The 72,089-nt window shown below is 45.7% G+C and overlaps 1 protein-coding gene and 1 pseudogene across 2 annotated transcripts; both read right to left on the bottom strand.

Moving 5' to 3' along the window:
- Nucleotides 1-34,031: 34,031 nt before the first annotated feature.
- LOC109771135 (uncharacterized) lies at nucleotides 34,032-35,435 on the bottom strand. Of its 2 annotated transcripts, none has more exons than XM_020329841.4 (2): nucleotides 34,944-35,435; nucleotides 34,032-34,750 (listed from the first exon to the last, which is right to left on the bottom strand). In XM_020329841.4, the coding sequence occupies exons 1-2, from the start codon at nucleotides 34,956-34,958 to the stop codon at nucleotides 34,205-34,207; spliced, it is 561 nt and encodes a 186-aa protein (XP_020185430.1). In that variant the 5' UTR covers nucleotides 34,959-35,435; the 3' UTR covers nucleotides 34,032-34,204. The 2 variants fall into 2 exon arrangements, with proteins under 2 accessions (XP_020185430.1, XP_020185429.1); XM_020329840.4 differs by having other exon boundaries at nucleotides 34,032-34,753; nucleotides 34,944-35,431.
- A 1,698-nt stretch (nucleotides 35,436-37,133) lies between these two features.
- Nucleotides 37,134-37,762, bottom strand: LOC109771134 (thaumatin-like protein 1; annotated as a pseudogene).
- Between the last annotated feature and the right edge of the window lie 34,327 nt (nucleotides 37,763-72,089).

Here is a 72,089-nt window from a genome sequence, read left to right as displayed (position 1 = left end):
CTGCTAACGCGACACTACGATCAGAGACCCTTTGCTGAAACTGTGTGCGATGCAATAATCGCAAACGGTGGTGTAGAAAAACCGTCAAAAAAGGTGCAAAACATTTGCGATGATGGATGCATCAAACACGGTTAAGATTTTAGTTGCGTATGCGATGCAGGGCATACGGTTAATCCATTCAAACTGTCTGCGATGAGGCAGAACAACAGAAACGGGCAGCCATAACAATGTGTGTGCGATGCAGGACACACGGTTAATCCATTCGAACTGTTTGCGATGAGGTAGAACAACAGAAATGGGCAGCCATATCAATGTGTGTGCGATATACGGCATACGGTTAACTCGGACGAACTATTTTCGATTAGGGAACACAACAGAAACGGTTCAACTTAACAAGATGTGTGTGATAGGCAGCATACAGTTCACATGGATGAACTATTTGCGATGAGCCAAAAGAACACAAACGAGTCGTGTAAACAAGATGTGTGTGATACGTGGCAAACAGCCGACTCGGATGAACTGTTTGCGATGAGAAATTACAACACAGACGGTCAATATAGTTACTTCGTGTGTGATTCTGTGTGTACAAAAAACTTTGAAAAATGCAAACTAGTTGCTTGCGGTGGCTAGGAGTATCGCACACGATGCGTCTGCGAGTACTCGTGTGCAATGATTAGTATGTTACACATACGTTTCCTTATGTGAACATGTGTGTGAATTTGCAATATGGACAGTTAACATGCAAATGCCTTCTGGACATCGGGCACACGCTTAAACTTAATGAACTGTGTATGATACTAATACTTTCCATGAAAATTTATGAACTTGGGTAACAACATTTGAGTAACATATATATAGTGGTTACACTATTCGACAAAAGGAGGATCTTCGTAACACGGTTTTGACAACCATATGGTCCATATCTACATACTTAATATAGTAACAACTATCACATTTTAAGAGGCTAAGGGCCAACAACCATATGGTCCATATCTACATACTTAACATATATAGTAACAGCTAGCACATTTTAAGAGGCTAAGGGCCAACAATAACTATCCACTGGAAGCAGCTTGATCACGGCGACTCGGCATCTCGTCAATGAAAAGGAAGAGCCTCCTGTGCCTTGGTAGAGCAAGAGTAGAACAGTGTCTCCAATTTTCCAATATGGATGCATTTCCACGAGAAGCGAGAACTTGTTAATTTGAATGGTTCCATTTTTCTGGGAAATGCAGTACCTTGCAAGCACTTTGGCGTTATTAGCAGGCACAAGTGTAATTTGACCACGCCGGGAAATCGATCCAGGAACGGCTACAGGGGGCAATTTCTGTTGACATGTAGAATAAAAAACAATTGTAACATATCGTTGAAGATATATATAGTTTATGAGCATCAACATTAAAATAACACTTTTTACCAGCGCTTTGTGCACACAATTGGTCTTGTTCAGTGTGTGCACCATAGGTGTAACTAATCCCATCCAAAATCCAGCGTTCATACGCTGTGCTATCTCTGTCAGATTATCAACAAAGTTTATGACATGCTTCAAGTCCTTCCAGTGAAATTTGGTACGCTTAGTAACATACAGATCGTTCACTATGCATCCAACATATCCTGCTTAAAAGGTGGAAAGGTATTATTTATTCAGAACATGGCAGAAGAATATATAGTGCGCATAAATTGGTAAACATAATTTGTTACTGCCTGGGAACGGAGTCAAAATATCATATCACAATTTGTTGCTTAAATAGTGATCAATTTGCTTAAATAGTAATATGACAGCATGGAGAAAGTTGAAAGGACACTAACCTCGATCAGACTTTGATCGGCTGATGACATTGGGGAAGTAAACATCCATGTTAATTAGACCAGGCTGTGGTGCACGCACTAGAATTTTATTGCCAGCTTTCAGTTCATAACACTTAGACATTTTTCTCCAAAGGTCCGCATTAAAATAGGAGTGACCATCTTTATCAAGTTTTACGCTAACCGTCATTGTAAATCCATGTTGCGTTGTCAATATGACATCCTGGGAGTCATCAGCAAAGTAAAGCCCAAGATTTCCTTCTACTCCTGTTCTTGCAAAGCAAGGGATGTACTGCTTGAAATGAAAAATTAAGATCATAAATTAGATATATTGAAATAACCGAGCAAGATGCAAATATGAGAGTAACTGCTAGAACATATCCATATATAGATGCAAGCAAAGTACAAAAATATAGAATTAAAAATAGATAATGTAACAAAGATTTGATGCAAATATATAGATAATGTAGCAACAGACGGTATATGTTCATAAATTTAGGCCATGCCGACCGTGGTAGGTTGAGATTGAACATACCGAGCGCTCCCTGAAGTCATCCGGAATGGTGAGATAGAACTTCGCTTCCAACTGGCCACGACTACAGTTGCCTGATTTGTGCTCGCACTGTGCACACATGAATGAACACCCATGAATCATCTAGAACAAAAATGATTCCACGGCGATTTCCGCTGGTTGATTAACAGCGACGGACGGACTGCGATGAGAGATGAGTGAATATTTCTATAATTAAGTTGATTACCTTCTCCATGAGAAAAATCCCCGGCCCAATCCCGCAGAAAACCCCAGTCGACCAGAGTCTAGAATGTCGATGCACGCCCTTCATAAATCGAACCATCACCGAGGAAGTTCAATGCTTTCGAGAGGGAAGTCACCAAGATTGAAGGGGAATCCAAATTTCCGTCCTAGTTTGTCATTCAGTTTTTTTCCAACGATCAACATACCGCCTCAAATGAAATGTGTTCAAATTTGACATTTTTCCGAACTCATTTACCATATTTAGGGGATTGTGTGCATTTTCTAGGCATTAATTATGCACATAATTCAGATTCGAACAATCGGTGCATGAAAAGGTGCACAAGAACGGTCTGGAAAACCATGCTCGTGCTATACAAAAAATGAAACACATGGTTGGAAAACATGACGCCTGGTGTGGTGCCATGGTATGGCTTCACCATGCCCTGGTAAAAATTGGAGAATGTTTTCCTTATGTCGTGATGCGTGCCTTTCATAAAACGAACCATCATCCGAGGAAGTTTCATGGTTTCGAGGGGGAAATCACCAAGATTGAAGGGGGATCCAATTTTCCTTTGTCCTTTGTCCACGAGGATTTTTCTATGATGAGCATATAACCTGCAAATCACCGTGTTCAAATTTGGCACTTTTCCGGGTTCATTTGCCATATTTAGGGGATTATGTGCATTTCCTAGGCCTTAATGCACATAATTCAAGTTCAAACAATCGATGCACGAAAGGGTCCACAAGAACGGCCTAGAAAATCATGCTCGTTCCATTTAGTAAATTCTCATGCCTTTTACAAGGAATGGACAGATATTTCGATGAAATGTGTGGCAATAGTCAACCACAAATGTTTGTTTGTTAGGTTTTCAACTGTAGAAAAAACAAAATAAATGCTTAAAAAACATGACGCCTGGCATGGTGCCATGGTATGACCTCACCATGCCCTGGTAAAAATTTGAGAAGGTTTGGCTTATGTCGTCATGCACGCCCTTTATAAATCGAACCATCACCGAGGAAGTTCCATGCTTTCGAGAGGGAAAATCCCCAAGATTGAAGGGAATCCTAATTTCCGTCCTAGTTTGTGATTCAGTTTTTTTTCCAACGACCAGTATACCACCTCAAATGCAACGTGTTCAAATTTGACATTTTCCCGGGCTCATTTACCATATTTAGGGGATTATGTGCATTTTTTAGGCATTAATGGACATAATTCAAATTTGAACAATCGGTGCATGAAAAGGTGCACAAGAATGGTCTGGAAAAACCATGCTCGTGTTATTTAGCACATTGTCATGCCTTTTACAAGGAATGGGCAGATATTTCAATGAAATGTGTGGCAATAGTCAACCATAAACGCGTCGTTTACTCGGTTAACAACTATACAAAAAATGAAACACATGGTTGGAAAACATGACGCCTGGCGTGGTGCCATGGTATGGCCTCACCATGCCATGGTAAAAATTGGAGAATGTTTTCCTTATGTCGTGATGCGCGCCTTTCATAAATCGAACCATCACCGAGGAAGTTTCATGGTTTCAAGGGGGAAATCACCAAGATTGAAGGGGGGGTCCAAATTTCCTTTGTCCTTTGTCCACGAGTTTTTTTCTATGATGAACATACAACCTGCAAATCACCGTGTTCAAATTTGGCACTTTTCCGGGTTCATTTGCCATATTTAGGGGATTATGTGCATTTCCTAGGCATTAATGCGCATAATTCAAGTTCAAACAATCGATGCATGAAAGGGTCCACAAGAACGGCCTAGAAAACCATGCTCGTGCCATTTAGTAAATTCTCATGCCTTTTACAAGGAATGGACAGATATTTCGATGAAATGTGTGGCAATAGTCAACCACAAATGTCTGTTTGTTGGGTTTTCAACTATAGAAAAAATGAAATAAATGCTTAAAAAACATGACGCATGGCATGGTGCCATGGTATGACCTCACCATGCCTTGGTAAAAATTTGAGAAGGTTTGGCTTATGTTGTCATGCACGCCCTTCATCGAACCATCACCGAGGAAGTTCCATGCTTTCGAAAGGGAAATCCTCAAGATTGAAGGGGAATCCAAATTTTCTTCGTTCTTTGCCTTGGAGTTTTTTCTACGATGAACATACATCCTGCAAATCACCGTGTTCAAATTTGGCATTTTTCCGGGCTCATTTACCATATTTAGGGGATTATGTGCATTTTCTAGGTATTTAGCGCATATAAATCCAATCTAGCTACAGGTGCACGGGTGTGATGTGAGGGACGTGGATTGCCGTTCGATCGCGGCACATCCAATGGTGCACATGCGCGAACCGCGTGGCTGGGGTTCCGGCCAATCATAACGCAACACACAATAGGCTCAGCGCACACTGTTTCCGAAAGCGACGGAGATGAACCGTGTGCGGTAATGAACGAGCAAAATTGTAAGGGAAGCCAAATTTCTGTTGTCATTTGTGGTTGAGCTCTTGAATACCACCACACTGTACGGTTGCCCGGCCTCTCCGTCCCAGAGCTCTCTCCAAGTGTCGTCCATGGCACCGCGATGCACAGTAACTCGTAAGGAAGCGATGGCATCCCGCCGCGCCGCGTTCCTCGCCGCCCGCGACCGCACACATGGTAAGGAAGCGATGGCATCTTGCCGTGCCAAGTTCATCGCCGCCGGCGGCCAGACAGTTACATGGGCGGACTTTGAGGCTGCCATGGCCGAATGGGCGGTGGATCTAGAGGTGGCCAAAGGCGCACAGAAGGAGCGGAAAAGGCATAAAGCAGTCAAGAAAAGAGAGTCCCGCCGCCGCAAGAAAAAAGAGGCCGCACGCTGTGGTGAGGAGAGCTTAGTGGAGATCGAAGCACAGTGGGCTGCCGCCTACAAGGCCGGGAAGGAGAACGCCGGCGTCTGGCCAACATGCCCTGATGGCAACATGTGAGAAGTAGTTTAAGTTTGTAGTATTAGAGCAAATTACCAGTAGTACTTTAAGTTTGTAGTATTAACATACAATGTCGGTAAGAGCATCCTTTGAGTGCTTTGAGCGTTGATTAGCATGTGTGCCCGTGTGCGTTTTTTTGCGTTAATCATTAGAAGATCACAAAACACATGGTTTCTATGCCGTACCCATCTGCGTTTTTTGCGTTAATGACCCATAAGTCAGTTACCTGTGCGATATTTCCTAATAAACCAGGCGTACCATTGACCAAAAAAAATCAAGTACACGTGTACATTTTTTTGGAGACAGGATCTGCCAACTTTCTTTTTTCTCGCACACGAGTATTTTACGCGCTTCGTTTGCGTTGTGTGTTTCCCCCGCCCAAGTTTCAAATTTCGCACCGAAATTTTCATTAGGCGCGTGATTTCAGAATTTATTCCTCCAACCACATCCCCTTCCCCTTAGTATCCCCCTCCCTCGCGCCTCCCCTACTGGCATCTCAAACCGCCGCCGCAACCACAGCTTCAACCACATCTACGTTCTGCTCGGATCCAGTCAGGTAACCCACCGATCTCTATCACATCCCTGGCCTGATTGCTTAAATGGCGCCTGCAAAACATCCTCATGCCTCCAAACGCCCCCGTCAGGAGCTGATGGCGGTCCATGGCGCGATGGCGGCTGTGCGTGTTGACCTGGAGGAACACCTCGCCTCCGCCGCCGCCGCCGACATGGTGCAGGCTCTGGCCCAGATGAAGTCCCCCAGGACTTAACAGGTAAGATCTGACCAGCTAAATCTTACCAACACCACTTGCAATGGCTATGATTTGTACGGTTGATGTATTAAGCATGTTCGTGCCTTGTTTATTTCAGTACTACACACTGTGTGATATTCAAATATTACCGTGTCCAGCTCAACTTCACCAATACCAGCAACAAACTTACAATACATGACTCAGGATATCACAAGAGATGTTGCCCATTTGCTATTTTTAGTGGATGCTAACCCTGTTGCACTTAACATGCCTGTCCATGTACTTACGCAGGGTCATAACGGCCGATGCTTTTGTTTGCCGTCGAGGTGAACTGCATCCCATGTCTTACAGTATTTCACATAATTTGTGCAATTGCAGTTTAACTTCTACCCATTTACTGGTTGCCTGTAGGTACACATGTCAGTGGCACTGATCCACGCTTCGACCCAGAGGAACAGCTCGCCTCCGCCGTCGCTGACTTTGGGCGAGCTCTGGCCAAGATGAAGTGCCCCAGCAACTACCTCTCAGGACTTACCAAGTATGTACTCACCAGTTCAATCTTACCAATACCAGTTGCGATTAGTGGCTATGTTCTGTACCGTCACTGTATTAAGCATGTTCTAGTAAACATGCCTAACACATTTTTGCTACTTTCCCTACCATTTTATAGACATCTGGGCTATTCTCTGCTCTGGCAGCACCTGCCTTGTGATGTTTAACTATGCTAATTGCATTTTTATCAGTACCGGTTTCAATGTCTATTAAGCCTGTTGCAATTAACAGTTCAATCCATTTTTAAACAGTTGCATTTCAATGGCTACAAACTTACAAAACATGACTTAGGATGTTGTTAAGCCTGTTGCAATTAACTGTCGTACCCATTTTTAATCTGTCCATTTGCTACCATGCTACTCTCCGCAATGAAGATGTACTAGAGATGCTGCCCCATTTGCTATTTTTGGTGGATGCTAACCCTGTTGTACTTAACATGCTTGTCCATGTACTTACGCAGGGTCATAACGGATGATGCTGTTGTTTGCCGTCAAGGTTAGCTGCATCCCATGTCTTACAGTATTTCACATCATTTGTGCAATTGCAGTTTAACTTCTACCATTTACTGGTTGCCTGTAGGTACACATGTCAGTGGCACTGATCCACACTTCGACCCGGAGGAACAGCTCGCCTCCGCCGCCGCTGACTTTGGGCGGGCTCTGGCCAAGATGAAGTGCCCCAGCAACTACCTCTCAGGACTTACCAAGTATGTACCCACCAGCTCAATCTTACCAATACCAGTTGCAATTAATGGCTATGTTTTGTACTGTTGATGTATTAAGCATGTTGTAGTAAACATGCCTAACACGTTTGAGCTATTTTCCCTACCTTTTTATAGACAACTGGGCCATTATCTGCTCTGGCAGCACCTGCCCTATGATGTTTAACTCTGCCAATTGCATTTTTATCAGTACCGGTTTCAATGGCCATTAAGCCTGTTGCAATTAACAATTGTATCCATTTTTAAAGAGTTGTATTTCAATGGCTACAAACTTACAAAACATGAATTAGGATGTTGTTAAGCCAGTTGCAATTAACAGTTGTATCCATTTTTTAATCCGTCCCTTTGCTACCGTGCTACTCTTTCGAAATGAAGATATCACTACAGATGCTGCCGTTTTATTACCATTTGCTATTTTTTGTGGATGTTAACCCTGTTGTAGTTAACATTGGCTTTCCATGTACTTACACAGGGCTACAATGGGTGATGCTGTTGTTTGCCGTCGAGGTTAGCTGCATCCCATGTCTTATACACCATCTATTCCTAAATATAAGTATTTTTAGAGATTCCAATATAGACTACATAAGGAGCAAAAATGAGTGAATCTAGATTCTAATCTAAACTATATCTATAATTCTATATACATCCGTATGTAGTTCATATTGAAATCTAAAAAAAATACTTGTACTTAGGAACATAGGTAGTTGTATTTTACATCATTTGTGCAATCTCAGTTTAGCTTCTAGCATTTACTGGTTGCTTGTAGGTACATATATGAGGGGTACTGATCCACGCTTCCATCCCTTTTGCGTATGGGGCAATGAGATATTCATGAACAAGCGTCAAGTGAGGAAACTAAGAAAGATTGTTAGGCGAAAGAAATGGGTGATTGGAATTAAGCTCTTTATTAACACTTTGTCGAAGACATCAATGAACTTTGAATAATAAATTATAGGCAAAAAAAAATAGAACAGACGGTCATGGACCTTTGCAAACGGTTCTAGCAGTAAAAGCGCTTGCGATGGATAGCCCAATGCCACACAGTTTTCTACATCAAATCGTGTGTGATGTAGTTAATGAAAGCAAACAGTTAACCAAGGTAGAGCGTGTGTGATAGTTACACCTTTCACACACGAGCGTATACATAAAACCGTGTGGGATGTACATCCGAACGGAAACGTTTTGCCTGGATTGACTGTGTGGGATGTACATAAGAACGGAAACGTATTCCTTGGATTGACTATGTGTGATATACATACGAACGGAAATGTTTTTCTGGGATTCACCGTGTGGGATGTACATACCTACGGAAATGATTTTCTCGGATTACCGTGTGGGATGTACATACCTATGGAAATGATTTTCTCGGATTACCATGTGGGATGTACATACCTACGGAAATGATTGGGTTTCGATGCCTCGCCCGATCGCACACGGCCCCAGCCTGGGTCCCAGGAGGGCCTATCCCCGACGATTTCTGGGCCAGTGGGAAGGACACCCTATCGCACACACTCACTTGGCGACGGTTCCAAATGCCGTCGTGGAAAGGGGTAAAAAACCGTTTGTTTAGGACCGACGCGCACCAGTGGGTGTCATACCTAGTGCATCGGGTCCAATGAAAATCTTTTGTGACAATACTGGTGCAATTGCCTTGGCAAAGGAATCCAGATTTCACAAGAAACCGAGCACATCAAGAGATGCTTCAATTCCATCCGCAATCAAGTCAAGGAGGGAGACATAGAGATTTGCAAGATACATACGAATCTGAATGTTGCAGACCTGTTGACTAAGCCTCTCTCACGAGCAAAACATGATCAACACCAAGACTCCAAGGGTGTGCTACCTCTTGAGCACTGTGTTGGTTTTCCCTTGAAGAGGAAAGGGTGATGCAGCAAAGTAGCGTAAGTATTTCCCTCAGTTTTTGAGAACCAAGGTATCAATCCAGTAGGAGGCTACGCGCGAGTCCCTCGTACCTACACAAAACAAATAACTCCTCGCAACCAACGCGATAAGGGGTTGTCAATCCCTTCACGGTTACTTACAAGAGTGAGATCTGATAGATATGGTAGGATAATATTTTTGGTATTTTTGTGATAAAGATGCAAAGTAAAATAAAAGCAAAGTAAAAAAGCAAAGGAAATAACTAAGTGTTGGAAGATTAATATGATGAAGATAGACCCGGGGCCATAGGTTCCACTAGTGGCTTCTCTCAAGAGCATAAGTATTTTACGGTGGGTGAACAAATTACTGTTGAGCAATTGACAGAATTGAGCATAGTTATGAGAATATCTAGGTATGATCATGTATATAGGCATCACGTCCGAGACAAGTAGACCGACTCCTGCCTGCATCTACTACTATTACTCCACTCATCGACCGCTATCCAGCATGCATCTAGAGTATTAAGTTCATGGAAACAGAGTAACACCTTAAGCAAGATGACATGATGTAGAGGGATAAATTCATGCAATATGATAAAAACCCCATCTTGTTATCCTCGATGGAAACAATACAATACGTGCCATGCTGCCCCTACTGTCACTGGGAAAGGACACCGCAAGATTGAACCCAAAGCTAAGCACTTCTCCCATTGCAAGAAAGATCAATCTAGTAGGCCAAACCAAACTGATAATTCAAAGAGACTTGCAAACATAACCAATCATACATAAAAGAATTCAGAGAAGATTCAAATATTGTTCGTAGATAATCTTGGTCATAAACGCACAATTCATCGGTCTCAACAAACACACCGCAAAAAGAAGATTACATCGAATAGATCTCCACGAGAGAGGGGGAAAACATTGTATTGAGATCCAAAAAGAGAGAAGAAGCCATCTAGCTACTAACTATGGACCCGAAGGTCTGAGGTAAGCTACTCACACTTCATCGAAGAGGCTATGGTGTTGATGTAAAAGCCCTCCGTGATGGATGCCCCCTCCGGCGGAGCTCCGGAACAGGCCCCAAGATGGGATCTCGTGGGTACAGAAGGTTGCGGCGGTGGAATTAGGTTTTTGGCTCCGTATCTGATCGTTTGGGGGTACGTAGGTATATATAGGAGGAAGGAGTACGTCGGTGGAGCAACAGGGGGCCCACGAGGGTGGAGGGCGCGCCCTGGGGGGGGGGTGGGCGTGCCCCCTACCTCGTGGCCTCCTCTTTTGTTTCTTGACGTAGGTTCCAAGTCTCCTGGATCATATTCTTCCTAAAAATCACGTTCCCGAAGGTTTCATTCCGTTTGGACTCCGTTTGATATTCCTTTTCTGCGAAACTCTGAAATAGGCAAAAAAACAGCAATTCTTGGTTGGGCCTCCGGTTAATAGGTTAGTCCCAAAACTAATATAAAAGTGAATAATAAAGCCCAATAATGTCCAAAACAGTAGATAATATAGCATGGAGCAATCAAAAATTATAGATACGTTGGAGACGTATCAGGCATCCCCAAGCTTAATTCCTACTCGTCCTCGAGTAGGTAAATGATAAAAACAGAATTTTTGATGCGGAGTGCTACTTGGCATAATTTCAATGTAATTCTTCTTAATTGTGGTATGAATATTCAGATACGAAAGATTCAAGACAAAAGTTTAATATTGATATAAAAAATAATAATACTTCAAGCATACTAACAAAGCAATCATGTCTTCTCAAAATAACATGCCCAAAGAAAGTTATTCCTACAAAATCATATAGTCTGGCTATGCTCTATCTTCACCACACAAAGTATTTAAATCATGCACAACCCCGATGACAAGCCAAGCACTTGTTTCATACTTTTGACGTTCTCAAATTTTTTCAATCTTCACGCAATACATGAGCGTGAGCCATGGATATAGCACTATATGTGGAATATAATGGTGGTTGTGGAGAAGACAAAAAGGGAGAAGATAGTCTCACATCAACTAGGCGTATCAACGGGCTATGGAGATGCCCAACAATAGATATCAATGTGAGTGAGTAGGGATTGCCATGCAACGGATGCACTAGAGCTATAAGTATATGAAAGCTCAACAAAAGAAACTAAGTGGGTGTGCATCGAACTCGCTTGCTCACGCAGACCTAGGGCATTTTGAGGAAGCCCATCATTGGAATATACAAGCCAAGTTCTCTAATGAAAAATTCCTACTAGTATATGAAAGTGACAAAATGAGAGACTCTCTATCATGAAGATCATGGTGCTACTTTGAAGCACAAGTTTGGTAAAAGGATAGTAACATTGTCCCTTCTCTCTTTTTCTCTCATTTTTTTATTTGGGCCGTTTCTCTCTTCTTTTTTTGCCTCTTTTTTTATTTTTTTTATTTTCCGTCCGGAGTCTCATCCCGACTTGTGGGGGAATCATAGTCTCCATCATCCTTTTCCTCACTTGGGACAATGCTCTAAAAATGAAGATCATCACACTTTTATTTACTTACAACTCAAGAATTACAACTCGATTCTTAGAACAAAATATGACTCTATATGAACGCCTCCGGCGGTGTACCGGGATATGCAATGAATCAAGAGTGACATGTATGAAAGAATTATGAACGGTGGCTTTGCCACAAATACGATGTCAACTACATGATCATGCAAAGCAATATGACAATGATGGAGCGTGTCATAATAAACGGAACGGTGGAAAGTTGCATGGCAATATATCTCGGAATGGCTATGGAAATGCCATGATAGGTAGGTGTGGTGGCTGTTTTGAGGAAGGTTTATGGTGGGTTTATGATACCGGCGAAAAGTGCGTGGTATTAGAGAGGCTAGCAATGGTGGAAGGAAGAAGGGTGCGTATAATCCATGGACTCAACATTAGTCATAAAGAACTCATATACTTATTGCAAAAAATCTACAAGTTATCAAAGCAAAGTCTTACGCGCATGCTCCTAGGGGGATAGATTGGTAGGAAAAGACCATCGCTCGTCCCCGACCGCCACTCATAAGGAAGACAATCAATAAATAAATCATCCTCCGACTTCATCACATAACGGTTCACCATACGTGCATGCTACGGGAATCACAAACTTTAACACAAGTATTTCTCATATTCACAACTAGTCAACTAGCATGACTCTAATATCACCATCTTTATATCTCAAAACAATTATCAAGCATCAAACTTTTCTTAGTATTCAACACACTCATAAGAAAGTTTTTACAAAATCTTGAATACCAAGCATATTAGGATTATTTAAGCAGATTACCATGCTATTTAAGACTCTCAAAATAATCTAAGTGAAGCATGAGAGATCAATAGTTTCTATAAAACAAATCCACCACCGTGCTCTAAAAGATATAAATGAAGTACTAGAGCAAAACTATATAACTCAAAAGGTATAAGCGAAGCACATACAGTATTCTAACAAATTCCAAATCATGTATGGCTCTCTCAAAAGGTGTGTACAGCAAGGATGATTGTGGTAAACTAAAAAGAAAATACTCAAATCATACAAGATGCTCCAAGCAAAACACATATCATGTGGTGAATAAAAATATAGCTCCAAGTAAAGTTACCGATGGAAGTAGACGAAAGAGAGGATGCCTTCCGGGGCATCCCCAAGCTTTGGCTTTATGGTGTCCTTAGATTATCTTGGGGGTGCCATGGGCATCCCCAAGCTTAGGCTATTGCCACTCCTTATTCCATAATCCATCAAAATCTTTCACCCAAAACTTGAAAACTTCACAACACAAAACTCAACAGAAAATCTCGTGAGCTCCGTTAGCGAAAGAAAACAAAAGACCACTTCAAGGTACTGTAATAAACTCATTCTTTATTTATATTGGTGTTAAACCTACTGTATTCCAACTTCTCTATGGTTTATAAACTATTTTACTAGCCATAGATTCATCAAAATAAGCAAACAACACACGAGAAACAGAATCTGTCAAAAACAGAACAGTCTGTAGTAATCTGTAACTAACGCAAACTTCTGGAACTCCAAAAAATCAGCCAAAATAGGAAGACCTAGAAAATTTGTTTATTGATCAGCAGCAATTGGAATCACTATTTTATCACGTTCTGGTGATTTTAACAATTATTTTCACAAACAGAAAGTTTCTGGAAATTACAGCAAGATCAAATAACTATCATCCAAGAAGATCCTATAGGTTTAACTTGGTACAAACACTAATTAAAACATAAAAACACATCTAACCAGAGGCTAGATCAAATATTTATTCCTAAACAGAAGCAAAAAGCAAAAAAGTAAAAATGAAATTGGGTTGCCTCCCAACAAGCGCTATCGTTTAACGCCCCTAGCTAGGCATACAAGCAAGGATAGATCTAGGTATTGCCATCTTTGGTTTTAGGGAAAAAGAGAGAAAACTTGTTATCTATGGAATTAATCTTTCTATTTTGACAAAGTACATGGCCATTAATGGTAGAAGAAAGATTAAGTATGTTGCGGAAATTGGCATCTAGGCTAGCTTTTATCTCTTTGATAGATTCGTTTTGGTAAGAAAGCAAAAGAGATGTGATTTCAACTTTCTCGTTAATGTGGTGCCCAAATATAGTTTTCATCTTTTCATAGGTATCTATGGGGTCCCCTTCAAGAAAACCCTCTTCAAAAATAGAATCCAAGATTGGTTTGAACGAAGCGGGCAAACCAACATAAAAGCTTTTTAAGTAAACCTCAATTTGGTATTGAGGTACATAGCTAGCACGGATCCTTAATAGCCTATCCCAAGCATCTTTCAAAGATTCATCAAGTAAATAACGTAATATTCCAGAATCTTCTTCATCAAAATTGCTAAGGTTTTCATTGATAATTCCGGCAGGTTTTTCCATAGTATTTTTATTTATGAGTTTAGATAAGATAGCAGGGTTGTCTAAAGCGCTAAAACTCGGGAGAGAAACCCCAACTCTTTTTGGTTCTGACATGGCGAGGGAAAAGCGAACGAAAAGAGGCAACCGGAAAAGAGAGAGCAAATAAAATGACAAGGGTGAAGTGGGGGAGAGGAAAACGAGAGGCAAATGGCAAATAATGTAATGCGGGAGATAAGAGATTGTGATGGGTACTTGGTATGTTGACTTTTGCGTAGACCTCCCCGGCAACGGCGCCAGAAATCCTTCTTGCTACCTCTTCAGCACTGCGTTGGTTTTCCCTTGAAGAGGAAAGGGTGATGCAGGAAAGTAGCGAAAGTATTTCCCTCAGTTTTTGAGATACAAGGTATGAATCCAGTAGGAGGCTACGCGTGAGTCCCTCGTACCTACACAAAACAAATAACTCCTCGCAACCAACGCGATAAGGGGTTGTCAATCCCTTCACGGTTACTTACGAGAGTGAGATCTGATAGATATGATAGGATAATATTTTTTGTATTTTTGTGATAAAGATGCAAAGTAAAATAAAAGCAATGTAAAAAAGCAAAGGAAATAACTAAGTGTTGGAAGATTAATATGATGAAGATAGACCCGGGGCCATAGGTTTCACTAGTGGCTTCTCTCAAGAGCATAAGTATTTTACGGTGGGTGAACAAATTACTGTTGAGCAATTGACAGAATTGAGCATAGTTATGAGAATATCTAGGTATGCTCATGTATATAGGCATCACGTCCGAGGCAAGTAGACCGACTCCTGCCTGCATCTACTACTATTACTCCACTCATCGACCGCTATCCAGCATGCATCTAGAGTATTAAGTTCATGGAAACAGAGTAACGCCTTAAGCAAGATGACATGATGTAGAGGGATAAATTCATGCAATATGATAAAACCCCATCTTGTTATCCTCGATGGCAACAATACAATACGTGCCTTGTTGCCCCTACTGTCACTGGGAAAGGACACCGCAAGATTGAACCCAAAGCTAAGCACTTCTCGCATTGCAAGAAAGATCAATCTAGTAGGCCAAACCAAACTGATAATTCGAAGAGACTTGCAAAGATAACCAATCATACATAAAAGAATTCAGAGAAGATTCAAATATTGTTCATAGATAATCTTGATCATAAACCCACAATTCATCGGTCTCAACAAACACACCGCAAAAAGAAGATTACATCGAATAGATCTCCACGAGGGAGGGGAGAACATTGTATTGAGATCCAAAAAGAGAGAAGAAGCCATCTAGCTACTAACTATGGACCCGAAGGTCTAAGGTAAACTACTCACACTTCATCGGAGAGGCTATGGTGTTGATGTAGAAGCCCTCCGTGATGGATGCCCCCTCCGGCGGAGCTCCGGAACAGGCCCCAAGATGGGATCTCGTGGGTACAGAAGGTTGCGGCGGTGGAATTAGGTTTTTGGCTCCGTATCTGATCGTTTGGGGGTACGTAGGTACATATAGGAGGAAGGAGTATGTCGGTGGAGCAACAGGGGTCCACGAGGGGGCGCCCCCCCAGGGCGCGCCCTCCACCCTCATGGGCCCCATGTTGCTCCACCGACATACTTCTTCCTCCTATATGTACCTACGTACCCCCAAACGATCAGATACGAAGCCAAAAACCTAATTCCACCGCCACAACCTTCTGTACCCACGAGATCCCATCTTGGGGCCTGTTCCGGAGCTCCGCCGGAGGGGGCATCCATCACGGAGGGCTTCTACATCAACACCATAGCCTCTCCGATGAAGTGTGAGTAGTTTACCTTAGACCTTCGGGTCCATAGTTAGTAGCTAGATGGCTTCTTCTCTCTTTTTGGATCTCAATACAATGTTCTCCCCTCCCTTGTGGAGATCTATTCGATGTAATCTTCTTTTTGTCGTGTGTTTGTTGAGACCGATGAATTGTGGGTTTATGATCAAGATTATCTATGAACAATATTTGAATCTTCTCTGAATTCTTTTATGTATGATTGGTTATCTTTGCAAGTCTCTTTGAATTATCAGTTTGGTTTGGCCTACTAGATTGATCTTTCTTGCAATGGGAGAAGTGCTTAGCTTTGGGTTCAATCTTGCGGTGTCCTTTCCCAGTGACAGTAGGGGCAGCAAGGCACGTATTGTATTGTTGCCATCGAGGATAACAAGATGGGGTTTTTATCATATTGCATGAATTTATCCCTCTACATCATGTCATCTTGCTTAAGGCGTTACTCTGTTTCCATGAACTTAATACTCTAGATGCATGCTGGATAGCGGTCGATGAGTGGAGTAATAGTAGTAGATGCAGGCAGGAGTCGGTCTACTTGTCTCGGACGTGATGCCTATATACATGATCATACCTAGATATTCTCATAACTATGCTCAATTCTGTCAACTGCTCAACAGTAATTTGTTCACCCACCGTAAAATACTTATGCTCTTGAGAGAAGCCACTAGTGGGACCTATGCCCCCAGGGTCTATCTTCATCATATTAATCTTCCAACACTTAGTTATTTCCTTTGCTTTTATTTTACTTTGCATCTTTATCACAAAAATACCAAAAATAATATCCTATCATATATATCAGATCTCACTCTCGTAAGTAACCGTGAAGGGATTGACAACCCCTTATCGCGTTGGTTGCGAGGAGTTATTTGTTTTGGGTAGGTACGAGGGACTCGCGTGTAGCCTCCTACTCGATTGATACCTTGGTTCTCAAAAAATGAGGGAAATACTTACGCTACTTTGCTGCATCACCCTTTCCTCTTCAAGGGAAAACTAACGCAGTGCTCAAGAGGTAGCAACTAGCTTGTTGATCAAAGATTCTTAAGTTTCCTAACCATAGACATGTGTTGTCATTTGATGAACGGGATCACATCATTAGGAGAATGATGTGATGGACATGACCCATCCGTTAGCTTACATATTGATCGTTCAGTTTTATTGCTATAGCTTTCTTCATGTAATATACATAGTCCTTTGACTATGAGATGATGCAACTTCCGGATACCAGAGGATTACCTTGTGTGCTATCAAATATCACAACATAACTGGGTGATTATAAAGATGCTCTACAGGTATCTCTGAAGGTGTTTGTTGGGTTGGTATAGATTGAGATTAGGATTTGTCACTCCGAGTATCGGAGAGGTATCTCTGGGCCCTCTCGGTAATGCACATCATAATAAGCCTTGCAAGCAATGTGACTAATGAGTTAGTTGCGGGATGATGTATTAAGGAATGAGTAAAGAGACTTACCGGTAACGAGATTGAACCAGGTATGAAGATACCGACGATCGAATCTCGGGCAAGTAACATACCGATGACAAAGAAAATAATGTATGTTGTCATTGCGGTACGACCGATAAAGATCTTCGTAGAATATGTAGGAACCAATATGAGCATCCAAGTTCCGCTATTGGTTATTGACCGGAGAGGTGTCTCGGTCATGTCTACATAGTTCTCGAACCCGTAGGATCCGCGCACTTAACGTTCGATGATGATTTTGTATTATATGAGTTATGTGATTTGGTCAACGAATGTTGTTCGGAGCCCCGGATGAGATCACAGACATGACAAGGAGTCTTGAAATGGCCGATAGGTAAAGATCAATATATAGGACGATAGTATTCGGACACCAGAAGTGTTCCGGGGGTACCGGGTACGTATCGGGTCACCGGAAGGGGTTCCGGGCATCCCCCCGGCAACTACATGGGCCTAATGGGCCAAGAAGGGGACAGACCAGCCCCTAGGGGGCTGGTGCGCCCCATGTAGGCCAAAATAAGGGGAAGGAAAGAGGAGAAGAGGGAAAGGAAGGGGAGGGATTCGGCCTCCCCCTTCCTTCTCTCCTCCCTCATCCTTCCTTCCCCCTCCGGATGAATATGGAAGGGGGGGAGGCCGAATTGGGAGGCGCCCAAGTAGGATTCCTCCTACTTGGGGCGCCCCTTGGCTGCCTCTGCTCCCCTCCAACCTATATATGTGAGGGGGGTGGGGGCCACCGCTAGAACACACAACATTGATTCCTAGCCGTGTGTGGCGCCCCCGTCCACAGTTTACGCCTCTCGTCATATCTTCGTAGTGCTTAGACGAAGCCCTGCGCGGATCACTTCACCATCACCGTCACCACGCCCTCGTGCTGATGGAACTCTTCCTCAACACTTTGCTGGATCAAGAGTTTGAGGGACATCATCGGGCTGAACGTGGGCAGAACTCGGAGGTGCCGTACGTTTGGTGCTTGACCGGTCGGAACGAGAAGAAGTCGACTACATCAACCGCGTTGTCAAACACTTCCGCTTTCGGTCTACGAGGGTACATGGACACACTCTCCCGCTCTTGTTGCTATGCATCTCCTAGATAGATCTTGCGTGAGCGTAGGAATTTTTTTTGAAATTGCATGCTACGTTCCCCAACAAAGGCTACATCACACATCCATGTATGACTTACTAAATTTGCTTGCAAGTATGGATGTTGTCAGATATATGTATAAATTTGTTTGCAAGCACCACCTTCGTTCTTGGCATCAAGGCCTGGTGGAAAGAAGTTGTTCTCCATTAACCTTGTGGATTCAACAACTTGTCGGAGGAGGCGGCCAATCATCATGGGTGTCGTAGCTCCTTAGAACCACCGTCGACCGTGATTAGGATCCCCATCATCTGCCTCCAGATTCACGTTGGAGGCCCTTCTCTAGATTAAGAAGAATACCACCATCAACATAAGAACAAATCTGGCAAGGCAAAGCACCAGGAAGCGGAGACGAGGTGGGTCTTCCCACCTAGTCTCCCTTTGTCAACACGATGGCAGACAAGCACGGAAAATTCCATGACAACAACTCGATCTGGTGCGACCTAGTGGTTATTCAAGCAGGATCTGCCAGATCCATCACCCCCACTTTAATTTCACCACAGAGAAGAAATAGAGAATAACATTGACGACCACCGCATGCAAACTGCAAATGACCAACATAACACCAACCAACCCTAAGGCCAACTTGGACCATTGTTGGGAAGCGTAATAGAAAATAAAAAAATTGTGCCTACGCACACCTAAGATCAATATGTAGATGCATAACGGGTTGTGATCACGATCGTTACCATCACTAAGTTGCAGTGGAAGAAGAACGTGTCAGTGTAGATCACACTTGGAGTCCGTCGAACTGTAGATGAACGATCTCGCGAACCGCCCCGAAAAGTCCCTCGAACCGAAGACCGAAAGCACGCCCTCTATACTTGGTTGCAAGCGTGCAGCCTTCACGATCTGGCAGCGCTTCGCTGTCCAGAGCTAATCGTCACTGGAGAAGAACCACACGGGGCTTCTAATTATGAGGATTAAAGGATTAGTCTAGCTCTAATTAGTCAACTAGGACCAACTAGAACTAGAACTAGAAGAACTAGAGGAGGCTCCAAAACTTGTATGTTCAAAAGCGCACCAAACCTCAAGTATACATAGGTTGGAGGGGAGAGGGAGGGCTGCCACCAAGGGGGAAGGAGTCCCCACTTGGTGCGCCGGCCTAAGGGAGGAGGAGTCTGACTCCTCCTCCACCCCAATTCGGCCTCCTTCCTTTGTGGCCCAAGTTGCCTTCCACCTCTTGGCCTTTTTAGGGCCATTGATATTTGATTAAATATAAAATTGTTCTAAATATGTTTAGACCGTTTAATATATAATTTGATCCCCGGAAACATTTTCCACCTATATATATATATTTATCGGTAATACACGGTATTACCCGATACTCCCCGAAACCCTTCCGGTGACCCCCAAACGCTTCCGGATCCTCTTGGAATTATTCCCAATATTAATGAAACAATTCCACAAATATATTCTCATCAATCCCATCCTACTAACACTCAGCAGATCATGATTTCCTTAAGCTTGTGACCCCGTAGGTTCGGTAACTCATAGACATGAACGAAACCGTTCATTCGATGACCGACAACAGAATCGTGAACGTCCATATCGATCCCTATGAGCACTAGAATGATCCGATTGAACCTTTGGCTATAATGTGATGTTCCCTTTGCTTCGCGATACTTCACAAAACTAGAAATGCATCGGTATCCTCCTGAGTCATCACCATGCTCACTATACCGAAATCCTCGTTACCGGTTTTGTTCTTCTTTCTCGTTATTGTGTTCCGGCATCCCCGTGACGTAGTCACCTGTGTATAGCCAGACAATGATGGATTCCATCACACCGAGAGGGCCCTAAGAATATATCTCCATCGTCGGAGGAGCAAATCCCACTCTCGACCTATCTAGTCCCTTGTCAAACTTTTTGATGAACATGTAAGTTGTTGTTATGATCACCGTGTTACAGGTGACGTTTGAGCAACCCCAAAGCCCATGGTATAGTAAGAAGTGACTACAATACTCTCATGGTATAAGGAGCAAATTCACATGTTAACACTCCATGTCATTACAATTGATTACAAACAATATTAACTCAATTCATAACAGACAAGATTGGTTCAATTCAATATGATCGTTCTTCCAATGTCATAATCTCAATGTTGTTTTAGGACCACCGTTACACTGAATGATATCTGAAGGTCCGAAAAGCGTGATCACCAACAACAATTGAGCTAGTCCTAGAGGCAAGACTAGGAACCTTTTATGTACCTTCCACACGTGCATATGAATTTTCCACTGAATAGCAGTTATAGCTTAGAATATAAACTCTATAATTATGAATATGGAAATATAATAATACAAATATTATTGCCTCTAGGTCATATTTCCAACAACCATAGCTAGTCTACTCCTAAAGCAATGTTGTGGGTTGTCCGCCCCCCTCTCCCACCCCAGGCCACCCAAGGAGGGAAGAAGAGCTGAGGAGACTACAAAACTCTCACATAAGGGTGGAGAGGAGAGAGAATGGGAAATTAAAGACCTCTTCGTCATGAGCTTTAGCTCCCCGTTCTATATTGCCTTGGTGCTAGCTTGATTTTGCCTCCCATGTAATCCCCTGGCCAGGGGTTATTGCTGCCACCAGTATCTCTTTTCTGTCTTTTTGGATCTCTGCTACATGATTCTTCAAATTAATCATCTCAAGATAATCAAAGTATTGAATCATGCCATGATCTCTCACCCTCCTTCGTTTTTCTAGAGCTTATTTTATCTTGAAGTATATATTGACACATCAACAATCTTCAGATACAAAAATGCTAGACTTATGGAAGAAGGTTATATAATAAACCTACACACTTATCCTTCCCGTTGATTTCAACTAAAATCCCCCCCTGATTTCAACTGGGTCCTCTTGATTTCAACCATCTACTTGTTTTCTTCCACATCAGCCTGTAAACAAAATTTTGTAGCCCCTGTCCCGTAAGTATAACATTGTTCTTTGGGATACTCTGGTGATCGGGGGAATATTTAGGTTGGCCACACCCACCCTGTCTCTAACCTTCCCATTTTGATTGTCTATCTCAATATCTACCTCCAAGACATTGGACATGTCTAATGTTGATCCAAGTTCACATAAAACCATAATATGTTCAACAGTTTTCATAAATAGATGATTGCATTAGAACATATATATACTAAAAAAATTATAATGCATTATCACTAGATTTTTTAAGTTTCAGCTTACCACCTTTGACTAGAGATTTGAGAAACTTTTATTGGTTTGAGGACATCAGTTGAGCCTCTCCAATTTCGTTGTGTCTACTGTAGAAGGAATCCTTCTTCGGGTGAAGGACGAAACCTTCGAAGTTGGTGGAATGGACCGTGGTGAGTTTTATGTGAGTATGGAGCTCCTTCATGGAATAATATTTTCAAATGGGAAGTGATTATAGTCTACGGTCTAGCTGATCACAGTCGGTTCGGGGCCTTCCTTGCGGAGCTAGCGGCTAAGGCAGAGCGTGTCTCGCTCTCGATAGTTATTTGATGTGATTTCAAGAATAACTCCAGAATAAATCGCCCGCTCAAGGCGTGATTCAATGATTGCATCACGTCCATGTGTCTTCAGGAGTTGGAGCGATTTGGGGATCACTGCACCTGGACTAACAAATATGTGAACCTAGTCACGGGTGTGCTGGACTGGGTTTTCATCTGCGTGGACTGGGAGAGGCAATTCCCCCTGGCTGCTCTCCGTGCCATCACGCGGGTCGACTCGGACCATGTTCCCCTTCTCATCTCATCAGGAGAAGCTAGCATCCGGCTACCTCCTAGATTCCACTTTGAAGCATTTTGGCTACAACAAGAGGGATTTGCTGACGTGGTCAAAACAAAGTGGTTTGAGGCCCTTGACACCCCATCGTTGGAAGTCGGTTCTGGACACATGGCACCATTGTACCAAGATGTCCAGACAATTCGTGAGGGGTTGGGGTATCAATTTGGGCCGTGACCTTAGGGTCCGTAAGGCAGAGCTCTTGGAGGCCATCCAGTCTTCCAATGGTCGAGCCGATGCCGAGGGCCTTGACCCTGAAGGAAGGATGGAGCGGTATGCGCTTGAGGGAAATCTCATGACAATTTTTCAGAATGAGGAAATTTATTAGCGCATCCGTGGATGGTTAAATTGGACGTTCAGAGGCGATTCCAACACTACATACTTTCAGGCCATTATGAATGGACGCCACTGACGTGCCTCGATCACCATCCTTTGGGACGGCCCTAGGTTTCTCTAGGACAAGGTTGAGATTTGCAACAATGTGGACGAGTTCTACAAGAACCTCTTATGCGGTCAGCCTCGTGCGGGGATTAACCTCCATGAAGGTATCTGGTTGGCGGAGCTGAGGGTGTCCGGGGAGGAGAATAATGGTTTGGTGGATCCTTTCTCTGAGGCAGAGGTGGAGGCGCCGATCAAGCCGGGCTCGACCCTGGGACCGGATGACCTTCCCGTTTGGTTCTTTATAAAGTTCTGGAAAGTCATCAAATGGGTGGTGATGGCTATTTTTCGGGACTTCTTCTTGGGGGTGCTTGATGCATCCCACATTAGTTATGGTGTCATTTCATTGATCCCCAACGTAGTTGGGGCAACCAACATCTGCCAGTTCTGGCCGATCACGATGATTAGCGTGATCTTTCGTATTATGGCTAAGGCGCACACCATTAGGCGATGGCGGTGGTGGCTAGGATTACACATCCGAATCAATCGACATTCATTAAGGGCCGTCCGATCCATGATGGGGTTCTAGCTCTCCACAAGATCATATTGGGGAACGTAGTAATTTCAAAAAAATTCCTACGCACACGCAAGATCATGGTGATGCATAGCAACGAGAGGGGAGAGTGTTGTCTACGTACCCTCGTAGACCGTAAGCGGAAGCGTTATATCAACGCGGTTGATGTAGTCGTACGTCTTCACGATCCGACCGATCCAAGTACCGAAAGCACGGCACCTCCGAGTTCTGCACACGTTCGGCTCGGTGACGTCCTTGCCTTCTCGATCCAGCAAGAGGGGCGAAGTAGTAGATGAGTTCCGGTGGCACGATGGTGTGGTGATGGTGTTGGTGAAGAACAATCTTCGCAGGGCTTCGCCTAAGCACTACGGAAACTATGACGGAGGATAAACTAGAGGAGACGGGGTTGCCGGCACACGGCTTGGTGTTTCTTGATGTGTCATGGGTGCTAGCCCTACCCCTCTATTTATATGTTGAGCCTTGGGGTCGAAACTTGGAGTAAAAGCCTCCACAAAGTCGGTTTCACCCGATAGGCAAGAGTCCTTCTCGGACTCCAGGGCCAGACGCCAGGGTCCCTGGCGTCTGGACCCTGGCGTCTGGCCCTTGGACTCCGCAAAACTTCCTTTTGCGCTTTCCAAAAACCTCGTGGGCTTTCCCCTTTGGCCCAAATAAAGTGTTCTCATGCCCAAACATTTCGGGAAACATCCGGAACCCCTTCTGATGGATTCCGGAACCTTTCTGGAGATCAAACACTACTATCCACATATCAATCTTTACTTCCGGACCATTTCGGAGTTCCTCGTCATATCCGTGATCTCATCCAAAACTCCGAACAACATTCGGTCACCAACATACATAACTCATAGTACTATATCGTCAACGAACGTTAAGCATGCGGACCCTACGGGTTCGAGAACTATGTAGACATGACCGAGACACCTCTCTGGTCAATAACCAATAGCGGGACCTGGATGCCCATATTGGCTCCTACATATTCTACGAAGATCTTTATCGGTCAGACCGCATAACAACATATGTTGTTCCCTTTGTCATCGGTATGTTACTTGCCCGAGATTCGATCGTCGGTATCTCAATACCTAGTTCAATCTCGTTACCGGCAAGTCTCTTTACTCATTCCGTAATACATCATCCCGCAACTAACTCATTAGTTGCAATGCTTGCAAGGCTTATAGTGATGTGCATTACCGAGTGGGCCCAGAGATACCTTTCCGACAATCGGAGTGACAAATCCTAATCTCGAAATACGCCAACCCAACAAGTACCTTCGGAGACACCTATAGAGCACATTTATAATCACCCAGTTACGTTGTGACGTTTGGTAGCACACAAAGTGTTCCTCCGGTAAACGGGAGTTGCATAATCTCATAGTCATAGGAACATGTATAAGTCATGAAGAAAGCAATAGCAACATACTAAACGATCAAGTGCTAAGCTAACGGAATGTGTCAAGTCAATCACATCATTATCCTAATGATGTGATCCCGTTAATCAAATGACAACTCTTTGTCTATGGCTAGGAAACATAACCATCTTTGATCAACGAGCTAGTCAAGTAGAGGCATACTAGTGACACTCTGTTTGTCTATGTATTCACACATGTATCATGTTTCCGGTTAATACAATTCTAGCATGAATAATAAACATTTATCATGATATAAGGAAATATATAATAACTTTATTATTGCCTCTAGGGCATATTTCCTTCAGTCTCCCACTTGCACTAGAATCAATAATCTAGATCACATCGCCATGTGATTTAACATCAATAGTTCACATCACCATGTGATTAACACCCATAGTTCACATCGTCATGTGACCAACACCCAAAGGGTTTACTAGAGTCAATAATCTAGTTCACATCGCTATGTGATTAACACCCAAAGAGTACTAAGGTGTGATCATGTTTTGCTTGTGAGAAGTTTAGTCAACGGGTCTGCCATATTCAGATCCGTATGTATTTTGCAAATTTCTATGTCTACAATGCTCTGCACGGAGCTACTTTAGCTAATTGCTCCCACTTTCAATATGTATCCAGATGAATACTTAGAGTCATCTGGATCAGTGCCAAAACTTGTATTAACGTAACCCTTTTACGACGAACCTTTTGTCACCTCCATAATTGAGAAACATATCCTTATTCCACTAAGGATAATTTTGACCGCTGTCCAGTGATCTACTCCTAGATCACTATTGTACTCCCTTGCCAAAATCAGTGTAGGGTATACAATAGATCTGGTACACAGCATGGCATACTTTATATAACCTATGGCCAAGGCATAGGGAATGACTTTCATTCTCTTTCTATCTTCTGCCGTGGTCGGGCTTTGAGTCTTACTCAAATTCACACCTTGTAACACAAGCAAGAACTCTTTCTTTGACTATTCCATTTTCAACTACTTCGAAATCTTGTCAAGATACGTACTCATTGAAAAACTTATCAAGCGTCTTGATCTATCTCTATAGATCTTGATACTCAATATGTAAGCAGCTTCACCGAGGTCTTTCTTTGAAAAACTCCTTTCAAAAAGTCCTTTATGCTTTGCAGAATAATTCTAAATTATTTCCGATCAACAATATGTCATTCACATATACTTATCAGAAATGTTGTAGTGCTCCCACTCACTTTCTTGTAAATACAGGCTTCACCGCAAGTCTGTATAAAACTATATGCTTTGATCAACTCATCAAAGCGTATATTCCAACTCCGAGATGCTTGCACCAGTCCATAGATGGATCGCTGGAGTTTGCACATTTTGTTAACACCTTTAGGATCGACAAAACCTTCTGGTTGCATCATACACAACTCTTCTTTAATAAATCCATTAAGGAATGCAGTTTTGTTTATCCATTTGCCAGATTTCATAAAATGCGGCAATTGCTAACATGATTCGGATAGACTTAAGCATAGATACGAGTGAGATACTCTCATCGTAGTCAACACCTTGAACTTGTCGAGAACCTTTTGCGACAATTCTAGCTTTGTAGATAGTAACACTACTATCAGCGTCCGTCTTCCTCTTGAAAATCCATTTATTCTCAATGGCTTGCCGATCATCGGGCAAGTCAACCAAAGTCCACACTTTGTTCTCATACATGGATCCCATCTCAGATTTCATGGCCTCAAGCCATTTTTCGGAATCTGGGCTCACCATCGCTTCTTCATAGTTTGTAGGTTCGTCATGGTCTAGTAACATAACCTCCAGAACAGGATTACCGTACCACTCTGGTGCGGATCTCACTCTGGTTGACCTACGAGGTTCGGTAGTAACTTGATCTGAAGTTACATGATCATCATCATTAGCTTCCTCACTAATTGGTGTAGGAGTCACAGGAACAGATTTCTGTGATGAACTACTTTCCAATAAGGGAGCAGGTACAGTTACCTCATCAAGTTCTACTTTCCTCCCACTCACTTCTTTCACGAGAAACTCCTTCTCTAGAAAGGATCCATTCTTGGCAACGAATTTGCCTTCGGATCTGTGATAGAAGGTGTACCCAATTGTCTCCTTTGGGTATTCTATGAAGACACATTTCTCCGATTTGGGTTTGAGCTTATCAGGATGAAACTTTTTCTTATAAGCATCGCAACCCCAAACTTTAAGAAACGACAACTTTGGTTTCTTGCCAAACCATAGTTCATACGGTGTCGTCTCAAACGGATTTAGATGGTGCCCCTTTTTTTTTACGTGAATGCAGCTGTCTCTAATGCATAACCCCAAAACTATAGTGGTAAATCGGTAAGAAACATCATAGATTGCACTATATCCAATAAAGTAAGGTTATGACGTTCGGACACACCATTATGCTGTGGTGTTCCAGGTGGCATGAATTTGTGAAACTATTCCACATTGTTTTAATTGAAGACCAAACTCATAACTCAAATATTTGTCTCCGCGATCAGATCGTAGAAACCTTATTTTCTTGTCACGATGATTTTCCACTTCACTCTGAAATTCTTTGAACTTTTCAAATGTTTTAGACTTATGTTTCATCAAGTAGATATACCCAAATCTACTCAAATCATCTGTGAAGGTCAGAAAATAACGATACCCGCCGCGAGCCTCAACACTCATCGGATCGCATACATCAGTATGTATTATTTCCAATAAGTCAGTTGCTCGCTCCGTTGTTCCGGAGAACGGAGTCTTAGTCATCTTGCCCATAAGGCATGGTTCGCAAGCATCAAGTGATTCATAATCAAGTGATTCCAAAAGCCCATCAGCATGGAGTTTCTTCATGCGCTTTACACCAATATGACCTAAACGGCAGTGTCACAAATAAGTTGCACTATCATAATTAACTTTGCATCTTTTGGTTTCAATATTATGAATATGTGTATCACTACGATCAAGATCCAACGAACCATTTTCATTGGGTGTGTAACCATATAAGGTTTTATTCATGTAAACAGAACAACAATTGTTCTCTAACTTAAATGAATAACCGTATTGCAATAAACATGATCAAATCATATTCATGCTTAACGCAAACACCAAATAACACTTATTTAGGTTCAACACTAATCCCGAAAGTATAGGGAGTGTGCGATGATGATCATATCAATCTTGGAACCATTTCCAATACTCATCGTCACTTCACCCTTACTAGTCTCTGTTCATTCTGTAACTCCCGTTTCGAGTTACTACTCTTAGCAACTGAACTAGTATCAAATACTGAGGGGTTGCTACGAACACTAGTAAAATACACATCAATAATCTGTATATCAAATATACATTTGTTCACTTTGCGATCCTTCTTATCCGCCAATTACTTGGGGTAGTTCCGCTTCCAGTGACCAGTCCCTTTGCAGTAGAAGCACTTAGTCTCAGGCTTAGGTCCAGACTTGGGCTTCTTCACTCGAGCAGCAACTTGCTTGCCGTTCTTCTTGAAGTTCCCCTTCTTCCCTTTGCCCCTTTTCTTGAAACTAGTGGTCTTGTCAACCATCAACACTTGATGTTTTTCTTGATTTCTACCTTCGCTGATTTTAGCACCGCGAAGAGGTTGGGAATCGTTTTCGTCATCCCTTGCATACTATAGTTCATCACGAAGTTCTACTAACTTGGTGATGGTGACTAGAGAATTCTGTCAATCACTATTTTATCTGGAAGATTAACTCCCACTTGATTAAAGCGATTGTAGTACCCAGACAATCTGAGCACATGCTCACTGCTTGAGCTATTCTCCTCCATCTTTTAGCTATAGAAATTGTTGGAGACTTCATATGTCTCAACTCGGTTATTTGCTTGAAATATTAACTTCAACTCCTGGAACATCTCATATGGTCCATGACGTTCAAAATGTCTTTGAAGTCCCGATTCTAAGCCGTTAAGCATGGTGCACTAAACTATCAAGTAGTCATCATATTGAGCTAGCCAAACGTTCATAACGTCTGCGTCTGCTCCTGCAAAAGGTCTGTCACCTAGTGGTGCAAAAAGGACATAATTCTTCTGTGCAGCAATAAGGATAAACCTTAGATCATGGATCCAATCCTATCATTGCTACTAACATCTTTCAACTTAGTTTTCTCTAGGAACATATAAAAATTAAATGAGGAGCAACATCGCGAGCAATTGATCTACAACATAGATATTCAAATACTACCAGGACTAAGTTCATGATAAACTAAAGTTCAATTAATCATATTACTTAAGAACTCCCACTTAGATAGCCATCCCTATAATCATCTAAGTGATCACGTGATCCAAATCAACTAAACCATAACCGATCATCACGTGAAATGGAGTAGCTTTCAATGGTGAACTTCACTATGTTGATCATATCTACTATATGATTCACGCTCGACCTTTTGGTCTCAGTGTTCCGAGGCCATATCTGCATATGCTAGGCTCGTCAATTTTAACCTGAGTATTCTGCGTGTGCAAAACTGGCTTGCACCCATTGTAGATGGACGTAGAGCTTATCACACCCGATCATCACGTGGTGTCTGGGCACGACGAACTTTGGCAACGGTGCATACTCAGGGAGAACACTTTTATCTTGAAATTTAGTGAGAGATCATCTTATAATGCTACTGTCAATCAAAGCAAGATAAGATGCATAAAAGATAAACATCACATGCAATCAATATAAGTGATATGATATGGCCATCATCATCTTGTGCTTGTGATCTCCATCTCCGAAGCACCGTCATGATCACCATCGTCACCGGCACGACACCTTGATCTCCATCGTAGCATCGTTGTCGTCTCGCCAATCTTATGCTTCTACGACTATCGCTACCGCTTAGTGATAAAGTAAAGCATTACAGGGCGATTGCATTGCATACAATAAAGCGACAACCATATGGCTCATGCCAGTTGCCGATAACTCGGTTACAAAACATGATCATCTCATACAATAAAATTTAGCATCATGTCTTGAACATATCACATCACAACATGCCCTGCAAAAACAAATTAGACGTCCTCTACTTTGTTGTTGCAAGTTTTACGTGGCTGCTACGGACTGAGCAAGAACCGTTCTTACCTACGCATCAAAACCACAACGATAGTTCGTCAAGTTAGTGTTGTTTTAACCTTCTCAAGGACCGGGCGTAGCCACACTCGGTTCAACTAAAGTTGGAGAAACTGACACCCGCCAGCCACCTGTGTGCAAAGCACGTCGGTAGAATCAGTCTCGCATAAGCGTACGCGTAATGTCGGTCCGGGCCGCTTCATCCAACAATACCGCCGAACCAAAGTATGACATGCTGGTAAGCAGTATGACTTGTATCGCCCACAACTCACTTGTGTTCTACTCGTGCATATAACATCTACGCATAAAACCTGGCTCTGATACCACTGTTGGGGAACGTAGTAATTTCAAAAAATTTCCTACGCACACGCAAGATCATGGTGATGCATAGCAACGAGAGGGGAGAGTGTTGTCTACGTACCCTCGTAGACCGTAAGCGGAAGCGTTATATCAACGCGGTTGATGTAGTCGTACGTCTTCACGATCCGACCGATCCAAGTACCGAAAGCACGGCACCTCCGAGTTCTGCACACGTTCGGCTCGGTGACGTCCTCGCCTTCTCGATCCAGCAAGAGGGGCGAAGTAGTAGATGAGTTCCGGCAGCACGATGGCGTGGTGACGGTGTTGGTGAAGAACAATCTTCGCAGGGCTTCGCCTAAGCACTACGAAAACTATGACGGAGGATAAACTAGAGGAGACGGGGTTGCCGGCACACGGCTTGGTGTTTCTTGATGTGTCTTGGGTGCTAGCCCTAGCCCTCTATTTATATGTTGAGCCTTGGGGTCGAAACTTGGAGTAAAAGCCTCCACAAAGTCGGTTTCACCCGAAAGGCAAGAGTCCTTCTCGGACTCCAGGGCCAGACGCCAGGGTTCCCGACGTCTGGACCCAGACGCCAGGGACCCTGGCGTCTGGCCCCTGGACTCCGCAAAACTTCCTTTTGCGCTTTCCAAAAACCTCATGGGCTTTCCCCTTTGGCCCAGATAAAGTGTTCTCGTGCCCAAACATTTCGGGAAACATCCGGAACGACTTCCGATGGATTCCAGAACCTTTCCGGAGATCAAACACTACTATCCACATATCAATCTTTACTTCCGGACCATTCCGGAGTTCCTCGTCATATCCGTGATCTCATCCAAAACTCCGAACAACATTCGGTCACCAACATACATAACTCATAGTACTATATCGTCAACGAACGTTAAGCGTGAGGACCCTACGGGTTCGAGAACTATGTAGACATGACCGAGACACCTCTCTGGTCAATAACCAATAGTGGGACCTGGATGCCCATATTGGCTCCTACATATTCTACGAAGATCTTTATCGGTCAGACCGCATAACAACATACGTTGTTCCCTTTGTCATCGGTATGTTACTTGCCCGAGATTCGATCATCGGTATCTCAATACCTAGTTCAATATCGTTACCGGCAAGTCTCTTTACTCGTTCCGTAATACATCATCCCGCAACTAACTCATTAGTTGCAATGCTTGCAAGGCTTATAGTGATGTGCATTACCGAGTGGGCCCAGGATACCTCTCCGACAATCGGAGTGACAAATCCTAATCTCGAAATACGCCAACCCAACAAGTACCTTCGGAGACACCTGTAGAGCACCTTTATAATCACCCAGTTACGTTGTGGCGTTTGGTAGCACACAAAGTGTTCCTCCGATAAACGGGAGTTGCATAATCTCATAGTCATAGGAACATGTATAAGTCTTGAAGAAAGCAATAGCAACATACTAAACGATCAAGTGCTAAGCTAATGGAATGGGTCAAGTCAATCACATCATTCTCCTAATAATGTGACCCCGTTAATCAAATGACAACTCTTTGTCTATGGCTAGGAAACATAACCATCTTTGATTAACGAGCTAGTCAAGTAGAGGCATACTAGTGACACTCTGTTTGTCTATGTATTCACACATGTATCGTGTTTCCGGTTAATACAATTCTAGCATGAATAATAAATATTTATCATGATATAAGGAAATAAATAATAACTTTATTATTGCCTCTAGGGCATATTTCCTTCAGATCATTCACGAAGTGAAGACTGGACGTTAGAAGGCGGTCTTCCTAAAGATTGACTTCCATAAAGCCTATGATGTGTTGAGTTGGGATTTCCTCCGGGGTCCTTTAGTGCAAAGGCTTCGATGATAGAAGGATTATTAGAATTACGCAGTTAGTGTCTAGTGGTCGCACTTCCATCAACACTAATGGAGAGAAGGGTCCTTAATTTACTTTAAGCCCTCAAGTGGGGTGAGGCAGGGTGACCCTCTATCTCCATTTTTGTTTAACCTCGCAGTTGACAGTGTTGCAACAATTATGGATGCGCCAAGACGTGCTGGTCATCTATGAGGGGTGGTGCCTCACTTGATTGCGGATGATGGAGTCTCGCTATTGCAATATGCGGACAATACCGTCCTTATGGTCAAAGGAATTTCATTAGATACAATAAATCTTAAGTTCCTTCTAATCTGCTTCCAAGAGTTGTCTGGGTTGACGATTAATTTCACCAAAAGTGAGGTTATGGTGATGGGCTACTCAGATTAGCACTGCTCAGAGATTGCCAACCTTCTTAATTGCCACCTTGGATCATTTCCTATCTCCTACTTGGCGCTCCCAGTTAGCGATACGCTGGCCCGCACGAGGGAGCTGGGACCGGTGGTGGAGAAGGTGGAACACTGGGTTGATCCCTGGCAAGGCAAATTAGTTACTAAGGACGGGAAAGCGGTTCTCATTGTCTCCTGCTTGGCCAGCCTCCCGATGGTCACAATGGGGCTATACCTTTTCCCAAAAGGTGCTCATGCAGAAATGAAGAAGTTCAAATCCAAATTTTTCTGGCGAGGAGAGGCTGGCGGGCAAGCAGAAATATCTTATTGTTAAATGGAAAGACACATGTATGACAAAGACGGGGGGGGGAGTCTAAGCATCACTTCCACACGATGTATGAACATATGTATGATGACCAAATGGTTTTGCCACATTGCCCAAGGTGACGGAGGCCTCTGGCTTGAGCTGATAAAGGCTAAATATCTCCAGGGGCAGTCCTTCGCAGTGTTCTCGAGAACCTCGGGATCCCAGTTCTGGCAAGCCATTCAATTATTGAAGCCTGTATTTCAGCTTGGAGCGTCAGTGTCTGTGGGGAGAGGCACTGGCACCCTTTTCTGGCTTGACTGTTGGTTGGACGACCGTCCATTGCACACTCATTTCCCGTCACTATTCGCCATTTCGGAGCAGTCGTCTATCTCGGTGGCCCTAGCGATCTCCGACATGGGGCGGAACCTCTCGTTCCGCCACATGTTTGGACCCCTTGAGGCCATTGAGTCGTTACAACTGTCATCTGTCATGGCTACCGTGTTGCTATCCAGTGTCCCGAATTTGAGTACATGGCGGTTGGAGCCCTTGGGCACCTTTTGAACCAAGTTACCCTACAATAGGCTTGCGGCTGGTCACGACCCAGATGAGCTGACTGAACTTTCGTCGGTGAGACTACCTCCATGGATTAAAACTTTCCTATGGCAGCTTATTAGGGGTCCTCTCCCCTCCGGAGACCAGGTGCTCAAGCGGAATGGGCCCGGTGATGGACAATGTCCTCTGCGTGGGGTTGGAAGAGGACATTAACCATATCCTTTTCTATTGCGTGTCCGCACATTTTTTGTGGAGTTGCTTCAGGGAGGTGTGTGCGAATAGTTGGTATCCTACCAACTTCCCCAAATGACATCAACTCATGGCGGGTAACTTGGGCTAGGTCCGCCGAATGATGTGGGTTAATTTCTGGACCTTGGCATGAGGCTTGTGGCGCACACGAAATAAACTTATCATTGAGACAATTTACCCGTCCAGGGCTACAAATGTGAATTTGAAACTATGTGGTTTTGTAGTTATGGAAACCCTCAGCAAACAGAAGGATAGCCCGGCCATCATCAATTCGACGTGGAAACACAAGGAGCTGGCATCCAGGCTGCTGATGATTACTTATCCCCTTGAGCCTTGTGTGTTTTGTATCTTTGGGTGGGCTTCTTGTGTTGCCCCTAGCTAGCACTATCTCGTTTCTTCCCTTTATTTTCTGTTGAACCTTGTTGCGTGTGTGAACCTTCGATTTCGGTGCGGCTGTATTTATAAAGCGGGGTATGATGCTTTTTGGGTAAGAAAAACACCACACGATTTGTTTTATTGTAGGCAATACCCTGCACGATACCAAGTGATCAACGCCACCTGACTGCTTCGATTACAACCTTAAACCCGACCGAATTCACTACCTTATCGCTACGTTATTGAATCCGGCAAAGCAAACCACCACAACACATCCCCTATTCCTCGTGAGCTTTCTCACATTTCGTGCCACCTTTGATCGCTTCCTCGCAGGCCGCCTCCGCCGCCTCCTCATGAGCAATAGGCGCTGGCCCCGGTGCCTGATCCGCCGGCGCAGCGGCCTCATCTTCAGTGTCGTCGTCGACGGGGACTACAGCCCACTTGGCCGCCGCTTTCTCGGCCTTCTTTGCCCCTTTCGGCTCAGCAGCCTCATCAGCAGTGTGGTCGTCGACGGGGACGACCGCCCCCTTGGCGGCCGCCTTCTCAGTCTTCTTTGCCGGGCGGGGTCTTCCTTCCTTGGTTTCCTTTAATCCACCTTCTGCAGGCTCGACGGCGAGCTTGGCTTCGACTTCCTGTGCTAAGCCTCGCCCCTCATCCGTATCAACCGCGATCGTGACCTCCTCGTCCATGGAGTCGCCGTTGTCACGCACCTTTGCATCAGGTGCTTGTTCCTCCGCCTCGGTGAAGGGCATGTCTTGGGTGATGTCACGGTTCTTCTCCTCCTTTGAGCAATTGTTATTGTCATGAACGGGTGCTGCCATGACCTGCTGAACATTCGATCGAAAAGTGAGACATCAAAGTGACTAACATCCGACATCAAACCAACAATCTACCACGTACTAAGTCCAACAGCTCATGTATATATGCATGGCACCATTAGTTGTATGTTCATTGATTAGTACATATGCAACACAATATCAGAGACTGATCAAGAAGATGCAGGTAGCTACTAAAAACCTGAGCCGCCGCCATCGTGCAGGACAGCAGGAGGAAAGACAGTGCCAACGTTCTGTGAGCGAGTGGTATAATTCAGAAGAGTAGCTTCAATTGGATGGCATTCGTATGTGAGGTTCAGGGTGGTTATATAGAGGTGCCGGATGAACTAGAAGCAGCTAGCAGGCAGTAGGTCGATCTCTACATGCATGAACCAATAATCACGAGATCTTCTTGGATCGAGTACTTTAGTTGGGTTATCCTCCAAAAAAGAAGAAAAAAAAGAAGAAGAAGAGAACTTTAGTTGGGATTATATATACGGTGTCTCCAGCTACCTCTCCGAGCCTTGGATCAATGACAGCTCACTGAAGTGGAGCTCTGCATGGATACGGGGTGATGTCCTGCGGAGAGGCGACATGAGATCGATCGGGCTCGATGTGCTGCGCGGTGTAGAGCCTGTACGGGACAGGCGCCACCAGTTCCCCGTTCTCCCAGATCGCTCGCTCATGTGATGTGATCGACCAAATACACACACGGCTACCCAGCTGCCGAGCCATTCGCTTGGGCTGCCAGTAAAAAGTTAAAACACTTATTTTAAGCTGAGAGAGTAGTACTACTAGTAATTTTTTCTTCATAGTACCCAGAACACTATATCTAACGAAGTTTACGTTCTCACAGTTTACCACTTGGTTGATAGCAACTTCTGGGCGTATGCATCGTGGACACGTGTATTATTTTGGGATGTAGTTGTGTAGAAAAGTTTGTGTGGCCGTAAGTCTCTCATGTAAATTTTCTTAACGTGATTGGGTTTCTCGCGTGTGGGTTTAGCCATTCATGTTGTATGTGGGCCATCGTTGACTTGCAAGGCACGTGTGGGTTGATGTGTGTTTGCCTCTGCACGCGTGTTTGTTTCCGCCGAATCCACGTACGAGATGCCTAGCCTTTTTTTTGACGGTGCCGCTTTGACCATGTTTTCTGGATTGTTGCTTCTGTCGATGGTTCTGGTTGATTCATCGCCATGCTAAAATCGTAACGCCTAGGTTTTTTTTTTAGAAAAGGAGGATGACCCCGGCCTCTGCATCTGGGCGATGCATACGGCCATTTTATTAATTATTCTCACAAGACCTTACAAAGCCATACAACAGTAAGACTAAAGCCGCCGTCTAAGCAACAAACTGTCGCTACACCTATTCAGTTGATGAAGGGGCGCAGATAGCCTGGGCCTAATACCAAATAGACATCGCAGCCAAGCCTAACATCTAAGACCCGAGACCCCAACCTAGCCACTTGCCGGGTCTGGGACACACACTGGTCCGGCGTGCTCTCAGAGGCCGCCGCCGCCAACTGCCACCGCTCCATCTTCAGAACTGTACTGATGCATCAACCTTGCTCGGTCCAGCTATCGTCGACGCCACCACGGCGCCCAACGACACCTCCTCCCTGCGCGCAAACAGCTGAACACGTCGCGGTCGCCACTGATACACCTCAGCGCCATGCTGCCAAGTACCACCAGCCAACACAGCTTGAAGTCCTTGGAGGATCTGTCGTGCGTAGCACCTGCCGACCAGGCATGACCAAGCGTAGCACCTGTCGATCAGGCATGACTTGACATCTCCACCGAAGCTCCGTGCAAGACGAAGCCGCTCCGCCTCCTGCCTCTGACTTCCAGCACTGCTCCACAAACGATGCTCCCAAGAGAGAAACGACACCGCAGTGCCGCCATCATCCGGTCTGGAACACTAGATCCTAGGGTTTCCCCCGGAGCAGTACGAGTGGGTCGACGGTAGTCACATGACGATGCCTTCATCAAGGTAACGACATGGAACGCCGCCATCGCCCGCCGTATCGTAAGGCCTAGGTGCTTCTTCTGTGGCTTTTTCCGAGACTGAAAATTGGCTGAGAACCATCCACCCCCCATTTGTCTCGCCGGTGGCCGGGTGAGCATGCTGAAGAGCACGTCGGCGCAGAAGCTGGACAGCAGCGCTGTCCTGCACGTCGGGTCGTTCGGCGTGCGTGGAGCGCGCCATGACCTAGCCGGCCGCATAGGCATAGGGGACGGTCAACGCCGGCCTGGTGCTAGCGCGCAGGGATCGTGTGCCTTGATGATGGGAAACCAATAATTCGGTTGTCGTGGTAGAGGATGCGAGCATCTGCGATGTGGCTGCGGTAGAAGTGCAACAGAGAAGAGAAGGAGCGATAGAAGTAGAGTAGCGATTATTGCGAGAGGACGAGGACGCCATTGTATACGCTCCCATCCTCACAGGCATAGCTATAGTCGCGCGGGCACGTGGCCTTGAAGAGCCACAGGGGGCGGTGGGAGCGCACGTCGCCGGCGTGTCGTGGGCGCTGCTGCAACAGTACGCCTCCACCGCAAACGTTTCGCGTGCGCTCCAGGTCCAAGTATGCCACCTTCACGTGGGCCACGACGACTCGGAGCTCCGGCGGGCATGGCCCGTTCAGGTCGGCGGGGTAGCTCGTTTGCTCGCAGTTTGCGTTCGGCGGCGCGACCACCATCGGCATGTTGTAGCCGACCACGAGGCTCACATTGTAGAAGTCGTCGGCCCTGCCGGAAGTGAGAATTAATCGGCCAGTGTGGCCGGTGGTGCGGTGCCGCAGCCAGAGCACTCAACGGCGCCAGAGCCGTAATCGTCGGTGGCACGTCCCCATATGCGGCCAGACCAGCCATTCATGACAACCATGGTGCGCGACTGGCCCGGGGAGAGCACGAAACCGGTGGTGGGCTGCTGCGCGGCGGCCGCGTTTGTGAGGATGCCCGGTCACACGGTGTAGCTGCAATTGTTCGTTTCATGGTTAGTGTCGCCTGTCGTGTTCCTGCTCGCCATTACCAATTGTCCACCGATTATCATAAGTTGTACTAATAGTCACCGGATATTTAACAGCCCCAATATTGAGCAAGAAGTATTTACATTGCGAGCGTCAACAGCAGGATGCTGAGCACAGGACGGCTGCATCCTGCTCGCTCTCTTGGCTCTGTTGTGAAACGCTAGGTGTATGTGTGTGCGCGTGCTTGATGCATGGCGGGTGCGGGTGCAGGTTTGTGTGAGTGCTCTACAGCAGCCAAATCGAGGCGATGTCTTCTCCCTTTACCTCTCTCATGCACGTCCCCCCTCAGCTCTCCGACAGTCCATCGACGACGGTCTGGCAAACCTGCTCCTCCGCCTGACCCGACTCCGAGGCGACCATGACGGACATGCATGCCCGAGCCGCTTCCACTTATCCGTCCTTTCATGTTGCCGTACTCAGCCCACCGAGATCATCATGCACAGGGAGAATTTTTTTTTTTTGTGAGGTGCAGGGAGAAAATGTTTAGTTCCTGATTAATTGAGAGTCAGAGATGATGTGCTGCACTGCAATGGTGCATGGATTGGCTGGTCTGTGATTCGCTTCCGCAGTTGGCATGCACCGGCACAGTTTTTGGAGCGAAGCGGTCTTCAGCATGGGATTAGTTGTGATGTGACTACGTGCATGCACTCTTGCATGCGTATTTTTTAGGGACTGTCCTCCGGCCACTTTGCATGAACCACTACTGTGTTTGATGCGCGGGTATTACCATTGATATGTCACGTTCTGGTACTCTCTTTTTTCCTGTTATATGAGTGTTGTGCTGGTGTTTTCCTGTGTTTACCGCTGAGCCATCCCGAAATCTCTTGAGTATCTCCCTCTTTTTGGAGAACTCCATCGAGTTACGTGTACGGTTCATCACTGCCTTGCCGCTATATGCTTCCATAAGATGCCTCTCCTCCCCCCTCCACCCAGCATTCGGTCAGCTCCACTGCGAAGCTTGCTATCTCCCCATCCCCACGCTTTTTTGGTGCAAAATCTCCCCTTCCCCACCACGCCTTTGTCGTCGCTTGCTGGAGCTCCAGTCGTGGTTGGGCGCAGAAACCACTGCATCGCACCACTTCGGTCATTTCCTATATGGCCATTGTGGATGTGGAGGAGGCGCCAACAGAGCAATTCATTGTAGCATGTGCGGTGTCTCAGTTATTTTAACTCATACTTTTCTGGTCTCTATACATCACTAGCATCATTTGTCTTGAAATCATCTTACTATCTTTCGAGAAACAATAAAAATGGATATTTTTTGGATATACAATAATGCTAATTGTGCTCGCTATGTATTGTTTATGTCTAATGTTTGAGAGGATGTCTCATATCTGGAAAGATTCTCTCATATTCCATAGGGAGGTAAACCAACTTAGTAAAAACAAGGTGAAGAATTTTCCGCATTCAATCTGAACAACCTAATTATTGTGGTTCTAGAGGGAAGAATGCAGCTATCACATTACAAGATATTCTGTAAAGGGACACTCGGATAAGATAGATGTATAAGTGGTTAGTTATGAGGGTACATTCCATTATTAGCTCCATTATTCATTTTATTTGCGAACTAGCTCCATTATTCATGCTGCCAATTATTTTCCTTTTCGTAACTATCTATGTTGCTGACCATATTTATTTCTTTTAACTCATTGGTGCTGCTAACTTGGCACGCTGTCACTAAATGAGGTACTGAAATGCCGAACAACAAAAAATGGTAGTAGAATCTTGCACTCTAATTGTAAATCTGCATTTAGATCAGACCAACAACTAGAAATGTACACGGTGTAAATTAGAGCTCTGATTGTCATGCTATGTATCTAATGAACTTGATTGATATTCGGCCTGCATTTCGAATGGAGAAAATCAGATCTAGAATTCTGTAAATATGTTTTCTATTTGTTTTTTTGTCTGTTTGTAAAATTGTAGTGCAGCTCCGATTTTGATGTGGTGACGAAGCTTATGAAAATTTCCAAACATTAGTGAATGGTTGATGTTGCGTTGTGTTGATACCAATAATTTTATTATGTAGTATCAATTTACTAGCTCATGCATTGGAGGACCACTATGTCTTCTTTGCCGTTTGTCACTTCCTAATTTCATTGAGAAGTGATTTGATTTTTTGTGTTTGCAAAGACTTTCCCTAAAAAATATTCTCACAAATTGATTATGGTCCAAATGGATTGATAGGTTTAGCCATGGTCACTGAGCAAGGGAGTAGAGCAATTTGATTTTTTTTCTCTCATTGAAAGAGTGTGATTGTAGGTAATCATTCCATGCGTATTTTCTGTTCATTTTTAAGTTTTCAGGTGTAAAAAAGTTGTTAAAAATCATTTCATCTTAGTATTACTAGAATGTCGGATCTATAATTTCCATCTTTTTTTTGAATCAAAGGGGTTCTCCCCGGCTCCACTTTTATAATTTCCATCTTGAAAGGCGTAGCACTCATGGTGATAATAAATGTATCATTTTCAAATTGTTCTTGTCCATAGCTTGCTTTCTTGTACTGTACAGATTATAACTACAAACTTACACATATGGAGCTGTTACTTTTTATCACATGAGCCAACAAAAGCGTATACACATGTACCATATCAACAGGGCGCGTGCCGCCGCGCGGGTATGGCTAGTACTAGTACTACTGCTAGTAAGTAAGAGACACGGCGGCCGCGCGATATGCCGCCTCGGCCGGGACCGTCGTGCCTCTCGCGCGGCCGGCACCGTGGCAACCAAGGGCAAGGCCCCGGAATCTCGCTCGACTGATTCGCTCAAGGCCCACCGGTTCAAGCAAACGCAGCCACTGGGCGGTCCCCATCATCGCCGATTGTGTCTGCCCCGTGGCCTTCAAGTGGTCGCAACATCTCGTGATGTTCTGTTCGAATCGATGGTTGAGCAAAAAATATGCCGGATGTAGCTATCCGCATTGGCGGTTCCAACAAAACCGAGTTAATTGCACAGAAGTACCACAATTGAGGCATCACATGCAGATTGGTACCACAATTGCTAATTTTTACGTGTCAGTACCAACATTGCTCCAGGTTTTTTTTTGCAAATAGGTCTAAACTGCGTATAAACACGTATTGACGGTGTATCTGACTAGCAGGGCCCGCCCGTCAGGTGCTGACGTGGCATGTTTTTTTGCAGAAAACCCCCTTACGTTGTATGTAATCACACAAATGCCCAAAATTTTTGCGGGAAAAGGCTCCATGAGAGGCTTTTTTTTTGGGTCGCAATTTCCACCACCGAATTTGGACTGGTTTGAAATTTTCCGCCACTAAAACAAATAAAGAAAGGAAAAGAAAAATCAGGCGCTTGCAGGGATCGATCCGGCGACCTGCAGTCCACCGGCAGCAGGAGCTAACCACGACGCCACAGCGGAGATCGCGTTCGAATACAGGCCTTCCCTTTCTTATACTATTCCTGAAGCGCTGGGCCGGCCCACCGAGGCCTGCATTTTTTTTTCGTTTCGCACTTAACTGGCGCGCATTTCTTATTCTTTAGTTCTTCATGGATACGCAGCACATATCCTCCCCGTGAGCCTGTATCCACCAGTTTTTGGTAGATTCTACAATCTTTCCTGAACCGGTTTTCTTCTCTTCTGGTTTCTCTTTCTTTTAACTTTTTCCCTTTTCATTTCTATTTTCTCTTTCTCTTTTTCTTTTCCTTTTAATTTTTTACCTTTTCATTTTAGTTTTTTCTTCTCTTATTTTATGTTTGTCTTTGTTTCAATTTTTTTCTTTCATTATTTCTTTTTCTTTATCTTCTTTCTTTTCCATTTATGGAAACATCTTTCAAATTCATGCACATTTTCTGAATAATGAAAAAAATCATAATAATAAACATTATTTGAAATCATGGTCCTTTTTTAAAATTAGTGAACATTTTCTGAAACCATGAACATTTTTGGAATTAAAATATCATCATTTGAGATTTGGTAACAATTTTCGGAACTCATGAACATGTTTTTATTTTTGGTGAACATTTCTTGAACGCGTGAACATTTTTTGAATCGATGAACTTTTTTTGAAACTAGCAACGTGGCCCGCTCGATGCCCGGGCTAGAACTTTAGAATGTTTAATACTGAAAACATCTTATTTAATTTGTGTAAACAAAAATTGGAACCAAATGTGATGATGTTTATAAATATAAGTATTTTTGTAAATATAGTTTTGTCTTAGGTATGTATGTTTTTCTCATTGAATATATTTCTTATACATTTATCATTTACCTGCTTGTCGGGCATGCCATAATAAATGTACCTTTTATGATGAGTCACATTCAATTTATATCTTGTATAATTTTTTTGATAGTTTTATCATGTTTCTATTTTCAATTTATTCCTGAAATACAAATTTAGTAGTTCTTATTGTTTATGTGTAGGCGCATATGTATATTTTCTAACATCATGTAAGAATGACATGTTAATTTTGTAGTTGGAGTGATGAATGTACCTGTAATATTTTTCACTTCGGTGGGCATTACCTCGAACACGCGCGCCAGTTAAGTGCGAAACGAAAAAAAATGCAGGCTTCGGTGGGCCGGCCCAGCGCTTCAGCAATCGTATAAGAAAGGGAACGCCTGTATTCGAACGCGAACTGCGCTGTGGCGTCTTGGTTAGCGAGGGCCGCCTGTGCATTGCAGGCTGCAGGATCGATTCCCATCGCTCCTTATTTTTCTGTTCTTTTATTATTTGTTCCAGTGGCGGAAAATTTCAAACCAGCCCAGATTCAGTGATGGAAATTGCGAACAAAAAAGAAAGCCTCTCATGAAGCCTTTTTCCCGCAAAAAATCGGGCATTTTTGTGATTACATACAACGTAAGGGTTTTTTTTGCAAAAAACATGCCATGTCGGCACCTGACGGGCGGGCCCCGCCGGTCAGATACACCGTCAATACGTGTTTATACGCAATTTAGACCTATTTGCAAAACCAGGAGCAATGTTGGTACTGACACGCAAAAATTAGCAATCATGGTACCAATCTGCATGTGATGCCCCAATTGTGGTACTTCTGTGCAATTAACTCAACAAAACCCGATGATGCAGCTGCCCCGTCGTGCTGGTCCCATTGGTGGTTCCAGCAAAAAAGTTGCCAGTTGAAGCAAAACTGACGCATGGTTCCAGCAAAAAATACCTCTCCCCCCACCACGGTCTGTTGGTACTGACACGCCCAGATTCAGTGATGGAAATTGCGAACAAAAAAGAAAGCCTCTCATGAAGCCTTTTTCCCGCAAAAAATCGGGCATTTTTGTGATTACATACAACGTAAGGGTTTTTTTTGCAAAAAACATGCCATGTCGGCACCTGACGGGCGGGCCCCGCCGGTCAGATACACCGTCAATACGTGTTTATACGCAATTTAGACCTATTTGCAAAACCAGGAGCAATGTTGGTACTGACACGCAAAAATTAGCAATCATGGTACCAATCTGCATGTGATGCCCCAATTGTGGTACTTCTGTGCAATTAACTCAACAAAACCCGATGATGCAGCTGCCCCGTCGTGCTGGTCCCATTGGTGGTTCCAGCAAAAAAGTTGCCAGTTGAAGCAAAACTGACGCATGGTTCCAGCAAAAAATACCTCTCCCCCCACCACGGTCTGTTGGTCGTAGCCAGTGTCGGAGGTAGACAAGGTAAATGACAAAGATCTAGGGGGAGCCAAAACACTAATTTTTCTCTCATCTAGGCCCTTCAAAAATAATAATTCTTCAGATTATTCTCCAAAGATGGGGGGACACAATCTTGCAAAACATGCTTTATCTTTAGGGGCTAACCGTAATACTTGGTTAGGGCATCTCCAATGGTAACCCGCAAATTTCCTTCCGCATCTGTCCGTAGACAAGGGGGGCGGAGGGGGGGGGGGTTACAGTCCGCGGACACGGATGCGGGAGGCCGCTATCCAACTGTAGCCGCATACATTCCAAACTCTTTTTCAACAAACCAGATGAAATTTGTGCAAATAAGGCCGGACTTCATAAACATAAAGGATTTCATACAAACACGGTGGATTTTCATTACAATTCGAACATTTAGAACAAAAAAATGACCCGACCCTAAATGTATCCTACGACAGTGGCGCCCGGCGTCCAAGCCCGTGTCGTCCTCCATCCGCCGTCTCCATGAGCAACAACGATAAGACCGATGAAGTGAAGGTGCGGTCTCTAGCGAGGAAGAGTAGAACACGGGAGACGGACCGGCCCACATGGGACAGAAGGCCCTGCCGCCTCCCGTGGCCTACTCATCCTTGGAGGAGTCCGCGACATGTCCATCGCCGGTGGACGTGAGGTCCATGATGGAAATGGTGGCGCCGGCGCTGTCGTCGTTCCACCGTCCGCCTGATGGTTCATTGGCGGCACGTAGGAGGCACAATTGGCGTTGTTCTCGTCTGCGATCGCCTGAAATTGCGCCTCCGCGGCGGCCGCTTCCTGGCGAGCGGCGGCTTGAGCACGGATGACATCGTAGATGGCATGTTGCTTCGCGACGAAGTTGGGGTTCGTCGCGACCATGGCCTCCACAGCCTCCTCGCTCGCCCGCTCGCCATAGATCTGGCCCTCCGCCAGCCAGTACCTCCAGGAGGAACATGTTGTACCGTTTTTCCTCCTGCGCCTACTGGAACGCCGACAAAGGCGCCGGTGCAGGCTGCACCTCCACCATGGCGGCGTTGTAGTGTGCCCGCGCCTGCTCCATGGTGAAGCCGGCGTGCACAAGAGGTGTGGGAGCCGGGGTGGTGTCGTCGGAGCCCGTCTCCATCGTGGTGTCATCCTTGTTGTCGGGGACCTCAGACAAGCTGCCCCACAAGCCGGCCTCGATCCTCCTGGCATGGCGGCTCTGCCAGGCGGCAGCAAGGGCGGCCACGGCGTGCTTTATCTTCATGGAAAGGCTCTCCCATAGAGCTCCGCTGCTTGCGGTCATGGCAGATGCCGTGTAAGGGAGGAGGATGGGGAGGGAGGGCTTGTGTTGTGGTGTGGAGAGCCGGGTGTGGCCGCCTTTAAATAACTGATTCTGGTGAGGCGAGGCATCCGGGTGCGTCAATGCACGGCGTCAGAGGGGGTTTCTCGGCCGGCGAGCCTGCTTAATGGTGGCATACAGACAGACAACGACATTGAATGGGCGTGGTAGATATTCGTCCTGTCCCATTAAGTCACGCGTCTCCAGCATTGAACAATCGCGAACACCGAAGACGCGTCGTGGTGCGAGGGGGGGGGGGAGCCTGCGCTGCTTTAATGGTGGAGGCAATGAGAGGTCCCGTCCACCCTGAACGTTTTCAATGTTGAGCGGCACACTCTACAGTGACATGAATGCCGGCAGCTGGCGCCGGGAGGGAACACACGTGGGCGAGGGAGGAGGGGTTTTGGTGGGCCAGGGGTGTCAGAAGTGGGAGTGGGACCGGTTTGGACTCCCGGAAAGCCGCCCCCCCATTTGTCTCCGGTTTGCGAAATAAATTGCGCCCGGACCATGGCGCGGACCGATACAGGCCCACGTTGGATGGCTTTCGCTGTTCGGACAGTGCGGTCCGGACATATGAGGGTCATCGTTGGAGATGCCCTTTGGTTAGCCCGATGATCTTCTTTTCATCCCTATAAACATTGCGATGATATAATAAAGCTTTGTGAGATTGCTAAAAAAAAGAAAACCCATACCCCTAAAAAACGAACTAGTTAGTTCTAAAATCCCCTAAAAAAGCTAATTGGTTCAAAAAAATAAATAACTAGGACTTTTTTAAGATAAAGAAAGAACTAGGTAAGAGCATCTTCAAAGGGACTCCAAAACTCCATGATATGTCCCGGCGACAGTTTGGACTGAAAATACCGGCCCAACTGGCCACTCCAAACCGTCCCCATTTGTCCTATCTATTTTGACCATCCCCAATGTGACACCCAAAAGTTTTATTTGGCTTTTTCAAACTTTTATTTGATTTGAGGGGTGTTATTTAAATTTCTCTTCTAAAGAACTCTCCCTCTCAAAAACTTTCTTTTATGAAAAATGTTTTGTTTGGATTCACCCAAGACTTGATTTTGGTCTTGGAGGTTTTTCCTTCTTATGTGGACTCAAAACCAAATGCTTTTCACTTGGGAGATTTCTTTTGAAAAATCTTTTAAAATAGCCCTATGGCATTTGGAGTGATCTTTTCCCCTTTTCAAAATCCCTCTTGCCATGACCTTAGTGGAAATCCCCTCCCAAAAGCCATTCCTCATCTTTGTGTCAAGTTATTCTTCAAATCCAGCAAGTTGAACCTCTCCATATATTTGTTTCCATTTATTTCTCATCAAAAACAATTTCTGCCTTCTATTTTGATCCTTGGAGGTTTATAAAGGAGCTACCATTTCTACTTTGAATTTTGCCTCCAAACCAATTTCCCTAGCTAGTCCTTAGAGCCCTCAACCAAGATCCATGAAGATCCACTGGTCTCCAGTTCAAATATTTCAAATTGTACTTGCTGCAAGTTTGGACCAGATTTGCCAAATTTGATGAAATTCATTTGAATTCTCCTCCTAAAAATCTGAGAAAATTCAGGCAGCCTCTGGGTGCATTGAGAGGTCACCTCACCAAGTTGCAGCTCTAGAAATTTTTTTCTTCATGCCAAATCATTTCGTCGAGCACTTGAGGGGCACTGTTTCTGTCAGGTTCAGAAGTTCAGTAAACAGTTTCAGTAAACTGCTGTCGTTTTCTTCAGAGCCCGATGTCGAGCTCGCCAGTACCGTGGTGGCGCCTTGCTCCCTGTTCCCTCCTTCTTATCCCTGCGCCGCACGATCGCCTGGAGGTTTGCGGGCGTCGGCGACGAGCAGGAGGAGGTGCGCCACCCGTGAGCGACGGCAGCAGCGGCTTTGCGGCTGCCAGAGGGAGGCGCAGCGTGGACGGCGCTGCCCAGCGCCGCCCAAGCCACCCGAGGCCGCCGCGTGGCCATCCACTCCCCCGTGCGCGCTGCCATCCTTCGTCGTGAACTGCTAGGCGCGGAGCGCGCTCTCTGCCGCCGCCGTGCCCGTACGGCCGCCCCGTCGAGGATCGGCACATTACGCCAAGCCCGACCGAGGTTTAGCGGGGGAACGACACCAGTGAACCTCCCTGATGTTGCCTAGCCACTTAAACTCCCTACCCAACCCCTGCCTCGCCGTAATCGCTCGCCGGAGATATCCCGTTCACGGCCACCCCCTCGGATCGCCTATAAATAGAGGCCCCGAGCTCGAGCTCGAATCCACACCACCTCTACACACCACCAATACCACGCCAAGCCACTGGTAGAGCCACGAGGGAGCCTTCTTCCCCAACTCCGGCCGCCTCGACCCGCCACGGGGCCCAGCTCGATTCGCTCCCGTGCGTGCACCCCTACCCCTCAGCACTTGCCAGTAGCTTCCTAGTGCATCCACTCTGCTGACCCGCGCTTCAATTTGGAGTTTGCAGCACCCACCGGAGTTCTCCACCATCGCCCGAACCACCGTCCGCCGGAGAGAGTGTCGCCGTCGACGTGGTGCTCTCCGACGGCCAAGTCCACCACCCACCGACGCGGAAGAACCACCTGAACCTCTTGGTACCCTCCGATCTCCCTGCCTCGCCGTGGTTCAACGCCGGCGACCACCGCAGCCTTCGGGCGCCGGCGAAGTTTTTAAACCTGACGTGTGGACCCCCCCGTCAGCCTCTCTTCTTTCTCCCCCTCGAACCGTTTTCTGTTGGCGTCTTCGGGCAAATGCGCTTTCCCTTTGGGCTGGCGCATTTCTTTCCGAACCGTTTTCTGTTTTCTCAGTTAAGTCCCTGGATCTTTTCTGTTTCATCACAGATTAGTCCCTGGACTAAAACCCTTATATCTTTTTAATAAAAGATGATTTTTGATTGATTCTTTTTCTGTCAGTCTTATAATTTTGTCTAGTTTTGTCTAGTATTTATTTGGAATATTTTTGGAACAATTTTTATGCACGCGATGATTTTTACATTAGTGTACGTTTTCGCTATACCGTAGGTTGCGGAGGAGGTGACGGAGCCGCGAACTTCGCCGAGCTAGACTCCGACTTCTCCGAACCAGGCAAGCATGTTTGAACCTTTGATATGATAGGTGTTTTGCATGTTTGCTTGAATGGTTGTGCGTGGCATATGAGCATCGGTGAGTATCTCGTTGCATGCAAGGCAACTATCCGTGTGTTCCGAAGTTACCGTGATCTTTGATGAGAGATGACCTGATCATGTGGTGACATGAAAGGTAGTGAGGTGGTATTGTTGTAGCATGCCAGCCTTACGTCATCCGTTAAACTCCGACGTTAACGTGGACTGAGTCACGTTACCGTCCCTTCCTGTCGTGCCGCCACATGTTTTCTGCAAAGAATACGGTTTAGTAAGTTGTTAACCTCTTTCCTTGTACACACCAAATAGAGGGGCCGGGATGAGGGTTCCATGGCCCTGGATTAAAGCCAGTCATCCGGTCAGGGGGCATGGGTGTTTCCGGTTGGTACCGAGAGGGGGGCACCCCTTAGAGCGCGCGTATATAAATTTGATCCCATGCTACGCGAGGTTGTAGCCGTCTCAAGGTTTTTCTTGAACGTTGCCGAGGGTGATTCCTGGCATCGGAATGTTGAATGGGTGTGTACTGGTTAGATGTGTTTCTCCTAAAACACCGTAAACGGAACTAGTCCTTGTGACTACTGAAATCCGTTGGCTGTGGTTAAAGTACAAACTCTGCAGAGTCAAATCTTTCCGAGTCATCGTGTCCATGATCAAGGACCGTGGCCAACTTATCCATATCTATGCCAGTCCCTATGTCAGTCTCCATGGTAAATCCCCGGTGAACAAGTTCGAGTGGTATACCCGTTTGAATTGTTATTCATGTGGATGGACCAACCTTTATTTTATCTCGTACTTGATTATTCCCGTGAAATGAATTAAATTCTTGAGCTACTGAATTATTAAGTTGTGAAATAAAAGCCCTTTATGTGATGTCGCTCAGACGTCCGACTGTGGCACTCCTGTTATTTACTTTTGATATAAGCCCTTTATGTGATGTCGCTCAGACGTCCGACTGTGGCACTCTTGTCTTTTACTTTCAATATAAGCCCTTTATGTGATGTCGCTCAGACGTCCGACTGTGGCACTCTTGTCTTTTACTTTCAATATAAGCCCTTTATGTGATGTCGCTCAGACGTCCGACTGTGGCACTCTTGTCATTTACTTTCAATATAAGCCCTTTATGTGATGTCGCTCAAACGTCCGACTGTGGCATGTCCGTTATTTACTTTTGATATAAGCCCTTTATGTGATGTCGCTCAGACGTCCGACTGTGGCACGCACCGTTATTTTCCATTATAAGCCCTTTATGTGGTGTCGCCTTGACGCCCGACTGCGGCATTGTTATTTCATTTTTACCCTTCCGAGGAGTCTTTCAGACACTCGATTGGCCCTCAGTATTACTTTGGGATTTCGGGAGGACTACCGCCCGACTTCCCTTTTATATTTCCCATGCACAGTTATATTATTATCTGAGTGCGCATTATTAATCTGTTCATATGCATCATGTTTACATTTATTATATCTTATGTCCGAACTGTCTTGCGAGTACTTTCATAGTACTCACCTGGCTTGTTGATTTGGCCAGATGTTGACGAAGGCGATCTCATGGATGAAGAGTTCGATAGTGAGTCCGACGCCTAGAGGAATCCCAGTCAGTCCCGTGCGATCCTGGATATTGGTCACTTGTATTATATACGCTTCCGCCACCCACAATAAGTATCCTCGAGCCTCTCTCCGATGCTCGAAGGGTTGTTAGATTCAGGAGTCATGTCACCCACTTCCCTGTGACATATCCACCACCGCTTTTATTGTGAGTCAGTAGTTATGCCACCCATTCCGCCGTTATGTCTTATCGGCGTGCTTGTAATAAATTGTTGAGCAGTCTCCGGTCAACCTTGTATTATATTTAGTACTCCTGGTTTTTTCTTCTGTGATCAAGAATTTGTCTACCAGTGAGGAGGAATTCTTCTCTACTGGTCCGTAAAAGGGATCGGTTTCTCAATAAATATTTTTATTGAAAAGCCGGTCGTGACAAGCTTGGTATCAGAGCCAGGCTGACTGCAGGAAGCCACTAGGTGCGATCGCTAATCGGTTATTAGCGTCTTTGGTGCTTTTTCAGCATTTTGCAAATGTTGCTATTTTCTGTTGGTCATCATAAATTTATGATTTGACTACTCAGAATTTTTGCCTACTTTTGTAGATGGCTGGCAACGACTGCGAGACTCGGGTGTTCACTAACGTGCCTGAGGGGTTTGTCAAACTCCTCGTCTCCATCACCAAGCTCGCGATCGGGCCAGCGACTCGTCCGGAGTTCGCGCTTTACCAGCACAAGCTCAGCGACGACGTGTCTATGCACCAAGCCGTGGTGCAATTCAAGGGAGGACGTTCTGCGTCACGCCACTTCCGTTTTGTGGGAAGGGCCATGCCTACGGAGAGGCATGCCATGCAGATGGCCGTCCATGAGGCGATAGCTCGCCTTCGGGATATCCTTCCTATGATGAAGACTCGTCGCTACCGCTACCTCCCATGCCATGTGCCATATACTTGTCACTATGCATTCGCCTGCCATAGGGGAGAGCGGGATGAAGCTATCGAGATGCTTGTCGAGTACCTCAAAGCTCTGGAGGAATCTTTAGACAACCTCGTGGACGATCTTGTGGATGCCCGCATGGACTTAGTTCGGGGCGGTCCTGCCAGCAGGAAGGAGCTTCTCCACATGGCACCGCCACTGACTTTTGTCTCGTCCTCAGCATCTTATTCACCGGCCATTTTGGCCACTGCTCGCCGTCTGCCTACCACTGAGGAGTTCGACCGAGTCATCGCTCCTACTCCAGTCAGAGCTGCACGGCCTGTCGCACCCGCGCCATCACCTCAGCGCAGTGCTACGCGCCTGGAGCCTACTAGGGAGGAGGTGGAGGTTGAGTCTCCTGCACCGCTGGGTCTTACCCTTGGCAAGGGGAAGGACATCTTCACCATCTCCGACTGAGTGCGCCGAGTAGCCGCGCGTTGTGTCTGCATGTATGTTATGTTTTATGTGCTTAAGTTTGTAGTAGTTGTGTGTGCTGCATTCCGGAGGGGTGTGCTAGCCTAAATAACATGTCAGGAATGTGTACGCACATCCTGAGTGATGTATCGTATGTTTGCGTATCGCGTGTAAGATATGCGCTAAGCAGTCCTTCTCCGTGCGCAGTCAATCATTTTCTCGGAAAATCTTGAGGTCTTTTAAATTTTTTGTCTTTGCAAGATTTTCCTTGTGCCACACAGTTCTTCTCATGATTTTTGCAAAATAATACCCCAGAGTGAAAAATGTCTCGTCGTTGGACCCGTTCCATGCCAAATCCAACCGAAGAAGTTTATGGAACACAGACCAGCAACAACTTCACTCAGGGACAGTCTAGTCAACAGGACAACAAGGCAGCCTTATCTCAAGTATGCCGCCTTTTCGAACAAAGCCAGCAACAGCACCAAGAGATGATGAATCACGTCATCAATATGGGAAACCACCGTGAGCCATATCAACCGCACTCCAAGTTGTCTAAACTGCAGAAGACGCGCCCTTCAACGTTTGCTCACACTGATAGGCCGCTTGAAGCCGATGATTGGCTTCGAGACATCGAAAAAGAAAGCTGATTATTGCTCAGTGTTCAGATCAGGAGAAGGTGCTTTATGCACCCCACTACCTTACTGGAGCAGCTGCAGCATGGTGGGAAAACTTCCTACACATGCATCCCAGTGAACACAACATCACCTGGGAAGAGTTTAAGGAAGGCTTTCATGGGGCACACATCCCCAGGAGCATCATAAAAATCAGGAAAAGAGAATTTGATGACCTCAAGCAAAGAGGCATGTCAGTGACAGAATACAATGGTCAGTTTACCCAGCTATCTCGTTATGCCTACGATGAACATATGACTGAGAACAAAAGGATGGAAAAATTTCTGGACGGCCTGGCGCCAGCATTAAGATGCCAACTGGTCGTACACACTTTCCCAGATTTCAAAACTCTGGTTGACAAGGCCATTACCTTGGAGAATGAGCGCCGCAGTCTGGAGGATATCCGTAAGCGGAAAAGGGACAAGACGACTCTTGCTTGCAACAATCGAAGCAAGACTGAGGTTCCGAGGAATGAAGCGAGAAAATCCACGACGACTGCTATAAGGCCAACCAGACAGTTTCATTCAAGGGACAAGGACTTTACGTACCGTCCAGGGGTCACTTGCTATGCTTGTGGTGAAGAAGGGCACTATGCCAAACAGTGCCCAAAACCAAGGAACTCGGCCCCCAAGCCGAACAATGGTGGGAACAATCCAGCCCCCAAGCGCAACAATTTCAATCCCAGCAACAATCACAGGAAGGGTCACCTGAACCATGTGACCAGGGAAGAAGCCCAGAATGCCCCAGACATCGTACTCGGTACGTTCCCTGTCAACACAGTACCTGCCACAGTTTTGTTTGATTCTGGAGCTTCTCACTCGTTCATTTCGAAGAGTTTCGTTTTGCAACATGGTTTTCTGATATTTCCCTTGGAAAAATCTATGATCATCAAGTCCCCCGGAAATAAGCAGATCGCTCAGAGTTACTGCCAAGGAGTGATCATTGAGTTCGAAGGACTAAAGTTTCAGGCTAATCTCATCGTGTTGGAAAATAAAGGACTGGATGTCATCCTAGGGATGGACTGGTTGACCACCAACAAGGGATTTATTAATTGTTTCAATCGGACTGTGATTCTCACTCATCATCACGGCAAGACAATAAAGGTTACAGCTCAAGAGAGACCACGGTCACGACAACTAAAGCTGAATAAAGTGGACATATCAGAATTGAGAAAAGTTCCAGTGGTGTGCGAATTTCCCGACGTATTCCCTGAAGAACTGCCAGGCATGCCACCAGACCGAGAGATAGAGTTCAGCATTGAACTAGCACCTGGCACCACTCCCATCTATAAGAAACCTTATAGAATGGGGATAATTAGATTTATGCCCCTAGTTGTGTCCCACTCGTCTGTTTTACCCCTAATTCCCAAAAGTCACCGGTTCTGTCCAAGTCACTTTGCTCCTCTTATGCTTTTGCCCTTTGACCGTTTGACCGTCAGTTTGAAAACTTCATAACTAATTCATACTAAGTCAGAAAAATGCAAATAAGATACCAAAATGTTCAGAAAAACATCACCTATATGTCAGTGTCATTTGCATTCATGAAAAAAGTGTTGGAAAGTGCCCATCCGAGTTTTAGCTCTTATGCTACCACCATGAATAGTAAAATCTAAAAAAGTTCAAAAAAATTCAGAAAAATATTGGTGGCAAAGAATGACAAATGTTTTAAGTGCCTGCCAAGTTTCATCAGGGAATAATATTCGTGGGTGCCGCGGCAAAAAAACCAATCAGCACTCCAAAATAGATTATTTTCTTGCCACGACTTCCACGAATGTCGTTCCCTAATGAAACTTGGCAAGCACTTAGAACATTTGTCGTTCTTTGCCACCATATTTTTTTTGAATTTTTTTGAATTTTTTTAGAGTTTACTATTCATGGTGGTATCAAAAGAGCTAAAACTCGGATGTGCACTTTCCAACACTTTTTTCATGAATGCAAATGACACTGACATATAGGTGATGTTTTTCTGAACATTTTGGTATCTTATTTGCATTTTTCTGATTTAGTATGAATTAGTTATGAAGTTTTCAAACTGACGGTCAAACGGTCAAAGGGCAAAAGCATAAGAGGAGCAAAGTGACTTGGACAGAACCGGTGACTTTTGGGAATTAGGGGTAAAACAGACGAGTGGGGCACAACTAGGGGCATAAATCTAATTATCCCTATAGAATGGCATCCTCAGAATTGGTAGAATTGAAGAAGCAAATAAAGGAATTACTGGACAAAGGATTTATTCGAGCCAGCTCCTCACCATGGGGTTCGCCAGTATTATTCGCCAAGAAAAAGGATGGGACACTGAGACTGTGTATAGACTATCGAGCTCTCAATATGGTCACCATCAAAAACAAATATCCGATGCCACGGATAAATGATTTGTTTGACCAGCTCGCACAAGCCAAGGTGTTCTCAAAAATTGATTTAAGATCGGGATATCATCAATTAAAAGTACGGACAGAAGATATCCCTAAGACAACATTCACCTCCAGATACGGATTATATGAGTTCACAGTGATGCCTTTTGGACTGACGAACGCCCCCGCATATTTCGTCCACCTCATGAACAAAGTGTTTATGAAGTTCATGGACAAATTTGTTGTGGTATTCATTGATGATATTCTGGTATACTCAAGGACACCAGAAGAACATGCTGAGCATCTCAGAATTGTTTTGGGAGAATTAAGGAAACATCAGTTGTACGCCAAATTTAGCAAATGTGAATTTTGGCTAAGACAAGTTGGTTTTCTAGGCCATATATTAACCCAAGAAGGCGTGGCCGTAGACCCAGAAAAGGTCAAAGCCATACTTGACTGGAAACCACCAGCCAACGTGACCGATGTACGGAGTTTCCTAGGAATGGCCGGATATTACTGGAGGTTTATTGAAGGATTCTCCACTGTGGCAAAACCAATGACACAGTTCCTCAAGAAAGACAAGAAATTTGTATGGACGGAAGCATGCGAGAAAAGCTTCCAAGAACTCAAGAAGAAACTGACAACAGCACCAGTTTTGACCGTGCCAGACATACACAAGAGTTTTGAAGTGTTTTGTGACGCGTCCCGGAAGGGCCTCGGATGCGTACTGATGCAAGATGGCAAAGTTGTCGCATATGCTTCCAGGCAACTACGGAAGCATGAGGAAAATTATCCTACTCATGACTTGGAGCTAGCAGCAGTCATCCATGCACTCAAAGAGTGGAGACACTTTCTGTTGGGGAATCATTGTGAAATATATACAGACCATAAGAGCCTTAAATATATTTTCACACAACCAGAGCTGAATCTACGACAACGACGCTGGTTGGAATTGGTCAAGGACTATGATGTCGGTGTTCACTATCATCCAGGGAAAGCAAATGTAGTGGCAGATGCTCTTAGTCGGAACCCCAGTCCGGGCAACGACAGTCCACAAAACTTGAGTGAGTTTCAGCAGGAGTTCGCTAGACTCAACATGGTGTTAGTCTCTGAGGGCACCGTATCAAATCTGGAGATACAACCCACCCTGATGGAACAAATTAAGAAGGCTCAGCTGGGACATCCCAGCATCGAAGGTATAAAGAGAAAAATGAGCCTAGGCAAGGCTGCAGAGTTCGTCACAGACAATGAAGGAATATTATGGTACGGGGACAGACTTTGCGTACCAAACATTGAGGAACTTAAGCAACAAATCCTAACCGAAAGCCACACCGCCCCATACTAGATCCACCCTGGAGGAACCAAAATGTACAAAGACATTCAGGAAAGATTTTGGTGCCACGGTATGAAAAGGGATATAGCCGCATTCATCGCTTGTTGCGATTCATGTCAGCGCATAAAAGCCGAGCATCAAAAGCCAGCAGGGCTGCTACAGCCAAACAGGGTACCTGAGTGGAAATGGGATGAAATTGGGATGGACTTCATCGTCGGACTACCTCGATCACAACGCGGAAATGACGCCATATGGGTCATCACAGATAGGCTAACCAAGGTTGCTCATTTCATTCCCGTGAAGACGACCTACTCCACTCAAAGGCTTGCCAAGCTTTATCTCTCCCGTATAGTTTGTCTACATGGAGCCCCAAAAACTATAATATCCGACCGAGGCACTCAATTTGTCTCTAAATTCTGGGATCACTTACAACAAGCTCTGGGCACGCAACTAGCTTTCAGTACAGCGTACCACCCTCAGACGGATGGACAAACGGAACGCGTAAACCAAATCCTAGAGGACATGCTGAGAGCCTGTGTGCTCACCTATGGGTCCACTTGGGAAGAAAGTTTGCCATATGCCGAGTTTGCTTACAACAACAGTTACCAGGCCAGCTTACAAATGGCACCTTTTGAAGCATTGTACGGACGGAGGTGCCGTACCCCACTAAATTGGTCAGAAACAGGTGACGGTCGTATCTTCGGCCCAGACATGCTCAAGGAGGCCGAGGAGAAGGTTAAACAGAGCAGGGACAGACTCAAGACAACTCAAAGCCGACAGAAGAGCTACTACGATCGAAAACATCGTGAGGTCAGCTTTGAACCCGGTGATTACGTATACCTACGAGTGTCTCCTATGAGGGGCCTGCAACGATTCAAAATTAAGGGGAAGCTAGCCCCGAGATTTATTGGACCCTTCTGTATAGTTGCACGAAGAGGCACAGTAGCCTACCAGCTAGACCTACCCAAAGAGCTGCCAGACGTCCACGACGTGTTCCACGTCTCACAGTTGAGGAAATGTGTGAACAACCCGGAAAAGCATGTATCTCATGGGAGCATTGATGTGCAACCAGATCTCACCTACAGAGAACGGCCAGTAAAGATTTTGGAAGAGTCTAAAAGGAGGACCCGTCAGAAAACAACTAAGTTTTTCAAGGTTCAGTGGAGCAACCACACCGAGGATGAAGCTACATGGGAAAGGGAAGATTTTCTCCAGGCAGAGTATCCATATCTATTTGAGGATCAGCAGAAATCTCGGGGACGAGATTTTTCCTAAGGGGGTAGGTGTTGTGACACCCAAAAATTTTATTTGGCTTTTTCAAACTTTTATTTGATTTGAGGGGTGTTATTTAAATTTCTCTTCTAAAGAACTCTCCCTCTCAAAAACTTTCTTTTATGAAAAATGTTTTGTTTGGATTCACCCAAGACTTGATTTTGGTCTTGGAGGTTTTTCCTTCTTATGTGGACTCAAAACCAAATGCTTTTCACTTGGGAGATTTCTTTTGAAAAATCTTTTAAAATAGCCCTATGGCATTTGGAGTGATCTTTTCCCCTTTTCAAAATCCCTCTTGCCATGACCTTAGTGGAAATCCCCTCCCAAAAGCCATTCCTCATCTTTGTGTCAAGTTATTCTTCAAATCCAGCAAGTTGAACCTCTCCATATATTTGTTTCCATTTATTTCTCATCAAAAACAATTTCTGCCTTCTATTTTGATCCTTGGAGGTTTATAAAGGAGCTACCATTTCTACTTTGAATTTTGCCTCCAAACCAATTTCCCTAGCTAGTCCTTAGAGCCCTCAACTAAGATCCATGAAGATCCACTGGTCTCCAGTTCAAATATTTCAAATTGTACTTGCTGCAAGTTTGGACCAGATTTGCCAAATTTGATGAAATTCATTTGAATTCTCCTCCTAAAAATCTGAGAAAATTCAGGCAGCCTCTGGGTGCATTGAGAGGTCACCTCACCAAGTTCCAGCTCCAGAATTTTTTTTCTTCATGCCAAATCATTTCGTCGAGCACTTGAGGGGCACTGTTTCTGTCAGGTTCAGAAGTTCAGTAAACAGTTTCAGTAAACTGCTGTCGTTTTCTTCAGAGCCCGATGTCGAACTCGCCAGTACCGCGGTGGCGCCTTGCTCCCTGTTCCCTCCTTCTTATCCCTGCGCCGCACGATCGCCTGGAGGTTTGCGGGCGTCGGCGACGAGCAGGAGGAGGTGCGCCACCCGTGAGCGACGGCAGCAGCGGCTTTGCGGCTGCCAGAGGGAGGCGCAGCGTGGACGGCGCCGCCCAGCGCCGCCCAAGCCACCCGAGGCCGCCGCGTGGCCATCCACTCCCCCGTGCGCGCTGCCATCCTTCGTCGTGAACTGCTAGGCGCGGAGCGCACTCTCTGCCGCCGCCGTGCCCGTACGGCCGCCCCGTCAAGGATCGGCGCATTACGCCAAGCCCGACCGAGGTTTAGCGGGGGAACGGCACCAGTGAACCTCCCTGATGTTGCCTAGCCACTTAAACTCCCTACCCAACCCCTGCCTCGCCGTAATCGCTCGCCGGAGATATCCCGTTCACGGCCACCCCCTCGGATCGCCTATAAATAGAGGCCCCGAGCTCGAACTCGAACCCACACCACCTCTACACACCACCAATACCACGCCAAGCCACTGGTAGAGCCACGAGGGAGCCTTCTTCCCCAACTCCGGCCGCCTCGACCCGCCACGGGGCCCAGCTCGATTCGCTCCCGTGCGTGCACCCCTACCCCTCAGCACTTGCCAGTAGCTTCCTAGTGCATCCACTCTGCTGACCCGCGCTTCAATTTGGAGTTTGCAGCACCCACCGGAGTTCTCCACCATCGCCCGAACCACCGTCCGCCGGAGAAAGTGTCGCCGTCGACGTGGTGCTCTCCAACAGCCAAGTCCACCACCCACCGATGCGGAAGAACCACCTGAACCTCTTGGTACCCTCCGATCTCCCTGCCTCGCCGTGGTTCAACGCCGACGACCACCGCAGCCTTCGGGCGCCGGCGAAGTTTTTAAACCTGGCGTGTGGACCCCCCCGTCAGCCTCTCTTCTTTCTCCCCCTCGAACCGTTTTCTGTTGGCGCCTTCGGGCAAATGCGCTTTCCCTTTGGGCTGGCGCATTTCTTTCCGAATCGTTTTCTGTTTTCTCAGTTAAGTCCCTGGATCTTTTCTGTTTCATCACAGATTAGTCCCTGGACTAAAACCCTTATATCTTTTTAATAAAAGATGATTTTTGATTGATTCTTTTTCTGTCAGTCTTATAATTTTGTCTAGTTTTTTATAGTATTTATTTGGAATATTTTTGGAACAATTTTTATGCACGCGATGATTTTTACGTTAGTGTACGTTTTCGCTATACCGTAGGTTCCGGAGGAGGTGACGGAGCCGCGAACTTCGCCGAGCTAGACTCCGACTTCTCCGAACCAGGCAAGCATGTTTGAACCTTTGATATGATAGGTGTTTTGCATGTTTGCTTGAATGGTTGTGCGTGGCATATGAGCATCGGTGAGTATCTCGTTGCATGCAAGGCAACTATCCGTGTGTTCCGAAGTTACCGTGATCTTTGATGAGAGATGACCTGATCATGTGGTGACATGAAAGTTAGTGAGGTGGTATTGTTGTAGCATGCCAGCCTTACGTCATCCGTTAAACTCCGACGTTAACGTGGACTGAGTCACGTTACCGTCCCTTCCTTTCGTGCGGCCACATGTTTTCTGCAAAGAATACGGTTTAGTAAGTTGTTAACCTCTTTACTTGTACACACCAAATAGAGGGGCCGAGATGAGGGTTCCATGGCCCTGGATTAAAGCCAGTCATCCGGTCTGGGGGCATGGGTGTTTCCGGTTGGGACCGAGAGGGGGGCACCCCTTAGAGCGCGCGTATATAAATTTGATCCCATGCTACGCGAGGTTGTAGCCTCCCCGTCTCAAGGTTTTTCTTGAACGTTGCCGAGGGTGATTCCTGGCATCGGAATGTTGAATGGGTGTGTACTGGTTAGATGTGTTTCTCCTAAAACACCGTAAACGGAACTAGTCCTTGTGACTACTGAAATCCGTTGGCTGTGGTTAAAGTACAAACTCTGCAGAGTCAAATCTTTCCGAGTCATCGTGTCCATGATCAAGGACCGTGGCCAACTTATCCATATCTATGCCAGTCCCTATGTCAGTCTCCATGGTAAATCCCCGGTGAACAAGTTCGAGTGCTATACCCGTTTGAATTGTTATTCCTGTGGATGGACCAACCTTTATTTTATCTCGTACTTGATTATTCCCGTGAAATGAATTAAATTCTTGAGCTACTGAATTATTAAGTTGTGAAATAAAAGCCCTTTATGTGATGTCGCTCAGACGTCCGACTGTGGCACTCCTGTTATTTACTTTTGATATAAGCCCTTTATGTGATGTCGCTCAGACGTCCGACTGTGGCACTCTTGTCATTTACTTTCAATATAAGCCCTTTATGTGATGTCGCTCAGACGTCCGACTGTGGCACTCTTGTCCTTTACTTTCAATATAAGCCCTTTATGTGATGTCGCTCAGACGTCCGACTGTGGCACTCTTGTCATTTACTTTCAATATAAGCCCTTTATGTGATGTCGCTCAGACGTCCGACTGTGGCATGTCCGTTATTTACTTTTGATATAAGCCCTTTATGTGATGTCGCTCAGACGTCCGACTGTGGCACACACTGTTGTTTATTTTCCATTATAAGCCCTTTATGTGGTGTCGCCTTGACGCCCGACTGCGGCATTGTTATTTCATTTTTACCCTTCCGAGGAGTCTTTCAGACACTCGATTGGCCCTCAGTATTACTTTGGGATTTCGGGAGGACTACCGCCCGACTTCCCTTTTATATTTCCCATGCACAGTTACATTATTATCTGAGTGCGCATTATTAATCTGTTCATATGCATCATGTTTACATTTATTATATCTTATGTCCGAACTGTTTTGCGAGTACTTTCATAGTACTCACCTGGCTTGTTGATTTGGCCAGATGTTGACGAAGGCGATCTCATGGATGAAGAGTTCGATAGTGAGTCCGACGCCTAGAGGAATCCCAGTCAGTCCCGTGCGATCCTGGATATTGGTCACTTGTATTATATACGCTTCCGCCACCCACAATAAGTATCCTCGAGCCTCTCTCCGACGCTCGAAGGGTTGTTAGATTCAGGAGTCATGTCACCCACTTCCCTGTGACATATCCACCACCGCTTTTATTGTGAGTCAGTAGTTATGCCACTCATTCCGCCGTTATGTCTTATCGGTGTGCTTGTAATAAATTGTTGAGCAGTCTCCGGTCAACCTTGTATTATATTTAGTACTCCTGGTTTTTTCTTCTGTGATCAAGAATTTGTCTACCAGTGAGGAGGAATTCTTCTCTACTGGTCCGTAAAAGGGATCGGTTTCTCAATAAATATTTTTATTGAAAAGCCGGTCGTGACACCCATTTGTCCTATTTGTCCGGACCGCGCCAACCTCAGCCCTCATATGTGGGACAGACATTAGGTGATTCGGACATGTCCGCCATGTTGACCCAACGATCGGGCCACACCCCTAACCCTCCCAAATCGATCGCCGGCCTTGCGCGACCTCTCCTCTCTTGTCTTATCCCCCCGCGTATGCTCTTTCATTCGCCCCTCTCCAAGCCACTCCGCCTCCCTCATAGCCATCGTGTCCGCATGGAAATTGGGTCAACAGACTTCGTGGGGCTGCCGTCCACGCCATTGCGAACGTGGAACACCTCGCCCGCAAGGACCATTGTGTTCGCCAGCACGCCAGCATGGCGGCGGAGGAAGTGCTCGACCCAGACTTGGACATGGTTGTGTTCGCACCGGCACCATCCTCAACCACACCCGCGCCCGTGGACGACTCCGGCATGGCTTCGTAAGCGTGGGGCATCTCAGAGAAAAACTGGCTCAAGTTCCCACCAATCTATTGGATTGGATGAAGAGGATGCGATAAGTGGAGCAACAAGTGGACTTAGGACCATGCCGAAGAGAAAGTAAGAGAACGAGGGGGAAGAAGTGGGAGAAAGATAGGGTCTCACATGATGAAGCGACGAGCAAAATGCTGGCCATGTGGGTGTGGAGCTCCTTTCCAACAAAGACGTGGAATTGAAAAGGAGGACATCAAGGGAGGGGGTGGAATTCTAAAAGGAGAGGGTGAGGTAGAGGATGGAGATGGAGAATATGAAGGCATGAGAGCATATGTAGGTTGAGAAAAAGAAGGCGATGTAGAGCATTAAGATTGATCGCGAGGTTCATCGAGGATCATGTTGGGTGCACAAGCCCAATGTATGTCGATGCCAAGGAGGGATCATCAATGTGCGCAAAAAAGACTATATATGAATTTTTGAATTTTATTTGTCTTGGGTTCATATAAGCATGTAGGATCAGATATCAACCAGAGAGGGGGGGGGGGTGAATGGGAAATTCGAAGATTTCTTAAGAAATACCAGTTCTTTGAAGAACATCAGAGTACACAGAACGACAACATAACCGAATAGAGGTAAAACTAAGCAATACTGGAAATAACTTAGAGCAATAACAAGCTAAAACTTCTCAAGCATAAACATAAGCTCGCTAGACAATAGTAAAACTAAGTTGCAATACATATAGCAAAGTCTAACAAATAGGCAAACTAGCTTAAGTATGGCAGCATCGAGGACAAAGCTAAACATAGCATATGGCACGGAAATGTAAATTATTCACTAAAGTCTTCAATCCAATCACAGAGAAGAAGCAAGGGGAGAAGTTTGTAACACCCCAAAATTTTGACCTTGATTTATTAATTAAAATTTTGCGAGGAAATTAAATTTTTATTTTCTGGATTTATCTTTTGATTTTCGAACCTCTCTTTTGTTTGATATTGTGGAGTTTTTACCCCAAGTGAAAACCTTCCAAAAATGTTATTGGACTTGTATACCCTCTCAAGAAAAACATTTATTTTATCAGTGGGTTTATTTGCATAATTATTTCTTCTGAGCTTTATTTCCTTAAAAGGGAATTGTCATGAGTTTCAGAGCTCTATTTGCACTACAACCCTTTCAGAAAATTCTTGAAAATTTCAACCAAAATTTGGGGATGTCATGTGATGTTTCCACATCACTTTTATGCAAAAATATCTTTTGGTCATTGGAGATTTTGAGCTCTACACCAAATTTTCAAATCTGGTCCAGTAGGTATTTTTGCACTACAACCTATTTAAATATTTCTTTAGAAATTCTTCCAAGTGTTTGGAGATGTCAGTAGATGCATATAATTCAACTTCATGCAAAAACCCATGAGTGTTCTTTTAAAAATTTGAGCAAATCATCCTCTTTTGCTCTCTGGTCCAGTTTGGCTTTTCCTACTGCAACCCTAATTTATTTTGCTCTAGTGCCCATGAGCTTTTTCCTGCTTGTAGTCCTCCCTACAAAACCATCAAGTCCAGGAGAGTGGACCCATTGGAGTATTTTTGGTTAATGCAATTACAGCCTTTAGTTTCTGTCTAGATTTGGTTTTCTCAAAAACTTGCACTAACAAGTTTCTGGTCTTGACCAATTAACCTTGCCACCATCACCTACACCTAAAGAGACTAGGATCTGGAGATTTTGGCCACCCCAAGAGTTGCCTAGATGCCCATGGCATTCTGTCGAGCACCTTGTGTTCATGGACAGCTTTGGCATAGTTTTATGTTTGCACTGTGATCTTGCCCCTCTGGACAAACCAGCATGTCCACTAGTCTCCTAGCCACCACTAACCCAGGCCTGCTAATCCCCAGCCTCATCCTAATCCTCTAGCACGCCCTGGCATTGCGTCGAGCACGTAGCGTGCATGCGCTGGGCGCGCCCAGAGCGCGCGTTTTGCACGTGCGTGCGCACGGGTCGCCGCGTCTTGCCCCTGGCCGTTACTCGCCCGCAGAGCCGCGCCTGTCCTCATCCGCTCGCCAGAACCCTCCAAGCCCTCCCCTGGTGCCCCACAGCACCGCCGTCAGGTCGGTCACGGTGGCTAGCGGCCGGCCACAGTGGGCTCCTGCCCTGGACGGCGCCGCCCGAGCCACACGCGTGCGCCAGCTACCCTCTGGAGCAGTTCGAACTCATCCACAAGCTCGTCCGCAAGCGCTCGTCGCCGCCACGTCGCCCTGCAGCTACAGAACGGCGGTTCGCCGTCGTTCTTATCCACGGCCGCCGCGGAACCGACCTTGGCCGCCTATAAGAGGAGCCCTGAGCTCGTCCAGTCACTCAGGCAAGCTCATGCCATCCACCCAGCGCTCCCATAGCCGGCAATCGACCAAGGAAGGCCATCTTCCCCCTCTCCGGTCAGCTTGGCCGCCGCCACGTTCCGGTCCCGCTCGTCGCAACCAGAGCCTCCCCGTCCGTCTGGAGCCACCATTCAACTCCCCTAAACCTTGCGGAGCCACCCCACCTCTCAAACACGATCGGGAACCACCGTAGCTCTAGTCCCCAAAACCTCCCGAAGCCACCTCCGCCGCGGAGCTCGCCGCCGGCGACCCCTCCACCCCCGCCAGCCTATCAACCACCGGGAGGACCGCCCTGGACCAGCGGATCCATCCCCGCCCTCAGAATCCCGCGGGGAGCCGCCGTTCGTCGACGGCGATCGCCGGAGCCCCGCCACCGCTCGGCCAGAGGAGAAGGAGGCGCGGGCGACTGGTCAAACCTGACCAGTGGGCCCAAGGGACCCACTGTCAGTGACCCACGAGTCGACCCACGCTGGCTTAAGTGGTAACGCATTCCACCGAGTACGCCTTCGCTAAGGGAAAGCGTAAGCCCCCGAACCGTTTTCTTTTTCTGTTTTTTATTAAAAACAGAACTTTGACTGGCTATAACTTTTTAAATATAAGTCCAAATGACTTGATTCTTTTTTTTGTTGTTTCTCAAATTCTGTCTAGTTTATTTTCACATTTATTTGAAAATTTTCCAGACACCTTTTTTTGTACTGTTTTAAAATTATGTGTTAATTTAAATTTCCTCAAAATAGGATTTTGGAGAGAGAAGAAAACTTTCAAAAAAGTTTTTGGGATGCACCCTGCCTCTCCACAACTTGAAGGCAAGCATTCTGAACCCTGGCATAATATTTTTGTGTGTTGTTTGATGCGGTTACAACACCACCTTGACATGGAGCATTCGTTATTTTATGTGACGATACGATCATACGCATGAGTGCATAATGAAGATTCTTTGCTGTTAGAAATGGATATGCTTGTGATAGTAATCATCTTCGTATGCCTTTCATGCCTACCGGAAGGAAGCCGGGAAAGTCTCTGTCTTGGGTAGACACGAGCTTGTCTCTAGTTCCTCGTCAGGACGGTTGTGTCCGGTATGGCATGATGAGGTATGATGAGTGGTGAATTCTGTCTGTTGGTTGAAATATATTTGTTATGCTAATCATGCAGGAAATACTTAAACCTCCTGAGTCGACCATACATCGAGTCATGTTCCAGTAACCCCCATACTTGTTTCGTACTACCACTTGTCCCTGCCGCAGGTAGGGTACGGTTCAGTAAGTTGTCAACCCCTTACCAAGCACACACCGTACAGAGAGGCCATGGTGGAAGATACCGGAGGCATCCGGTAGGCATGCCACCTGGTCCGGGGGCATGGGTGTTTCCGGTTGGAGCCGAGGGGGGTAGCTCCCCTAGTTTGCGCGCGTTATAAATTTTGTGATCCCATGCTAAGTCGAGGTTGTAGCCTCCCCACTTAGAGTTTTGCTTAATGGGTGTCGTGGGTGATTCCAGACACCGGTAAGTTAGGCTCGTGTGTGCGGTCAGGTGTGTTTTCAATTAAAAGACCGTAGGCGGAATTAGTCCTGATGGACTAAAGAAATCCGTTACTCGCGGGTAAAGAGTACACCCTCTGCAGAGATTAAACATCTATTCGAATAGCCGTGTCCATGGTTAAGGACTACAGTCTGGGATGGGTCAAGTGTCGGTCTTAGTGTCGGTCTTCGGAGGATAAGTTGCTAAACCAGAACATGGATCATGACTTGTGACTCATGATGATTATGATCACTGTTATTATGGACTAACCATTTACATTATTTGAATTATTGAGTATCCCTGGGACGGTTCTACCTCCTGGATACTCACTGCGATTATTCTCTTATAAGCCCTTTATGTGGTGTCGCTCAGACGCCCGACTGTGGCATGCTTGTTATTTAAATTATTTATAAGCCCTTTATGTGGTGTCGCTCAGACGCCCGACTGTGGCATGCTTGTTATTTAAATTATTTATAAGCCCTTTATGTGGTGTCGCTCAGACGCCCGACTGTGGCATGCTTGTTATTTAAATTATTTATAAGCCCTTTATGTGGTGTCGCTCAGACGCCCGACTGTGGCATGCTTGTTATTTAAATTATTTATAAGCCCTTTATGTGGTGTCGCTCAGACGCCCGACTGTGGCATGCTTGTTATTTAAATTATTTATAAGCCCTTTATGTGGTGCCGTTCAGACGCCCGACTGTGGCATGCTTGTCATTTAAATTATTTATAAGCCCTTTATGTGGCGTCGCTCAGACGCCCGACTGAGGCATGAATTATATTATTATCCTTTCGAGGCGTCGCTTCAGACACCCGATCGGTGCATCCTATTCCTACTCCCGTATTGCATTGTATAAATAACCTGCTTGCGTGCATCATGGATTTTTATTTCGTGACTGACGTTATGATCATAGAATATTTAGGAGCATGATTATCCCTTGTTATATTATACCAGTGTTCATAATGTTTGCGAGTACATTCAAAAGTACTCACTGGCTTGTTCCTGGCTATTGTCTTGGCCAGATTCCTTGCGTGGAGAGGAGCGTTGCGACAACAGCCCCCGGAACCTACGCAATGATGACAGCAGCCTCGCGAAGATAGGAGTTATCCTGGTCAGCTGTTCTTGTGGGAAATGGAGTCCCATAGACGCAGATGAACCACAAACCGCTTCCGCCATCAACCACTAGAAACCATTTGTTGTACTCATAGGCCAGAATGGTCTTGTACCACATATTTTGTATTTTGCTTGGAAATTCTGTATCAAGTTGGTGCCTCATCAGCTAACAGTAATCCTGGGGCTGGTGAGCACAAGGACCATTTTTGGGAAATTGATACCCCGAAAATCCGGTCCTGACAAACATGGTATCAGAGCCAGGCTGACCATTCGCTAATCCTATCTTAGCCAGGTCAATAAACCTAGGTTAACCAACCCACCAGACCTTAGCCTAAACCCCAGCCAAGCTTCTCGTGTGAGATAGCCACACAGTGACCCCGACGCTTTTGGAAGTCGGTGCCCAACCTATCAGCCTAGCCTGTCGATCACGCGCCAGTGACCGGCACCTAAATAGTCTCTTTTGCAACCGTCCGAAGGAAGACTCCGTCCCCTTTTCTATAAAAAGGGCACGCTAGCCTCAACACAGCACAACACAGCCTCTTTCCCCCAACTCGAGGCATAATGCCTGGCCCTATTGTGCACAATGAGACCACAGCCACCAACCTTGGAGGTTTTGTGACCATGCTCGCAAACCTCACCCGCCGTGCCTATGCATTAGAAGAGCCCCCAGAATATGTTGTGTACCAAGGACCCATGAGCGGTGAGAGCCGTCAATTCTGGGCCACTGTACACATCTATGGTAGGGGTCTATCACCAGAACGCCCCTACAGGTTCAACGGAAGGACAACTTCCTTTGAGCCACAAGCCATCCAGCTAGCAGCTCGAGAGGCTATAGTTCAACTCCGACACTTGTCGCCCAGAGTTAACTGTCTCTCGTTCTACTACTACCCTAGCCGTGATGTGTATGGTAGGCCGCCCAGGTTGCCAACGGAGATCACGAGACGGATCCTGCATTGTTGCATCTGGTGCGCTATGTAAGTGCACTAGAGGAACTGTTCGATCAGATCACCCTTGATCTGATCGCAGCTCGTGGAGAACTGGTTCGCCGAGCCCTGGCAAGAGGAGAAGATGAGCCCGACGCCGTCAACCCAGTCGTGCTGTTCGGACAGCCGATCAAGTCCTTGAGGTCTGCCCCAGCCATCGACCAAAATACTTTGGTGTCCCCAGAAGTGCTCCGTCGCCTTTTGGGAACACGCTCCAACAGGATTGTGGCCAACAACCCCCGCGATGGTCATCATCGCTACCCCGACCCTGCAGCCCCTCAACCTCATCTAGCTAATCCCGACGGTGAAACCCGTGAAGAAGCCTCGACGTCCACAAGGCATGCCCGCCTAGATATGAACGAAGTAGACTAAGTCGCTCGAGTAGTACCGAGCCTTAGTATTTCTACGCCTTGTAATTGTGTGATCCTGTATCACCATAATTAAATGCTGTCTGCTTGTGCACCCCTATTTTTGAAAAGTAGCCATGCATAAGTACGTCAGCGTACAGTTGCCTTTTTAAATTCCGGGCGCAGCTACCAAAACCACCCTGACGACACCCACAGCAATGCGTCACATTTATGAGATATGTGTATCTGTGGCATCGACCCCGACCCCAAGAGCAGAGCCGACAAACTAGTTACCCTGCACCACGGTAAATAACCCAGCCCCAATGCTATATAAAAGGCCACCTCGTGACCTTGCCAAGTACCCCTCACCTTGTGCACAACGCTCACAACCATTACTTTGCCATGCCAAGCCCTAGTATTTATCTGAGAACTCCAGACGCAACCCCAGGTAGTTTTGTCAAAATATTGTGGGACTTTACCTGCAGTACCATGAGTGCTATCCATCCACCCCAGTACGAGTTGCTCAAATCGAGGATCACCCCATCCACCTCGAAATATTGGGCAGTGGTGCACATCCCTCCCGTAAACCCAAACCAAGACCCAACGGAAGTCTCCTTCGTGGGGAAATCCATGCCGACTCCGCATATGGCCATAGAAGCTGCCGCATACGAAGCACTTGCTCGTCTTCGGTTCGCGGTACCCTATGCCAGCGAACGAGGGTATTATTATTTCTCGAGTCGTGCGGCACCCGGAGAAGTAGCATCCTTTCCCGGTGGACGAATTGAGAGAGACCCAATGCTAGCCAACCTTGCCCAGTATGTTATCGCTCAAGAGCGTTTGAACCGACGGGTAATGGGTTATCTCCAGAGCCTCGCTGATTTAAATCCTCGGATCGCTATTGGCAGACCACTGAGACCCGACCAGGAGAGATGCATTCATCGGCTGGTCAATCCGCTTCCCCCGATAGAAGAGGAGTGTTCCCCAGTACCAGAGACGTTTTCTCAGGACCCTGTCCATTTACCGTTTTCATTGTAGACGTCACCGCTATGTTTATTATCCCAGCATTTATTTATGTGTTGCAACTTGTGCGTGGTATCCTAGATTTGTGCGACGGATCAAATATTTGGTTTCAATTATGTGAGCAGTTTTACTGCTGTTAATTTTGATTTAACTAATTTTCACTCGCGATAAATTCTGAAGTGAGGCTTTCCCTGAGTTGCTGCAGCATATACCTCTTCACAACATAGATTTTTATTCACGCAGCACCATAACAGCAGACTCACAACCACAACCACTTGACCACGTGCGCTAATTACAAATCCTCGTGCACATTTTGCACCTAACTGATCACACCCGAGCACACCACAGTCTCAGTAAGAGAGATTTGTGAGTAATTTATTTAGGTGCAAGTGGCCTCTAGCACACTGACAACGGTTAGCACTCAATGCCACACTTAATCCTCGTGATCACCGCCACCGTGGAGGGCCAACACTCGAGCGGCAACATCACGGCGATCATCAAGGATCATCGCGCACAGGAGCACGGAGAACCCCAGCAATGCCGCGAATCCTCCGCACACCAGGATCAAGTACCAGTCCGGCATCACCTCCGCCATTAGAGCCTCGTCTCGAGCTCCTGCAAACAGAAATGGAGGAGAATGAAGGAGAAGAAGAAGCGAGGCCAGGTGTGAGGAAGAAGAAAGGAGCACCGCGATCATTTTATAGCTCGAGATCAGTGTACGGTGGGCGAAGTCCACCAGCACCACTCGTCGCTCGGTCGCCGGTGTTCGGAGACGAATCCGCGAGCAGTGCCGACAGTGCACTGGCCCGCGAGGTGAGTGCACGCTGCACCGGCAGCTAGCACGCCGCGCACTACCGCAGTACGGCCTAGATGCCCTACGCGCTAGACGTCGCCGGTGGAGAAAGCGCGGGAAAGCACGCGAGAGAGAGAGAGAGAGGGCCAGAGGTAGAAGAAGAGACTGACAGTGGGCCCCCGGTCCACCTGTCAGCCAGAGAGCACTGTGCTCTCGGGTACGACCAGCGTATTTTAGAAATTTAGAATTTATTCTAAATGTACTGTATCCAACGTAGAAATATCTCGTTTTCCCCAACCATGGATTTTTCCACGCAACGCCAGTATACCACTGTAGTTTTACACCACTTATTGCCCTCTCACTGTAGCCGCATTTTATTGCATGAATAGGATGGTTACTTTTTTTTGTGATGGTAGGAGTAATATTTTCAAAACAACCCTTAGCAAATCTCGAGGACGAGATTTTTCTTAAGGGGGGTAGTGTTGTAACACCCCAAAATTTTGACCTTGATTTATTAATTAAAATTTTGCGAGGAAATTAAATTTTTATTTTCTGGATTTATCTTTTGATTTCCGAACCTCTCTTTTGTTTGATATTGTGGAGTTTTTACCCCAAGTGAAAACCTTCCAAAAATATTATTGGACTTGTATACCCTCTCAAGAAAAATATTTCTTTTATCAGTGGGTTTATTTGCATAATTATTTCTTCTGAGCTTTATTTCCTTAAAAGGGAATTGTCATGAGTTTCAGAGCTCTATTTGCACTACAACCCTTTCAGAAAATTCTTGAAAATTTCAACCAAAATTTGGGGATGTCATGTGATGTTTCCACATCACTTTTATGCAAAAATATCTTTTGGTCATTGGAGATTTTGAGCTCTACACCAAATTTCCAAATCTGGTCCAGTAGGTATTTTTGCACTACAACCTATTTAAATATTTCTTTAGAAATTCTTCAAAGTGTTTGGAGATGTCAGTAGATGCATATAATTCAACTTCATGCAAAAACCCATGAGTGTTCTTTGAAAAATTTGAGCAAATCATCCTCTTTTGCTCTCTGGTCCAGTTTGGCTTTTCCTACTGCAACCCTAATTTATTTTGCTCTAGTTCCCATGAGCTTTTTCCTGCTTGTAGTCCTCCCTACAAAACCATTAAGTCCAGGAGAGTGGACCCATTGGAGTATTTTTGGTTAATGCAATTACAGCCTTTAGTTTCTGTCTAGATTTGGTTTTCTCAAAAACTTGCACTAACAAGTTTCTGGTCTTGACCAATTAACCTTGCCACCATCACCTACACCTAAAGAGACTAGGATCTAGAGATTTTGGCCACCCCAAGAGTTGCCTAGATGCCCATGGCATTCTGTCGAGCACCTTGTGTTCATGGACAGCTTTGGCATAGTTTTATGTTTGCACTGTGATCTTGCCCCTCTGGACAAACCAGCATGTCCACTAGTCTCCTAGCCACCACTAACCCAGGCCTGCTAATCCCCAGCCTCATCCTAATCCTCTAGCACGCCCTGGCATTGCGTTGAGCACGTAGCGTGCGTGGGCTGGGCGCGCCCAGAGCGCGCGTTTTGCACGTGCGTGCGCACGGGTCGTCGCGTCTTGCCCCTGGCCGTTACTCGCCCGCAGAGCCGCGCCCGTCCTCATCCGCTCGCCAGAACCCTCCAAGCCCTCCCCTGGTGCCCCACAGCACCGCCGTCAGGTCGGCCACGACGGCTAGCGGCCGGCGACAGTGGGCTCCTGCCCTGGACGGCGCCGCCAGAGCCACACGCGTGCGCCAGCTGCCCTCTGGAGCAGTCCGAACTCATCCACAAGCTCGTCCGCAAGCACTCGTCGCCGCCACGTCGCCCTGCAGCTACAGAATGGCAGTTCGCAGTCCTCCCGAATTCCCAATAAAATAACAAAAAACCGATCGGGTGTCTGAAGCGACGCCGCGAAAGGTAAAAATAAATTAACAATGCCGCAGTAGGGCGTCAGGGCGACACCACATAAAGGGCTCATATTGGAATATAAATGACAGTGCGTGCCACAGTCGGACGTCCGAGCGACAGCACATAAAAGGCTTATATCAAAAGTAAATAACAAGAGTGCCACAGTCGGACGTCTGAGCGACATCACATAAAAGGCTTATATCAAAAGTAAATAACAAGAGTGCCACAGTCGGACGTCTGAGCGACATCACATAAAGGGCTTATATCGAAAGTAAATAACAAGAGTGCCACAGTCGGACGTCTGAGCGACATCACATAAATGGCTTATATCAAAAGTAAATAACAAGAGTGCCACAGTCGGACGTCTGAGCGACATCACATAAAGGGTATATATTTCATTATTCGAATTCAAGTAGCTCATGAATTTAAATCATCTCAAGGAAGTACTCATGTACGTAATAATAAACTGGTTAGTCCATCCACAGGAATAACATTCAACCTGGTTTACCACTCATGTTTGTTCCTCGGGGATTTCACTGAGACTGACACAGAGACTGACGCTGAGACAGACATTGAGACTGATACTGATACTGATATGGATATGTTGACCAAGATCCTTGACCATGAACACGGTTACTCGGATGGGTTTTGACTCTGCAGAGTTTGTAATTTTTAACCACAGCCAACGGATTTCAGTAGTCGCAAAGGACTAGTTCCGTTTACGGTATTTTAGGAGAAACACATCTAACCAGTACACACCCATTCCACATTCCGCTGCCAGGAAATCACCCTAGGCAACGTTCAAGAAAAACCTTAAGACGGGGAGGCTACAACCTCGCGTAGCATGGGATCAAATTTATATCGCGCGCTCTAAGGGGTGCCCCCCTCTCGGTCCCAACCGAAAACACCCATGCCCCCCTGACCGGATGACGGGCTTTATCCAGGGCCATGGAACCCTCATCACGGTCCCTCTATTTGGTGTGTACGAGGAAAGAGGTTTGCAACTTACTAAACCGTATTCTTTGCAGAAAACATGTGGCAGCACGAAAA

Source organism: Aegilops tauschii, chromosome 7, assembly GCF_002575655.3.
Source record: "Aegilops tauschii subsp. strangulata cultivar AL8/78 chromosome 7, Aet v6.0, whole genome shotgun sequence".
NCBI lineage: Eukaryota > Viridiplantae > Streptophyta > Magnoliopsida > Poales > Poaceae > Aegilops > Aegilops tauschii.
The sequence above is the reverse complement of the archived record's forward strand: the minus strand, read 5'-3'. Positions and strand labels throughout refer to the sequence as shown.